Source organism: Daphnia magna, linkage group LG2, assembly GCF_020631705.1.
Source record: "Daphnia magna isolate NIES linkage group LG2, ASM2063170v1.1, whole genome shotgun sequence".
NCBI lineage: Eukaryota > Metazoa > Arthropoda > Branchiopoda > Diplostraca > Daphniidae > Daphnia > Daphnia magna.
This window is the reverse complement of record NC_059183.1, coordinates 9,665,024-9,726,093: the sequence shown is the minus strand read 5'-3', so window position 1 is coordinate 9,726,093 and position 61,070 is coordinate 9,665,024. Positions and strand designations below refer to the sequence as shown.

The following is a 61,070-nucleotide window of genomic DNA, read 5'->3' as shown; positions in this document are numbered from 1 at the left end:
GAAACATAAAAGTCTCAGCATCTTGGGTTCCTTCAAGACGGGATAGCCTACTTGTTGGCAGTGCTGTACTCAATTTGTAATGCAAGAAAAAGTAAGAACAGGTTTTATGACATAAAAAAAAATAACATCCAGTAGGCTACACACACTGCGTCCATTACAGCAATATTTTCAATTGTACTGCATCGAATTACTTTTGGTTTCCGCAGGAAAAATAGCCTACTGTAATCATCTATAAATTCTTTTGAGCTCATATATATACCTAATGTGTGTGTGTGTGGGGGGGAATTATGCAATGATGGTTTTCTCTGTCTGGTTGTTCTATTTGTAGATTGACTACTAAAGAAAGTCAACTTCTTTTTAATATCTTTCCCCATACGAAGGGAATAAGCCCACCATCAAACTTGAGTTCCCTTTTAATTAAAGTTGTATCTTAAAAAGAAATAGTGAAAAGAATTCTAATGAATAAAAATCTAAAATTTTTGAACATTTATGCCGGTAGTTATGTGAAATCTACGCCCCATGGAATCAAGTTCTCGAGCAACCAACGAGGGATAGTGTTTGTGATTGACGAAGCAGGAGTTTGCACCTGCTGGGAATCGTTCAGATCTTTAGAGGAAATGATTTCTGAAAGAGACCTGTGGAGAAGTAAGTTTGATTGGCTGCAGAGAGACTTCAAGAAATCCTGTAACTGCGGAGCATCCTTATGCTTTCATCAGGGACAATCTAGACCAGTGTCATGGAACCCAAGCTCCAAGGATGAAACAATCATACGTCATGAACAATAAAATACGTATTTTAAGTATTTTATTTTAAAATAATTTTATTTTAATACCCAATACGATACACTGCTGACTAGCCAGAACGTGATTCCAGATTTAAAAAATTCCGCAAAATAAAAGAAAATTCAAGATAAAAAACAATATTTCAGAAAAAGAGAGCTATATTTCTCCGAAAAAAATAAGTTTCTACCGTGTTCCATATCCGCGCTGCTTAACGCAGAAGTTTTTGCGATGCTATAGGAACTTGTTGCAATATGGACAACGAGATGTATTTCAGCAACAGTTTGTTTAATAGGCGATTTTTTTGGTGCTCAAATGCAGCACGACATTGTACACATAAAATTTGTTTTTCAAATTAAAAAATGTAACCAGTATATTTACACTTTGTTGACTGGAATAACCACTGACCGGTATAGCCCCGGTCTCCCCTACACAGCTCTGTACATGACGAGTAATATCGATTAACATCTTTGGCCAGAAGAAAAAATAACAAATCTTGTGTAGCGTACGGTTAATGCTAATGTGACCAGAAACGACGTCGTCATATTATGCGTGTTGAATTCTTTCACTGCAGTTGACAGGTACACGCAACTTTCTGTAGTTTTTTCCGTTTTTAAACATTTCCTTGCATAACTTTGTATTGGAAATATCAACATTTTTCACTATTGTTTTTCCGTTTTGGAGTTTTACATTTATTATCTTATTCCAATTATGACAGGCTTTCTGTTTCCTCTATTCAAAAGAGTTTCTGTGACATAAAATATCCCTTTTCATGGTGCTCACACAGTAAACAAGATTCTCTGTCAATTTCTCTTGCTATTTGAAATTTACATTAGCTTCAAGCAGTTTAACTAATTGACTTACACTATAAATGGAAACATTCTAATAGCAAATAAAACATCTGCATAAAAACTTTATCTAGTTTTAATACTTTCTCTTAACTGTCTTTCCTCTTTTTTGATTGTTTTCGGTAACAATTTAATTTAATCTATCTACTAAATCTAATTTAAACTTGACTAATTTGACCTACTTAACCTAACTTAATTAAATCTTAACTATCCTAATTCAGTTTATTTAACCCTTACTCAAGCTAACCTCTATCTTGACTTAACCTAAATTTACCAAACTTAACCAGTAAACCCCATGCTAGATAAAATAGTTTTTAAAAAAATAATGTGACAACCCCGTCGTCCGGTGCCATAGCTAGTTCTTAGACTTGAAGTACAGTATCCTGCAGAAAAAGAAGAACACCGATTTATTTTTAAAAAGCTATCTGTTGGTAATAAAACTCGCACTACCAAGTGAGCGAGTTTGGTGAAAAATTATTATAAGGGGGTTGGGTAATATAAGTCCAGAAACAAACACTAAATTCTTTTCATCGGTATGCTAGCTATTTGCTGAAAAATTGTTAGTGGTTTATAGGATAGGTTTCTGTCGGCGACGCGGGAGATCCGCGTTCTAAGCTTGGATGAGACAACTGTCTGCAATATTATTTCGTTCCTGAAAATAGTGTAATTTTTTAATAATAAAATAATCATTAAACATATATATAAATATTTTATTTTAAATTTCAAATAAAATAAATGACATTAAATATTTATTTCATTGCATTCGTTCGCTAAATTTACTATGAAACTAATAACGCAAAGAAGCTTTAAACGCGGATCTCTCGCTTCGCCGACGGAAACCCATCCTATAAGCCACCAATAATTTAATAGCAGCATACCGATGAAAAGAATTTGGTGTTTCTATATTCTACCCGATTACCCGACCCGATAATGACAATAACGAGTAATTGTTCCCTCTGAATGTGGAACCAGTAAATGACTTGTTAGATAGCTCGTTCTTTCTCTCTTGCCACAGGGTTTTTTTTAGACTGATGAATGAAGAGTGAAGAACGGTGAGAGAGTATGAATGTAATGAGTGACAGAATATGAAGATGTGTGTGAGACGTGTGTGGTACCTAAAGTATCAACATGGTTAGGAACGATAGGGGGGGGGGGGGAAGACAGTAAAGTATTAGTTTACCTGAAAAGCTAGGAAAGCCTATCAGTGTTGTATACTTGACCGCTAGAGGTCATGTAGCTCACTCATTGGAGGCCAGCGGGCCGAGAGCAAGCGGCAGTCTGACCTACGTCGAGCTGGTGTCGAGATCAATCTTGTCTAACTAAGTGAATACAGTTCAGTGCTCTCTACCCACCGAGTTAACTACGGTTATTGAACATGGCGCAGTTGGTTTTCCCTACCTACATGCTTCACTCAGTCATCAACTTGTGATTCTCCATTTTCGTGTCGGTGCGACATACTCATTGCTTTTGTGTGGTTGTTCGTCTCGTGTCTGGTGAGAGCCGCCATCTTTTCTTCGTTGGTCCCGTCGCCTCCTCCCTCCCTTTCTTTGTTCTATAGCGTGGCACCGCCATATTGGTTATCACGGGTCGGTGCCTTGGTGCCGTTGTAGCGTGGCATTCCACCACGTTTATCTTTCTCCTGTTGCCATCACGTTGTGGTTCTCTGTCTATATTATAGTTGGTCCCGGCGGCCTACATGCTCGCGTCTTTCAGACTAGCCGGCCGGTACACTGCGGGCCACTTCGCAACCACATTCTTGTTGGCTGTGTTATTTCTCGGTGTGCATTTTGGACAAAATTTCCCTGTTGGGTCGATCCATTTCGACCATGTCGACCATTTCTCTGTTATTTTCATCATTCCGACTATATTCCCTCTTGTGTATGACCCACACCTAGGGATCCCAACCGTCCGGTTTGGATCGGGTATTTTATTCATCCGGATTTATCCGTATCCGATCCGTTGTAAATCCGATCCGAACCGAACCGGAAACCGAGCAACCGCGGTTTGGCAGTTCGAATTTTTTAATGCTGAAAAATTTGATTTTTTTATAAGAGTGTATTTCATAGGGCTATAAAACCCCCCTTCATGCAACATATAAGGCAAATAGACATCTCAATTGACTCAGGGCTTAGTTTGTTTCGCGCATCGGATATAAGATCCTTCCCGCCACTAAATGAGCGTTCACTGGCTGCACTAGTTGCAGAAATAGTGAGAAAATCAAACGCCATGTTTGATAACTCCGGCCATCTTTTAGCGTGGATTTGCCAAAACTTCAAAATATCACATTCTCCACTCTCGGTTTCCATAGCTAAGTAATCCTCTAATTAGCATGTTACGCGACGTTTTTTATAAATAGCTGACGTTAGAGAGTCGTCTGGCCTTCTATTTGCGGAAAGGGTCATGGTTATTCTCGGCCGATAATCTGCCCAAGATTCTTTTATCCTATATACATTCAAAACATTATAACATTCCTAGTTAGGAAATTTTATTAAAGTTTCTTACATTGGCAGTAAACGGTCTTGGATTTCAGAATCCCACTGGTTGTCCTTGAAATACTCAAGTTTTAACCTAGGATCAAGAATTGTGGCTATTAAATAGATACTAGTTGTCTTAGATACTTGTTGTAGTAGACTTTCAGCTTTAAATTGGCAGATCTCGCTGCTTCAATGATACGAAAATCATGAACAAAATCGTCTTTTTCTTCATCGTAACTGTCCAAGACAATCATAAGACTGTTAAAAAGAGGCACAGCAAACCCCAGAGTAGGGTAAGTTGATCCTTCAGCTACTCTCGTAATTTCAGCAAACGGCTTAAGGAAAGACTGAATTTCAATTAGCAGTGTCCATTCCTCATCTTCCAATTCTAGTCTTCTTAAATCACGCTCTGAGTTCGTCAACTATCTAAAGCGGTTTTGATCTTCAGCGCCCGTTCAATCATTTCAAAAGAGGAACTCCAACCAGTATCGACATCTAATATGGGTACAAGTTTATCAACATTGTTGTCAGTTCCACAGAATTCCTTAAGTTTTTTCAGCCGTTGGGGAAAGGCGCGTACCGCTTTCACAAGTTTAAGGAGCTGTAACAATTTTAATGCAAAATTTAAGATCTTTTGCTTTCCAATAAGTAAATAATCTTAATACCTTAGCTAACAGTGGCTTGAAATTTTTAAGAGCTTCTTTTACAGAAAGGTTTATTACTTGAGCCAAGCATCTGATCCAGTTATCCAATTTGAAATCTAGACCACAGCTGTCACAATAATCAGTAAGACATTGGACAAATGTGGAATTGCTGCTTGCGTTGTCAGTGGTAATACAAAATATCTAAAAATTTCATTTCATAAAATGTGCAAGAATCATTATTATATAAAAAAACCCACCTTTTTTTCCAAGTCGAATTCTTTAAATATATCTATTGCAACTTGAAATATATTTGCCCCAGAATGTTCCCCTTCAACTTCTCTGAAACCAAGTATGGCTTCACGTATAACGCCAGTATTACGATCAATCCAAGCTCCAGTTATGGTCATAATACTTAAATTATTGGGAGAAGTCCATAAGTCAGTGGTAAAGGAAATTTTACCGCGAACATTGTTTTTCAAATAGGAACGAAACTTATTTTTGCTGGTTACATATGCTTCGGCAATCCAGTTTGTTACAGTGGCTGCACAGACTAGAGGGAACTTCGGACAAACATATTGCATGAACATGCAGAAATAAGTTTCTTCTATCAGTGTAAATGGATGGCTGTTCCTCACAATGAAAGCTAAAAACAGCTTGCGAGCCTTTTCATCATCAAATTCTGACTAAAGTTAACAATTTCAATGAACGGCGTACTATTTCAAAATAAAACGCTGTTTAACATATAACTAAATATACCTCTACATTTACATCTCTAGGGGCTAGGGCGTTATCAACTCTCTCGTTTCCATGAGATACATCTGTTTTAAGTTTTTCTGGATGCTTAATGAACAAATGATTTTTCATGTTCCCTTCTCATAGTTTCTTTCGCAGTAATTACACTTGGCTCTTTTCAAACCGCCTTCCAAATATTCCGTGAAATGATCCCAGTATTTGGAACGATGACTGCGAGAGCTAGATGTGTCATTAGCAGACATTGTCTTATTGTATAGCCTAACAAGTATTTCAGAGATTAATGGGCCAACCAAACTGTCTATACTAAAATAACAGCAACATAAATTTTCTCAAAATTAGGAGTTATGATACGTACTGAAAAACAGTAGAGTGACAGAAGTAGGTTCAAAAGTCGAAATTTGTTCGCTTGCCTCAAAAGAAAAACTGTTACACTAGAACACTTCACTTTCCACGTCGGTGGAAAAAACCGTGTTAAGCTGTAAACAAGCGTCTGCAAAAAGGACGGCATTGTCTAGCATTCCTAATTAATGTATTTTTAAACGCACGAAAGATCCACCTACGCAATGCGCAATCATACCTTACGGTATTGCCCGAAGGTATTTATGCGATGTTTCCAGAACCCGTTTGAACCGGTTAGCTATCCGGATCAACCCGTAATTTTTCGATTCGGTTAAACCCAGGTCTGCATCCGAACCGATCCGATCTGAACCGTTAACCTGGTAGGTGTCACCCGAACGGTTGGGACCCGTACCCACACCTATAACGTGCGGGAGCAAAATTCACACCGACCACATCGCAATAGGAATCAGGACGCTTTGGATGCAGTGACAGCCGTGGATCATCGTATCAACGCTATAGATGCCGGCCAGACCAATATGACGGCGCAACTTGACACTATCACACTCCAGTTTGCAGCCTTCGTCGGTGGCCCGCCGCTGGGACCACCCGCCCCATCGGGCCCACCCACCCCTGGCCCATCACCACAGGTCCCGAAGCCTGCTCAACGAAGGTGCTTGGATCCCTCGGCTATGGAAAAACTTAGCGGCGAAGTGTCAACATCACACCTACGCTCATGGCGCAATAGGTGGAACGATTATGCGGCCCTCAATTAGCTTCACTCCTATCCTGTCGGTGAACAAATGGTGGTCCTACGCATGTGCCTTGATCCTTTCATGCAACAAGTTGTGGAGTAGGTTCTCAACATCTCGCCTACGGTCACTACTACGTCAGACGACGTCCTCAACTTGATTTCTGACTACATGCGGAGCAAACTTAACGTCGCTCTCGACCGGGTCGCCTTCGAAGAACGTCACCAAGGTCCGACCGCAACGTTTGATGACTTACATCGGGCTTCGACGGCTCACGAAATCGGCGGATCTATGCGGTACATATCTTGACAGCCGCTTGGCAACCCGAATTATAGCGGAGTTCAGCGATTCTGAGACGAAAAAGAAATTCCTTGCCCTCAGTCCATTTTCATCCGCCCAGGAGGCGGTTAACCTGTGTAGGAGTGAGGAATCGGCCCGGACAAACGAGAAGGCTCTCAGTGGCTCATCTGCCGTTTCATCGGTTCACAACCAACAACACGGGAAGCATTTCACATCCGAATGCAATGCATGTGTCACTCGCAACATTCTTTCGGCCAGACCTGCCCCGATACCGGGAAGAACTGCCGCATCTGTAGCAAAGCCAACAATTTTGCGCCTAAATGTCCAAATAAAGCCGGTGGTACACGCGACAGCGCTAACGGCGCGCGTCAGGAAGGAAGTGGAGCCGGTAACGGACGCACGGGCGGCAGCGGCGGCACCCCGGGGGCAAAGACAGATAGCAGTACCGGGCAGAAGAATTGAATGGCGAGTTTAATCATCGGGAATGTGCAGGCGACCCATCGTGAAAGCCGCACCTCGCTTATATCGTTGGATTTACTAGACGACAATTAGGTCTTTCTGCAGTCATGTAATCACTGGCGTCCTACTCAGTTGGCTCGACTGTATCGCTTTGCATATTCTACACAAGGGTTACACGCTCCCGATCCAACAAATTCGATCCCGACATCAATTAAGACTCTTCAAACCCACCTGCCAGCATTCGACACGTCTTTTCTTGTCGACCTCGTCATTCCACCCTCTCCTTCTGCCGAACAGGTCACAACCGTCAAGACGGCCATAGTTGGCCATTTTCACGATGTATTCGATCAATCCTCGGGCCTACGATGCATGCACGGACCTGACATGACAATTCATCTCACAGACAACGCAGTGCCATACTATGTATCGGGTGCCCGCCCCATTGCGTACGCAGACCGTCCGGTGGTGACGCAGCAGCTTGACGACTTAAAGGCGGCTGGTGTCATCTCTCCTGTTTCAGAACCCACGGATTGGGCGGCAACTCTTGTTGTCGTCCGGAAACCGAACGGCAAATTGCGCATCTACGTGGACCACAACTGCTTGAACCGGTTCGTCTTGCGTCCTACTCACCCAACACGCACACCACGAGATGCAGTTTCAAAAATTGACAGTGAAGCAATCTTTTACAGCTGTTTTGAGGCGGCTAATGCGTACTATCACCCAGATAGCCAGCACTTAACGACTGATGACTCCGTGGGGCCGCTACCGCTTTCTCCGAGCGTCCATGGGCCTTAGCTGCTCCTGCGAGGAATACAATCGTCGAGCGGATGCGGCTTTCTCTTCTCTGGCCAACATGGTAAGAGTAGTAGACGAATTTCTCCATTTCGACCGTGATTTTTCGCAGCACGTGCTTGGAGTATGCGCCGTCCTCCACGCAGCTCGGACGGCTGGCGTCACTTCTAGTCCGGACAAATTCCACTATGCGGAATCCAAGTTACTATGGGTACGAGGTCCAGAAAGGTGGGTTTCGGGTTGATCCCGACAAATTGAAGGCTATCTCCCACTTTCCTCGCCCAAATAACATCAACGAATTGCTATCTTTTATGGGTCTGGTCGCACAGCTGGCCTTCTTTTCAACGGAGCACTTCGTGGCCAAAGGTCCCTTGCGCCCGCTACTCAGTTCCAAAAACCCTTGCATATGGACGACGGATCAAGAACAGGCGTTCACCGATGTCAAACGGGCACTGGTAGCGCCACCCATCCTCTCTACTTTGATCCGGCACTCGATACGGTTATCCAAGTGGACGCATCCGAAAAAATGGCATGGGTTATGCTCTCCCCCAACGGCATGGACACCTGGAAGCTCGTTGACCGTAACTTACGATGGTGCAGCGATACAAAGTTGCGTTATGCCATCGTCGAACTGGAATTGGCAGCCGTCGAGTGGGCAATCCGCAATTGCAAGTTGTACTTCCTTGGACTGCCAACATTCACGTTGGTTGTGGACCACCAGACCCTCGTGACCATCTTGGATTCATATACCCTTGATGTTGTGGAGAATCCCAAATTACAGCGCCTTAAGGAGCGGCTCTCACCCTACATCTTCACAACCGTCTGGTGGAAAGGCAGTGAGCACGTGATCCCGGATGCTCTGCCACGCGCCCCAGTTCATGACCACTCCTCAGAAGATAGAGGCAAGAAAGCCGACGTTCAATCATTCGCTAACCATGCAGCCATCCGGCGGATCTGGGCTATTTCGGCGGGCGGGATTATCGACCTGGGCAACGGCTCTGACATCGTTGATACCTCCTTGAGTGATCCGGTCCTTCTCCAACTCAAAGCTGCCGTGGCCGAAGACCCCGACTATGTCGCTCTCAAAGCTTTAATCGAATCTGGCTGCGCGCAGGCTAAATCATCACGACTGCCCTCCGTCGTCCAATTTTGGAAAATCCGCCAGGACCTCAGCATCGACGATGGCCTCATCCTGTTTAACGGCCACATTGTTAACCCGCAACCCGCACGGCGCAGGATCCTAACAGCTCCACGCTGCGCACCAATGAATCGTCCACACAAAGCGCAGGGTGCGCCAATTGGTGTTCTGTGTGTGCATTAGCAACGATATTCAGACGATGATTGAAACATGCACAACCTGACAAAAACGCCTTGCCAGTCAACAGAAGGAATCATTGATGGCGGACCCTCTCCCGTCCCACGTCTTTGAAGACACTTCGGCCTATCTCTTCCAATCTGGTTACCTGCATGAACTTGTCTACGCGGATCGCCTATCGGGATGACCCGTGATTCACCGCTGGATGCGTGACATTACCGCTCGTGAAGCCACGCAGGCGATTGTTAGTAATGTTGGGGATCTTGGCGTTCCACTCCGCACCCGGACAGACAACGGGCCGCAGTTTAGCGCCAGCATTTTTCAGGCGGCCTTGCAGAAGTGGGGTGTCTCATAGGGGAATTCGACCCCCCATTATCCACAGAGCAACGGCCATGCGGAATCAGCGGTCTAGGCTGTCAAAGAGCTAGTGACAAAAGTGTCCCCTTGCGGTGACCTGACGTCCGACGACTTCCTGCAGGACCTTATCGAATTCCGAAATACCCCTCGAGACTGCGGACTCTCCCCCGCCATAATGGTTTTTGGCCGTCCCCAGCGTGACATCCTCCCGGCTCACCGATCTTCTTCCGCGGTCAAGTGGCAGGAGCAGATGGCGGCGCGGGACCGACAAATGACTGTCAACGACGCCGTCAAGGCACGCTATGGTGAATCGGCAAGAAATATGTCCCCTCTCTCCATCGGATCCACCGTGCGGGTGCAATACCCCGTCAATAAATTATGGAGTGGCGTTGGAGTCATCTTGGGTGTCGGATGCTATCAATCGTTCAGGATTAAAATTCGCCAGCGGGGGCTTGCTATGGTGAAACCGTCGGTTTCTTCTCCGACGCCTTCCGACTACTACCGATGAGACAACGGTCCCTACCCCAGCAGACACCACAATCAAGCCTGTGATACAACCTAAAAATACCGACCCGAGTCCTACAGGCGGGCGCGAACCGGAGGCAGCCGCCGTTAATCCGGTTATCCACGATGTTACCGATCTCCGGCGTAGCAACCGCCAGCGCACACCGCGCATCATTCCGATTGTCTAAAATAGCCGGGGCAACACTAATACTATTCTTGGCTCTATCATACGTTTATGCTATGTATTCTTTCCATAACGCCTTTGTTTTCTTTCACTTCTATGTCGACCGAGAAATTCTTTCGGCTTTCCCGCATTGCGCATCGTTTGTCTTATCTCTACTCTTTTCTTTCGCTGTCCTTTTTTTTTAAGCTTTTGCCCGTCAACAGCTTGGGAAGGGTTGTTGTATACTTGACCGCTAGAGCTCATGGGGCTCACTCATTGGAGACCAGCTGGCCGAAAGAGAGCGACAGTCTGCCCTACTTCGAGCTGGTGTAAAGATCACATCTTGTCTAACTAAGTGAATACAATTCAGTGCTCTCTACCCAACGAGTTAACTACGATTATTGAACAATCGGTTGATTTGTTTAACACACACATGTACAGAACATACAACACAGGTAGCTGGGACTTGTTAGAGAGAAAGGGAATATAAACTAAATTGCAACACATGAATCTACAAGAATAATTACCACGGGCACAGAGATATTCTCATCAATTGATCTGGGAAAGAGATAAAACACAGATCGAGACCTGTCCAGACTATAGAGACTGATACAAAGTTAGATTTGGGATCATGCCCCTATTGTACAATGAACATACCTTCATGAAAAGATGAAACACAGAATAAAGGAGTCGCACTAACGACAGTGAAATTCTCTAGAAAAAGTAGAGCTACATAAGCGGCAGCGAATAACTAACACGACGTGGTCGAATAGCAGGCGAAATTAATGAATATGAAAAGAGGGAAATAATGACAGGAGGGGTAGACGTAGGTGCCAGATTGTGAAAACAAATTATTGTGATTTCGCGGAAACAGTAATGGAAAGACTCTGTTTTGTATTGCAGAAATTTTTCTTGTTAGCCAAGGGGTAGTAGGGTCTACCGATAATATAGTCTACACTTTTTTCCAGACATTTAATACCTGGGGCAAAAAAAAAAGGTGTCTGGACTTACCCTCTTATGATAATTTTGTGCCAAACTTGCCCTACTTCTCTTTAAAAAAGTAAACAATTAATTTTTTCTACCCACAAATGGCTTTTTCAAAATAAATTGGTGTTCTTCTTTTTCTGCAGGACACTGTACCACAAGCTTGAAGATAGGGCCAACTGGGAATTTTTTATTAATTTTAGAAAAAACCAGATTTTTTGGAAAATTGCGCCTTTTCCAACATATCCAATTTATCATTTCAAGTGTCGTGAGTGTAAGGAGTGTGGAGTGTCGAAGTTTTAGTTGTTTTTAGTTTTTGGCTGAGGCCAAAAGACAGAACAAGCATAAAAAGAAAAATATTTCGGTTTTAACTGGTATTGAAAATGATCGCATGAGAAAATAAATAAATTGACAATGTTAGGAAAGGCGCAATTTTTAATTGCCAATTTATCATAAATTCCATCATTATCATAAATGCCAATTTGTAATTGCAAATTTATCATTTCAAGTGTCAAATGTGTAAGGATTGTGAAGTGTCGAAGTTTTAGTTGTGTTTTTTTCTGGGAATTTTTAATTAATTTTAGAAAAAACCTGACTTTTTGGAAAATTACGCCTTTTCCAACATATCAAATTATTTCAACTGTCGTGAGTGTAAGGAGTGTGGAGTGTCGAAGTTTTAGTTGTTTTTAGTTTTTGGCTGAGGCCGAAAGACAGAACAAGCAGAAAAAACAAAAAAAAATTGTTTTTAACTGGTATCGAATATGATCGGATGAGAAAATAAATAAACTGGCAATGTTACGAGAGGCGCAATTTTCAAAAAGTCTGGTTTTTCCAAAATTAATAAAAAATTCTCAGTTGGCCCTATCTTCAACCTTTTAAACCCTAAAAATCGGGAATGAAATGACGCTTCAATTCATTCACTTTCCTAAAAAATTTACTAATAACTTAACATACTAAACATCAAAAACCGTTTTTTTTTTCTATCTTCTTAATAGGTGACCAGCCTAACTCACTGGCGAACCTGGAAGGAAATCTTTGAACCCCATACTAAACACCCGCCTCCCCCCAGCGACAGGGATAGGACGATCGCGTACCATTCCTATTATATCGTGGTGATGGTATCCGGCCTAAACCACCTGTAGAACCAATCGAGTCCATAATAGAAGTAAGATTCAATTAGTAACTTATAAAAACTAACTTTTTTTCTAATTATTTTCCTTCTTCCAGAAATCTTCATTTGAAGCACCAACGCAGCCAGACTTTAAGATTCACAAGGAAGGTTCAAAGAAGGGAAAGTTTAAACTGACAAATGGATTAGGTAATATAATTTTTAAATACTTAACCCTTTTTCATTCAAAGAATAATGCTTTACGAAGAAAAAGGTCAGCGGTAAACTTTGATTTGGCGCTGTAGTTCACGCTCTGCTAAAGACCCTTGCAAAGCAATAGTGACCCAAAAAATTTCCAGTGCCGTTGATTTCTTTGATCACTATAACCAGCAAGACTTCCAGGAAAAGCCACACAACCCCACCGGAGTAAACCACAATCATCCACCAGACTATGGAAACCATAGAACAGTAAGCATAAATTTTAAAATAAAAATTCATACTCAATTTTCTAATTAAAAACCAATTGTATTAGGTTTCCATCTTCAAAATTGCAAAAAAACCTGTGTAACGGAAAAATTCAAAGTGCCTGGGCGAATCATTATTGAAGCGATAAAAAAAGCGAAAATTTCTGGGAGTAATATGCCGGACATCGACAATGCTACTCGACGCTTAATGTGTTTAAATATTTTTTTAACGAAATAATTTGCCATAATACTTTTTTTCATTCGCCCAGATACCAACGTTCAAAATTTTTGCCGTCTAACCCTAGAAAGGATGAACCCGTTTTTTTTATGTAGAAGAGGCTTTCTTTCCTCCCGATTTCTATCGAGGAGCTGTTTATGCTAGTACTGGAAACCAGCAAACACGCCACCTCCTATTTTTTACCCCTGTCATGAAACGGTAGCTTAGGATTGCAAGACGTGGTTTACAGACGCTATACCTTCCACTTCATCCAGGATCCTATTAAACAAGTAAAATGTATATTAAGAGCTTTCTATTTCGCATTCGTACAAATATTTATTTTACCTAGCTTTTCTCCATAAACGGCTTCATAGACAACGATAAATGTGATCTAAAGCAAGTGCCACTGCAATTCTGCTGCATGACCAGACGACGGGTGGTTGATTACGTTGCTGTCTTTGAAAAGATTAAGGTATTACAAACAATTAGAAAATATGTTTAAGTTCTGTTTCTGACAATTTTCAAATTCTGCGAACCTTACTTTTAGGACATCACCCCTCTCCCCAGGATCCAAAGAATGGTCAGCGACTTCGAAAATGCAGTTTTTGTCGCGGTCTGGAAGCTTTATGGAAATTGCATTCATGAAAGATATGAAAGAGGCAATTTTCATTGGTGCCAAGTCAGATTCATATCGTTAAGAAGCTTCACGATATGGAGCTTTCGGCAGCGTATAACAAAAAGGAGCCATATCAGATGATAATGGGCGGATGATAATAGATCTCCGGTGGATGCCTCGTCATCCGCTGTGGGATCCGCCTTCGGTGACCGGGATAGCGCGTCAAGGATCGCGTGCTCCTTGCCCTTTCGCCATACGGTTTTGAAGACGTAGGGCGATAAACGTTCTTTTAACCTTTGAAATTTGGGGTTTTCGATGGCGCCCAACGTATAAACCTCGAGGATGGACACGAGCGCCTGATGATCGATCATAAGGGTGAACGACGACAGGCCTAATAAATACAATTTGCATTTTCGGATGGCCCACTCCGCCGCCGCCAGCTCCAGCTCTACTATGGCGTAGCGCAATTCTGTTGGGGTGCACCACCTGGAGTTGGCGTCTATCAACTTCCAATGGTCGTCGTGTTTCTGTAGTAAGGCATATCCCATACCTTTTGTTCGGGACGCATCGACTTGAATGACGGTCCCACGGCCGGGATCAAAATGGGCCAATATGGGAGGGCGACAAAAGCGCTGTTTTCACCGCCTCGAACGAACGTTCGTGATCTTCCGTCCATTCTTAAGCGTTTTGGGCGCTAAAAAGTGGGTGGAGGGGTCCTTTTGCAGCCGCAATTCCCGTTGAAAAACCCGCCAACTGCTCCACCAATCCTAAAAAGGCAAGGCCTAATTTGCTGGGGTCAACTGTCACGCCCCCATGTTGCATTTCATAGCCGGCCCATACCAGCTTCTTCTGAGCAAACTTGAACTTGTCCACGTTGAGGGTGATTTTTGCTGCGCGACCGGCCTGTAAAATCGCGCACACGTCCTCGACTTGCAACGGAATTAACGATCGAAACGCAGGATGTCGTCCACCACTCTGACCGTGTTTTTTATTGTACCAAAAGCGGCATCCGCCCACCGATTATATTCGTCACCCGACGAACATAGGCCCATTGAAGCACGCAGGAACTTATAACGCCCCCAAGGTGTCATGAACGTGGTTAGATGCTGGCTCGCTGCGTTGAGGGGAATTTGGAAATATAGATTTGTGGCGTCAAAACTGCTATTTAAAACGACTTCGCCGTCGATCTCCGCCACTGCGTCCCTTGGCGTGCGGGTTGGGTGGGTGGGATGAGCAACATGTCTATTAAGCCTGGTGTGATCGACGCAAATACGGAGCTTAACGTTTGGTTTTCGGAGCACCACCAACGGCGCCGACCAATCTGTGACCTCCGTTACGGGTGCTATAATGCCAGCGGCCTCCATGCCATCGAGTGTTTGCTTCACTTCAGCCCGGTCTGCAAATGCTATCGGGCGGGTACCATTCACATAATATGGAATGGCGTCGCCTTCAGCTGGATAATCATCTCCGGGGCCTCCATGCACCGTAACCCAGCCGATTGATCGAACACATCGATAAATGGTTAGTGATGGTCGATTTAATAGACGCGCATTGTTCCTCACTGGGGCCGTTCGGGATATAGACCCCACGTAGGAAGTCACACGCCGAGGACGTTACCGGTGGTTCGTGATCTGTAGTGAGCTGCGATACGTTCGGTCGGGAGTGGGAGTGAGGTTGCAGATATTGCTCGTGCAATATATCGAGGGCGATACAGTTGAGCCAGCTGACTAACATGCCCGTAATTTCAGGACATTTGACCACCGTTACGGTGGCGACGCGGGTGCCGTATCGCAAGGCGACATCAGTTGGCCAATGGATAAGAAGGGTGTGGACATGTTGACCATTACCAAGTCGAATGCCGAAGACGACAAATCCGACTCTGTCAGACCAAGGGCCAACAATACGTCAGAGCCGCCGACCATGACCTCCGCACCGGGATCGGGCGTAACATCGGCGTATGGTGGCGAGAACTTAGCGGTTGGCGTTCAAAATGTCCACTGAGATCGTAGGGGTTCGTCGGTCTCGGAAGAGCGACTGCACGCTGCCGATAGTGATGCGCACCATTTTCGTTTTGCCCCCGGATCCGGATGAGCCACTGCCACCAAAGCCACCGCCACTGGAGTTGCCGGGCTTAAATTTGTCCCGTTTCGGGCATCGCTGGGAAAAATGGTTTGGGCCCCCACACGCCCGGTTGAATGAGTGGTTCGGCCGCAAGCGCTACATGAAGGACCGCTGTCCGGGCGGAAAATTGATCGGTGTTTAATGAAAGAGATGCCGGATTGGCCGCTTAGAGAGCGTTCGTTTGATTTGGCCGATTCCTCACTGCGGCAGATATTTACGATGTCTTGGGCAGTAGGAAACGGACTGATAGCCAAAAGTTTCTTCTTGGTATCCGCGTCGAGAATTCCTGCCATGATCCGTGTCGCCATGCGGGCGTCGGCACATGTGCCGCAAAGGTCTGCATCATCCGCCAAACGCTTGAGGGAGATATAAAACTCGTCGAATGTTTCCGCCTTCGTTCTTCGAAGGCCACACGATCCAATGCAATGTTCCGCTTTGCTCGGACATAAGCGAGGATTTGGTCCAGTACCTGATCCGGGGTAGTGGGGTGTTTGGGAAGGACTCCCAGTGCTACCTCGACCACCTGCTGCATGGACGGGTCTAGGGCCATGCGGAAAGCTGCCATTTGCTCGTTAACCGGGTAGGTCACCAATTCGTTGAGGTCAGCAAAATCGTTCCATCTGTTCCGCCAAGTACAAGGTAATGAGATGGAAACGTTACCATGTAGTTTCTCAACACCAGATGGATCCAAGCGGCGTCGTTTAGGATTTAATGGCGCTGCAAGGGGTACAAAGCCACCTACAACACCACCTGTGCCACCGCCACCACCACCACCTAAGCCGCCACCACCCGCACCACCGCCTAAGCCGCCACCACCCGCACCAATGCCGGCCGCCACTAATGCTACCAGTTGCTGGGTGTTGGTCGTTAATTGAGCCGTCTGATTGGTAAGGGATTGTTCCATAGCGTCGATTCTAGCAGCCTCCGCCGTAGTGGTAGCCGATGCGGCGTTGGCCGCGTCCAACGCATCAGCCAGCGATGTCATCGTATGGGATGTTCCGGGTCGATCCGCGGGAAAATACTGACCGGTGCGTAATTTGGTGTGACGCGTTGCCGATCGTAAAGAGTATTTAGGGTTCGGGGACATGAATCACACGACCAGAGAAAAACACAGATGGCACTGACGTGCAGAAAAGCCGAGACAATGGCCGCCACCATGCGATAGAAGAAACCAGAAGTGATAAGCACGTTGTCCACGCGACGAGAGAACAAAAGTAAAATGGCCGCCTGTGGCGTGTTCGTCACGATCATGTGCTCCAACGACCCTGGGTGTAAGCACAAATCACCTACACTGTCCCGATCAGATGTGGTCCGGAAAGTTAATGTTAGGGGATTGCAGATAATGACACGGTCTTAAAATCACAAGGAGAGCGTTAATGGCGTGGGCGAGAGAAAAAAAATGGCCGTCCTACCACGAGAAACGGCGGTCAAAACTTTCGGTGCCCGCAGGCCGAGATTAAGTTGCAATAATTGAAACGCGTCACACAGAAGCCAGCGATGTCATCGTATGGGATGTTCCGGGTCGATCCGCGGGAAAATACTGACCGGTGCGTAATTTGGTGTGACGCGTTGCCGATCGTAAAGAGTATTTAGGGTTCGGGGACATGAATCACACGACCAGAGAAAAACACAGATGGCACTGACGTGCAGAAAAGCCGAGACAATGGCCGCCACCATGCGATAGAAGAAACCAGAAGTGATAAGCACGTTGTCCACGCGACGAGAGAACAAAAGTAAAATGGCCGCCTGTGGCGTGTTCGTCACGATCATGTGCTCCAACGACCCTGGGTGTAAGCACAAATCACCTACACTGTCCCGATCAGATGTGGTCCGGAAAGTTAATGTTAGGGGATTGTAGATAATGACACGGTCATAAAAATCACAAGGAGAGCGTTAATGGCGTGGGCGAGAGAAAAAAAATGGCCGTCCTACCACGAGAAACGGCGGTCAAAACTTTCGGTGCCCGCAGGCCGAGATTAAGTTGCAATAATTGAAACGCGTCACACAGAATAAAATAGAAACAATTACATCACCGTAGGTTCAGTATGTAGAGACAACTGCGCCATGTTACGTATCTGTGTGTATTTCTCGGTTTAGCCACTCTCAGTTGTTGTACACGCCGTTACTCGACACTCACTGACTTCCTCAGCCCCCACTCTACTAGCGTGGGCGGGCTCTAGCGGTCAACATAGGAGACCAAGATCTAACAGAATACATTGAGAAGAACTGCATTCGTGGTCGAATTTTGGCCTCCGAAGAACTGTTCGTGCTTTAATCTGCTCCTGCGAACCAACAATGATTGTGAAGGGTTACACAACGCGTGGAATAAGGTACTAAAAATATTACAAAATACGAATTACTAAGACATACTTTCCCACCGTTCTTTTTTTCTCAGTTTGCCGGTGGCCCTAACCTCCCCTTCTACAAGCAGTGTTCTGTCGAATACGGAAAAACTTGATTCGTTTTGTAAACGAATACGAATAAGCAGTACAAACGAATACGAATAATGAAACAAATAAAAAGGACGTTTTATTCGCGAATACGAATAATATTAGAATAACGAATTAATTTTCGATTAAAATATCCAAAATCATAGACCCCTGGATGCTCCACTATGGCTTTCAGAAAAAGGGTACCCTCTTGCGAGGAACACTATACGAAAAAACGAGGATTTTAGGGCGGATCGTAAGAGTAATTTTCCGCCTGGTGCGAGCGCCATCTGACTACAAATGAGTCTCTGCGTGGAGTGAACACCAACACATCCACAAGAGGCGTTCTCGTCGGGTGGAAAACGTCTAGTGTTCCCCCAGAAGGGTACCGTCGATTGAGGCTACTTTACACGCAACGCAAGAAAAAGTGTTTTGGCGCGCAACGTTTGCCCGAGAATCGCAACTGGCAGGAAAAGGGGTCATTTTGCTCAACAGAAGATCTAGTTTGTGACAGTGTGTGGGAAAATTACATAGACGCAGGTTGAAGTGTAAATTTCTCGTCAACAGTTTGAGCAGAAAAACTCGATCAAAATTTGTTAAAAGTAAGTTTGCGGTTTTTAGCTCTTAAGTTCACATTATCACATATTTCCATTTTTTTTTTACATTCGTGTGAAAACATCTACTAAATAACAGTGTTTAAGAAAATATGGGGTGTAGTGTTTTTCTGTGGCTGGCAAACTACGTGTGTAAAGTAGCTCCCGGGTTTTCAACGTTTTCGGGGCTACTTTATACAAAATGAACAGGCGTGTAAAGTTACCCCACGCTTTTTTTGTTAGTCGATGTACACTTTGTTTCAAGGTCTTTGGTTTCCTTACACATTTTAGGAATGGTAAGGCTTTACCGGAGAAAAGAAGGAAGCAGAAAATATCAAGACTTTACAAAAGAACAGCTAGAAGCCGCTTTAATTGAAATCAGAAAAGGAAATAGCTTACAAAAAGTTGCTGAAATTTATGGAATTCCGTTCAGCACCTTAGGAAAAAAATTTGATGGCTGCATCCCGGGAGTGTGGGCCATCCAACACTGATGACAACAGATGAGGAAAAGGGGATTGTTGAAGGGATCGTTACAATGGCTGAATGGGGGTTTCTTGTAGATGCAACAACACTGAGAGTCATCGTACGAAAATTCTTTATGGAAATTAAGACAGATGTCTTAAAAGGCAAGCTTCCAGGTCGAGATTTTATATATTCATTTTTGAATCACCATCGCGACATTCTCAGCCTGCATTTGTTCCTAACTACTCGAGAAAGAGAGCTTCTGTGTTCGCTGAGGTGTTAAATCAGTATTTCGACCATCGTGAAGATACTTTGATTGATGTCCCTGATGAAAATATGATTAATTTCGATGAAACTAATCTCAGCGATGACCCTGGGAAAAAGAAATGCGTTTTCAGAAGAGGGGCTAAGTATCGATATCAAATAAAGGACTTCAGCAAGTCCAACATTTCCTTGATGATTGCGGGCACAGCAACCGGGGAGCTGTTGCCTCCTTTCATTTGTTATAAAGCAAAAGGAATATTTAATACATGACGGATTGGAGGACCAAAAGGGGCACGCTATACTTCGTCAAAGTCTGGTTGGTTCGATGCCACGACTTTCGAAGAATGGTTTTTTTCAATTGCCTTGCCTTATTTAAAGAACAAAATTGGAAAAAAAGCTCTTATCGGCGACAATCTATCAAGTCACTTTTTTTTTGAAAGTTTTAAATGCATGCAAGGAAAACCACATTAAATTCGTGTGCCTTCCTCCCAATGCAACGGATTACTTACAACCTTTGGATGTTGCCTTTTTTGGGCCAATGAAACGGAAATGGATAGAGATCCTCGACAATTACAAGGCTGATTATCCTAACGTTTCCGCCGTGAAAAAAGATTTTTTCCCGCAACTACTGAAAAAACTTTGGCAAGAGATCGAGCAAACTGCTAGTACCAATTTAAAGAGTGGTTTCGCACGATGTCTATCTCGCCAGGCAATTCTATCTCAAAGGCGATTTGAAACACTGCCAACTTCGGAAGTGCAAACCACAATCACTTCAGTGCTAGTCGATGTTTGGAAAAGTAAGAGATACAGTGAGAAACCAAAAATGATTCGGAGGCAACGAGTGGCCGTGGAAGCTGGTAAAAGTCTTACGAATGAAAGTTCTGAAGATGACATCGACGAAGAGGGTGACTCATTGCTCGATGAAGAAATGGAATATTCGTCTGCTGATGAAGATACTGGGTCGGCGGAAGAAGAAGAAGACAGTGGCCTTGCTAACGTCTCAGATGGTGCACAAAGCTGTGAATCCGAAAGTGAAACGATTTCTCCTGATTTTGAAAACACCGTTTCGGGAAAATGGATCATAGCTTTCTTTTCCGTTGGGAGGGCTCGAAAACCTTACGTTGCAAAAGTAATTAGATATCGTAACAGCAATTCCCTCGAAGTTATGTGTCTACGGAAGAGGGCAAAGGCCAGTGGTTGTGTTCGACTAACACAACAAAAAACACATTGAGAGGTTCCACGAAAGAAGAACATATTTCTCTCATAAGTGAGCCAGGATCTGTGTACCAAGGTCACGTCCCTCCGAAAAGTGGAAAAGCTTCTGATATTGCCTTTGAACTCTACCGTTTCTTAAAACAAAGGAAGTCTGAACAGAACGAACATTCAGAACGACATTGTCGTTATCTGAGCCGATGGGACAAATGTCAACACTGGTAAAAATAACAGTGCTATCAGATTGCTAGAATTGAAACTCGGTAGACCACTGCAAGGGGCAATTTGTCAGCTTCATCTCAATGAACTTCCCTTTCGGCATCTGATTATGCACTTGGATGGAGGAACTAGTGGTCCAAACAGCTATAAAGGGCCCATTGGATTGGCAATTATTAATGATTTGAGACAACTGCCCATTGTCAAATTCAAAAGAATTAAAGGACGTATTCATAAACTCCCGAAAGAAATCGTTCAGAATTTTACTGGTGTCCAAAGATATTTTTAAGACACGTGTCTTGCCATAAGAAAAGGATTTCCTCTTTCTGAATCTATCTCAAATCGAAGCCCTGGTAAACTTTGTGAGTCAAGATGGTTGACGAAAGTCAATAGAATTATGAGGCTATATGTCAGTACCCTGAATCCAACTGATAGTCTTCGAAGGTATTCCCGTTAATATTTTTTCTTACTCTTATGCATTTTAAAAATTATCTTTTTTCGTTCAGACTAGCGTTTATTGTAATGTATATATACTGTTGCGCACGTTCACGTGCAATGGGAACGTGACAAATGAGATGAGGGATGGAGGGTGAATAAATGACAATGAAAAAAAAGACTAAATAATTGGCTTGTAGCTCTTGATGTTGATTCTTCAGTTCCGTTAGAGCCTGGCGAAGTTCCTGTTCTCCAGCGACGAGATTGGTACCATTATCACTGTAAACTACTTTCGGCTTTCCACGTAGACTTGAAAATCGGGTAAAACAAGGAAGAAATTCCTCGAGACTGAGACCTTCGGATACTTCCAAGTGGACGGCTCTTGTTGTTAGGCACGTGAACAGACAGACCCAACGTTTTTCATATCTAAGTCCTCTTCCACCAACTCGCACCATAAGGGGGCCGTAGTAATCGACTCCCGTGTAGCTGAAAGGTGGAAGATAGGGGTAAGCCGGTGAACTGGTAACGATGCCATGAGTGGCGGAATGGGTTTCGATGATCTCCGCTTGCAAGGCCAGCAGGTGTTGACAACCGATTTGATGACGTTACGTCCAGAGATTGTCCAGTAACGTGTACGTTAATCCGCCAGCAATCTTTCAGATTTGATGTGGAGAATCCGCGTATGATAATCCCATACAATCCGCTGCGTCATGAGTTGATCGACTGGAAGCAGGATGGGATGCTTTTGGAATAATCAGCTGGAGCCTGCAGTATACGTCCGCCTACACGTAGCTGTCCTGTTTCATCCAGGAAAGGGCTGAACGTTCGTAGTTTCGACTTCAGAGGCAACTCTAAGCTCTTTCTCAAAGCGTAGATTTCTTCCGCCAGTTCTTGAGTACGTTTAATGCAGAGTGTGAGGGCCGTTCAGTGTAGTTGTTGGCTTGCAAATTCTCATCTTTGCTCTGACGTTGGTTGCGAACCTCCTGCACCAAGCGGTAACTCTTTGGATCTTCAGTAAGCTGGAATATCTTTTTACACAGTCATCAATCGGGTGATTTTCGTCCTCCGTTTTGACGATGAAGACTCGAATTACGTTTACGTCACTTTCCTCCGGCTCTGCGATCTCTTCCCAAATATCCCACTCCAACTCGTCGATGTTCTTCGGGTCGATGCCATGACTACACAGGTCCGCGGACTTTTTAATTCCGGAAACGTGACGCCATTGTCTTCGATTTGTGTTCCAGAAGATCTTGCCAATCCGATTGTTCATGAAGGTTTCAAATCGGCAAGTGCGGGAATGGATCTAACGTAAAACGGTTTGAGAGTCGGTGTGGAAAGTAACTTCACGTAAATCATATTCGAGCTCCCGACAGATTATTAGGGCGATATTTAAGCCTTCTACAGCAGCCTGCAACTCCAATCTTGGGATCGTGAGTCCTTTCACTGGTGTTACGTTAGTTTTAGCCATGACGAAGGACACTTTGATCGACTGGTCCTCGAAGATGAAACGAAGATACGAAGATACGCCACAGCTTCAAATCCTTTTGTGCTTGCATCCGTGAATACATGCAGGTGCTGTTGCGTCCAACGTTCACGTTGATGTCGAAAACATCTTGGCACCGTCAGCAACTCCAGGTTCTCCAGAAAGTCGTACCAGTAATGGAAGCGTTGACCCCATTCTTCGGGGATAAGGTCATCCCAGCCGATTCTTTTCTCGTTCGTCCAGATGTCTTGCAGAATTGACTTCATTAGGAAAACAACAGGAGCGACGAGTCCCAACGGGTCATAGACACTGGAGATAATACTAAGGAAGTTCTTTTTAGTGAGAACGTCATGGCTGGGCTGCTTCCGTATCTTTGTATTGTATATATATACTCACCACGTTCGCCACGCCGGAGGGTCTCCATCAGTATACGCGCCTTCCAATGGGAATATGCCACGCCGGCGATGACTACTGCCGCCGATTTTCCGATATTTTTGGACACAACCCCAACACCACCCGCTGCATGGAAGACCTGGTGATCTTTTCGCGCAACTATGAAGAACACGTCACCCTGCTACGCATCCTTTTTAAAACGGCTAGCGACAACAATGTGTCGTTCAACAAGAAAAAGACGGCCTACGCCAAACCAACAGCTATTTTCGCCGGCTATGAAGTCTCAGCGGACGGATTCCGGCCCAACCCGGAACTTACACGAGCCATCCGGGAATTCCCCCGGCCGTCCAACATCACTGACCTGCGTTCGTTCTACGGCTTCTGCCAACAAGTGGGGAATTACAGCGACAAAATCGCCGCAGCTTTGGCCCCCTTATCCCCACTTTTAAAGAAAAATTTCGTCTTGGATTGGTCCGCAGATCATGAAGAGGCATTCCGCGCCGCTCGTAGTAAGCTATCCATCGTTCCAGACCTCGCCTTTTACGAACCGGGCCGTCCAACATCTTTAGCAGTCGACGCATTACTATTAAACGGCCTCGGATTTATCTTAAAGCAACAGAGCGAATCCGGCACGTGGCACGTCGTGCAAGCTGGCCCCAGATTCCTCCGACCAGCTGAAACAAGATATACCATGATAGAACTAGAAGTTTGGCCGCATCTTGGGTCAAGAAACAAAGCCGTCAATTCCTAGAAGGACTCCCCAATTTCGACTTGGTTTCAGATCACCGCCCATTGGTGCCTATCTTAAACGATTAAGCCTTAGACAAACTCGACAACCCGCGGCTCCTTCGTTTGCGTCTTCAGATGGCACGATACAATTTTTCCGCTCGGTGGGTACCGGGAAACCGCAATATCGAAGCCGACGCCCTCTCGCGTTCACCAATTTCTCCAGGCACACCCGCGGATGAGCTCGGGGAGGGACCTCCAACATTCACAGCCAGGATCGCTATGGTCGGGAAAATTGCCGAAGCTCCCGCCACAACCATGGACATTACGCTTGAAAAAGTGAAACTAGCAGCCGCAGCAGACCCAGTATTAGTGGCGCTGCGCACCACCATACGTTAAGGTTTCCCAGACGAAAAAAGCAATATGCCTGTCGCCCTTCGCCCGTACTGGGACGCCCGCCACCAACTCGCCATAGACGATACCGGCGACATGCTCGTTTTTGGCGCACGCATCGTCCTCCCAAGATCCATGGTTAAAGAAACGATCCAGACACTTCTTGGCATGCACCAGGGCGCCTCGAAAATGCGCCATCGAGCCCGACTATCGCTCTACTGGCCCCATATGGACGTAGATATTTCCAACGCCGCAGCTTCATGCGACGAGTGTGTCAGCCGACCCCACGAACCAGCAACCAGGCCGTTCAAATTTCTCCATGCGAATCTCGGCGAGGTAGACGGCCGCCACTTTTTGGTCATAGTTGACTAGTTCAGTGGTTGGCCGGCAATCACTATGTTCTCATACAAAAATACAACCGCCCGGCGCCTTATCAACTCTTACCGTACATTCTTCGTGGACACCGGGGGTGCCCCAGTAAAGATTTACTCCATTAACACCCCATTTGGAGCAGCCGAACTCCAATTTTTCCTACGAGACTGGGGCGTGGCGTTCGGATCTTCCTCCCCCCACTATCATCAATCCAACGGCAGGGCGAAAGCGGCTATCAAATCCATGAAAAAGTTTGTCATCGGCTCCAGGACCGGTGGCCAACCGGACCCGGACAAACTAGCAAAGGCCATTCTACTTTTTCGAAACGCCCCACGTTATGGAGGGGCCTCCCCTGCCCAGCCAATGTTCAACAGGCCTATCCGAGACAGCTTGCCCGCCTACCAAAGATCTTTCGCCCCCGAGTGGCACAGAGCGGTCGAAGTTTTGGAACAACGGATGCATCGCGCCAACAACCCGATATAACGCGTCCGCTCATCATTTAGCCGCATTCCCGCTGGGCGCTCACGTGCTCATGCAGCATCACACGACAGAGCGAAGGGACACCCCCACCGTCGTCGTAGAAACGGGCGACAACAGAGACTACATCGTTAAAACGTTATCAGGACGCTTGTACCGCCGAAACCGCCGCCTACTCCGCCAACGGGTGGTGGTCATGCCGGGAACCGCTGTACCGGCGGATGTCGCAGCCCAAATCGCCCCACCCCCAGCCCTGGACATCGAGCCGCGTCAGAGACGGCAGTGCCGGACAAGGAACTACGGTCCGGCGACTCGAGTTTCAGCCAGAATGCACAACGCCCCGTCTCGCTACCCGGCCTAGCGCCGGAACATGCAAGTCGAGGCACGGATTTCAATCTCCCCCGCTGTATCCCACCTCGTCTTAACAAACCAGAATTCTCATTTTTCTCTTTTTCGTCATTCATGCTCCACCGCCTCAAAACTTTTAAGGCTACCAAGTATCGTATGTACCCAAATGCTATTTGTCCCACAAAAGCCATGCTCACCCTCTTCCCTTGTCAATTTAGCCCCGGAAACAAGACAAACACGGAAAGAAAGGGCATGTATTGACTCCGCAGACGGGGGGTCAAGAAGACGACGCACAGGAGGGCAGGGGAGTTAGTCTTGGCTAGCTAGCTTCTTCGCAACGTTGTGCTCTCGTCCCTCCCAGAACAATCTAAGGCAATACACTGTTTAACCCAAAAACCTCGGTCTAAACAATCTTGAACGTCAGCATATCCGTTTTCCCGTTCGACATTACTCCAAGTGTTTGCTCGATGGGTAACTTTTCCAAATCAAGGTCCAGTGTTGGTGAGGCCAGACAGAACTCACGTAGAGCCGATATCACCTTCCTTGATGAGGACGTCCACTTTGTTAGGTTGAAACCGCCAAGTTGTAAGAATTTCTTCATTTGGCGGGCCCATTTTACTGCCCCGTCTTCGGAATCGAAGGAGTCGAGGTAGTTGTCAACGTAGAAGTTTCATCGGACGCTATCTGCTGCCTCTGGATACTGGTCACGATGATCGTCTTCGTAGAGAACAGGCTGTTCCATGTCAACGTCTTTCGCCTCCAGCTACCAGAATTTTTGACAAACTCGTTGAGGTCTTCGGAAGATTCCTCTGATACTATGTGGGCGATGAACGTACGTCCATCTTGTGGCGGGCCCGTTTGACCACCCAGGCACCATCCAAACGGTGTTTTGAAAGCGATAGGCCCAATTGTTCCAGCTGGTGGCTTGACGGAATCCATGTGGTCGTGGGCCTCTGCTACGTCGAGTCCAATCAATACACCAACGTCTTCGGGTTGTACATTCGGAACATCAAGACCACGTAGGTGTGTCCAGGACTCCATTTGACGAGGGTTGATTGGGGGGTTCGGCGTCACCTTCAAATTGTCGACGGCTTAGGCGTGTTTAACTTCAAACCGGCTTGTTCCGTCGACGGACGAGAGGGAGAAATCCACAACGGCAGCTTGGACGTTCGATGTGGCTCCATCATAGGAGACAACGTTGGTGCGTTTAGGCTGGCCAACGACTCCCAACTTCTTTACTATATCGCTCCTGATCAGTGAAGTGTCGACCCATCTTGCACCAACGCTAATACGAACGGACACGGTCTTGAAACGTACACGTCGCTTTACCGTTTCCCTTTGGGTTAGTGTCCCAAGGAATGCTGTGCATGTAGACGCTGATGGAGGTGGTGGATCCGTTTGTTTCCTCAGTAAGATGAATTCGGATCTGTGTTGCAGGGGATGGTGTCTTGATCTAGCACATCTACCAATGGTACACTTGATGTCTCTGGAACACTCCCTGCGTTCGTGCTTGCCGGTGAGGCATAGTAGACACCTTCCGGACTTAAATACGTCTTCAGCCCGTTTCGTGGGCGTGAAAGGCTTGAACACGTTACAGCTGGCCAAGTTGTGAGCCCTGCCGTTACAAGTGAGGCACCTCTACTGGTCAGTCTTTTCGGCTGCTTTCTCCTCCGTCTTCGGTCGCCTCCCCGTGGGAGCAGCTAGCGGAGGTGATGATGCCGTTACTTTAGAGCCTTCCTCTGTCGAAACGTGTCCAATGGTTGACGTGTGAGAAGCGTTCGGTCTCTTGATTGGCTTCTTCTCATCAAACCGTACTGATTTGGATGTCGACGTCTTCAGAGACTCAAATACTTTTTTACCATGTTGTTTACTCATGGATTTTACTGTTACCCAGTCGTCCTGGTCTAGAACGTTCAATTCTGCACCTGCCTTTTTCTCTTCTCGTTCCACTTCTCCTGCAGGTATGTCGTCAGCTTTGCTTCTATGGCCATCAGGGTAGTACGGCTGTGAAGTTCATGCACGTATCTCGATTGTGAAAGAGTCGCCACTGCTCCGTGCAACCGGTTGGCGAAGGTCTTGAGGCTCGCAGCATCTTGGCTCATCAAAGGTGGAATCTGCAGCAGGTCGTTGAGATAGGTCTGGTCCATGACCTCGGTGCGGCTGTAGACTGCGTCAAGACGATCCCACACCACGGAGTACATGGTTCCATCAGCAAGGCACTCGCCGATCTCGTTCCGTATTTCTTTCGACAGCAGCTCTTCCAACATGAACAATAGGGCAGGAGAACCGTTGAATTCGTTTTCGTATAAGGCTCGAAATTTGGCCTTAAGCCGAGTGTAATTCTTCGGATTTCCATCGAATGGCTGGATCGTGAAGTTCGGGGTACGTGGACAACTACAGCAGCCACCATGAGGATGGTTGGAGCTGCCATTAGCAGGCTGGTGCTCAGAAGACGTGTCCGAATACGTGTCGTCCCCAATGGAAGGGCCGCAGGCTGCATGCATGATAGGCAGTGGTGTTGAAGGCTGCTCTTGTGAAGAGGTGTCGGCGTCAAGCAGAGTTCTGCGATGCAGTACCGTGGCTTCGAGTGACTTCAAGGTAGACCGGGCGGAAACGTCTTTTCTAGCTGATAGAGTCTGTGGTCGGCTAGGTATGCGTGCTCCTTGGTCGATGACTTGCTCCTGAATCCTTCGATTTTTGCGTTTAAGTCTAACTTAACCGTTTCAATCTTCTGATCCATGTCGTGCAACGTCTTACGTGAGTCTTTAACCAACTGAGTGTTGGCGGCAATTTCAGTGGACGTGACATGGGAGCTGTCTATGAGTTTGCCTAGCTGCTCACCCATACCCTTTAAAGCCTTACTCAACGTTTCCGTGACTGACGTTGCGTTGGCTTCCATCTGGATCTTTGATTGTCCCAACTTTAATTCCAGCTCCAGCATTTGCTTCTGGATATTGTCACGTGGTCAATGACCACGTTATGTGATCCGGTATGGAATGCTACCGGACGTGTGACGTCAGTGTTTCCCCCCCATATATAGTCCCCCGTGGTCGTGTATCAGTGAGCAGTCTTAGTCTTGTGAACCGTAAATACAACATACTGTTACATGGTGGAGATGCAGAACCTCCGGTAAGTCTGTTTTGTGGTTGTGTTTCTGTTCGATTCTGTGCTACGGAGGCGGTGGCTGTCAGGGACCCCTGAGAGTCGACGACCCAACTGGTTTTAGCACCTTAAATTGTTGGGGTACGGGGTCACGGCTCCGACCGTAGGGCCATTGGGGGAAGCATAACGAAGGAGAGACGCCGGGGGAAAACGGTGAAAAGGTTTAAGGCGGGGCAGACGGGTACATTGAGGGAAAGTGGATAGCGGAAACCGTGAGCCGAAGTGGTCGGCAAGAATCGGGGCAGTGAACCGTGAGCCGAAGAGTTCGGCAAGAAGCGGAGAAGTGACCGTGAGCCGAAGTGTTCGGCAAGAATCGGGGCAGTGAACCGTGAGCCGAAGAGTACGGCAAGAAGCGGAGAAGTGACCGTGAGCCGAAGTGTTCGGCAAGAATCGGGGCAGTGAACCGTGAGCCGAAGAGTTCGGCAAGAAGCGGAGAAGTGACCGTGAGCCGAAGTGTTCGGCAAGAATCGGGGCAGTGAACCGTGAGCCGAAGTTTTCGGCAAGAAGCGGAGAAGTGAACCGTGAGCCAAAGTTGTTGGCAAGAAGCGGAGAAGTGAACCGGGAGCCGAAGTGTTCGGCAAGAAACAGGCGGTGCGAGGATTGCGGGAAGTAGATGATAGGAGAGGAGGACGTAAGGAGCGGGGAGAGAATCCGAGACGCTCGGGGACGGTTCGTGGCACGGGGTAGTTGGGGTATACCCGAGATCGGGAGTGCATCCCAGGGGCGGGCGAGGACGCGCAGTCGACCGTTGAGGGAAAGCGGAACGGAAGAGCGAGGAGAAATAGAGGACGGGGCTAACGAACCCCAACAGGAGCAGCGACCGGCATCCGTTCGGCAGGAGTATCATCTCACATTCAGTGAGGAGGAAACTGAGCGGTGGGAGGACGCCGAAGAGGAAGAAGGATCGGGAGAACACGGAGAAGAGCAGCCAGAGTGGGATTTCACGGATTTGAGAAGAAGATCATCGAATATCAGTAGCTACATCCGGGGATTCAGAGCAGCTCAACAGCAAGTGGGCGCAAGGCACGCGATGGCCGCACAGATAAAATTCCAATCCCCACCCACCTTCGGGGGAAGGACGGGGAAGACGTCGTGCAGTGGATGCATCGATACGAAAGAATCGGGAGATATAATCGATGGGGAGATGAAGAACTTCGCGACCACGTGGAGCTGTCGCTGTCCGGGGCAGCGCAGAAGTGGTACTCATACAAAGAGGCCGCGGGACAACTAGCAGCCGAATGGGAGGATGTTGCAGGACCGCCAATTGTACCAGGAGTTAAAACACAGCTGTTGGAGCAATTCAAGCCAGTCAATCAGAATCGATTCAATGAAGCGAAACTGAGAGAACGCAAACAAGGAATCGAAGAATCCACGATCGAGTATTTTTACGACATCCTGGATTTATGCCGCAGAGTAGACCCGAATATGTCCGAAGCTACGAAATTGGCGCACCTATGGAGAGGACTCAAGCCAAGTTTACTAGAGAAACTCTGGAGTTTGAAACCCAACTCATGTGACGAATTCCTTCAAGAAATTAAGCGGTATCAGGAAATGACTTCCCGAGCAAGACACGAGGAATGGGCGATGGGCGTGGTCGGAAAACAAACACCAACGGCGGGAAGTGAGAGAATGGATCGATTAGAAAAAATGCTAGAGGGACTGATGGGAGCCGTTGCATTGAGGAACGCATCAGGGGCAGCCGCACAGCAAGGAGAAAGAGCGGAGAGTCAACAGTATCGGTCGGATAACCGATCGATACTGAAATGGACTTCGGATGGGGAACCTATCTGCAGCAGATGTAAGACGGAGGGACACATCGGGAGAGAGTGTCCAACAAGAACAAACGGTCAGGGAGGCCTGAGGGGTCGGACGCCGAACGGACAGGTCGTATGCTACGGGTGTGAAGGGATAGGACACATACGTCGCGACTGCCCGAGGTCCCAGCGAGAAGGAGGGGCACCACAACAGCATCAGCAGGTGCGATTCGCTGGAGAGGGTAGGCAAGTAATTTGTCTAGTAGGGACACAGCATGTAGACCCGGAGGTAGTAGCATGGCCAATTCTGAAAATCGACATCCAGAGGATGGTAGTACTGGATGTGTGGTGCTGGGGAAAACGGGTGGCTGCCGTGATAGATACAGGGGCGGGAGTGTCCGTGTGTTCGCCCAAATTAGTAAGAGAACTAGGGATAACAGTGACACCATGGCGCGCAAATCGTCTAGTATCAGTTGACGGCAAGGAGATTCAACCGGGAGGAGCCGCAATGCTGTCAGTATCAGATGGGAGGATGACCGTTGAGGGGGAGGCTTTGGTTCTGGACGGCGACATCGACTTACTTCTGGGGAAGGACATGTTGGAAAAACTTGGAACGTGGATGAAGATTGGGGCGCTACCGGAGATCTTCATTGGAGACACTGCCATGGGAGCACCGGTGGAAGAGATGACGGAGGAAGCACCGAAACTAGTAGTCCAGAATGGATGCTGGGTCCCACCCCGATCGAGGAAAGTGGTCGCAACTCAACCACTAGATTTGAATGGGTTTGGCGAAGGTGCACTGGTGGAACCATCCCAAGCATTGCAGAGGACGAAAAGGGTGTCGACGGGTAAGGTCCTAGTTAGCGGAGTGGGAACAATCGGACAGATGGCGATAACCCACTTATCGGACCACAAACAATGGATCGAAGAGGGGACGGTGTTAGGAATAATCGAGCCAGTAACCGAAATCAAGGAGGGAGACACGCCAGTAGCCGTCGCGACAGCAGAGGCAGAGAAGAAAGCGCGCCGAGAGCACAAATTTGACAGCAGGATTGGAGAAGGATTAATGCCGACAGACAGAGAAAAGATCCGAGAAGTGTTAGTGGAATATGGCGACTATTTTTCGTGGCCCGGAGACCAACTAGGACTGTGTACGGCAGCAGGGCAGACAATAGAGGCCAGGGGAAAGGACATCCGTGACCGAGAGGCTGAAACTAGAGAGACTATACCCCTGGACGAGGAGGTGCAAGAAGCTCGAAATGAAAGGGTGGACGATCAGGTGCGTCGATCGACACGAGTCCGGATGCCACCGGTACGATACGGACAAATGCCGCAGGTGGCAGTGGGGGCTTTTCTCCTTCTGCTAGGACTACTAGGACCGCGGATGGGGGAACTTTTCCCACCTACTCAACTGCGGTCGGTAGACGACTCAGTAGACGACTCGGAGAGGGAAAAACGAGCGGCGGAACATCATACATACCCATTCGAGCTATGGGGTGTAGGAGCAGCGTTGTTCATGGCCAGTGTGGCTGTGTTCAGCATCCAGTGGTGCCGCGGGAGAAAAGGAGACGTTAATAGGGCCGACCTTCGGGAACGCCTACGGATAGTGGAGGAGTTCGAAGAAGAAGAAGCTAAGAAGCGACGTGCGCGGCGGTGGAGTACCGCCGAAAAAAAAGGATGATGTTTTTTTTTGGGGGGGTGTCATGTGGCCTATATCATGTACCAATGTTCCCGGTTTTCTTTCGGTATATCTTTTTTTGTAATGTTTGTTTTTTTTAGTAATGCATTCGGGGACGAATGCAGCTAGAGGGGGGGATGTCACGTGGTCAATGACCACGTTATGTGATCCGGTATGGAATGCTACCGGACGTGTGACGTCAGTGTTTCCCCCCCATATATAGTCCCCCGTGGTCGTGTATCAGTGAGCAGTCTTAGTCTTGTGAACCGTCAATACAACATACTGTTACAATATACAGGTCTAGCTGACTAGTTTTTCTGGGAAGATCGGTTGGCACTGAGCGAGTAGACCTCTTCTGTGATTGCATGGTACTAATTGTGACGTCTGAAGTTGACGTACCAATAGAAATAGCTGACTGACGTGACGGCGTGGTGTACCTAATGGTGAAGTTGAAGATTTCCACGTGGTCGGTGTCGAATTGAACCTCCCATTTTTCACATGCTTGACGTTGTGGATCCGTAATATCGGGCAGACTGTCCATATACTTGTGATGAAGATCTTTGACGTCTCCGTAGATACGAATTAATTCGTCTCGCCATGCTGCAATATGCAACTTCTTCAGTCTGATGGCTCCCATCTTGTGATCTGCCACTGCTTTTCTGAGCTGATTTGACGATACAGTCAGATACGCAACGCGTGGTAGACCGGGCTCTGCCTTCAGGATGGCGTGGACGTATGCCAAAGTCTTACAACAGGAAATACCCGACAATTTTACTGAATCTTAACACGTTTTTACTAGGGATGACAAGAGAAATGCACGTGTTTGTTAAATTCCGGGTTTCGGCACCATTTGCTGCGTACGTTCACGTGCAATTGGAACGTGACAACAGAGATTAGGGATGGAGGGTGAATAAATGAAGATGAAAAAATTACTAAGGGAAAAACGATCGGCTTTATTCTTGATTGAAAAAAAGAGGGGGAAACAATGAGAGAGACCTGGGTACTGTCTACTTCGTTGCTTGATTACTACTTGATTACGGGGGAGGTAGACGAGATGTCCTCGTCTACGACTGTTACAATTTACACTCAACAAAAGGGGGCAAGGGCCACTTCACACGTAAACACAAATAAGAAGGCCCTTGCCACCTACAATCCTGCCCGTGAGGGCAGCACTGTAACTGACATATACTCTCCTTCGTGGTTCCATATTAAATGTCATCCGAAGCTTCAAGATGCGGCTAGAAACTTTCACAACCTCATCAAACTTTCTTCTATACTGAGATTGAAGGAGAAATGTATTGTCCATCGCATTTTATCAATTAATTCATTTTCTTGTCACCCAGAAAGTATTTTGCTATCGATGGTATCCGACTCCAATCGGTCAATTAGAAGCAGTGCATTAAAGCGTATTTTAGCAATAAGAAAACAGTCAAAAAATTCCAGTTCCCCTTTAAGGAAATTCGTCCGTCCAACATCGATTAATTTTAATGCCTCTGAGTATTATCAAATGGTCGATTTAAAGTCCATGGATGTTCCTAAACCTCCATTAACTTTTGCTTTCACAAATAATCAAATAAGAAGTGCAATTAAAACCGGTTAAAGCCTAAACTTGGGCAATTTTCCAAACAACACTCTGGCAGTGGAACGAACGGTTAAACTCGTAACTGAAGCTTCGTCAAAGGTTATTGGGTACGAAAGACGTTACTATTACATTCTAAATGCGTTAAAGTCATGTGCTGAAGCAAATGCTAGCCTGTAACTAAAAATGTCCATGCTCAGAATCATTTCAATCAACCAAGTCAAAAATACACTAATTTAACATTCAAAACTCGTGCGCAGTCGATGCGGCTAAATGGCGTCTTCTTTGGGATAGTTTTGTTGTCTTTCCCTTGCATTAAATTAAAACTTACACACATGAAAATGTAGTCTGTACAATAACAATTCTGAATATGCGAAGGTTAGCTCATTTTTTGAAAAATTTTTTGTTTAAAACGAAATTTTCCCATGAGTCCGGCATCGCCACCGTGTAAATTTCCATAAGATAGACAGAAAGTAGGAAATTTTCATAAATTTTTTGTGTACAGACCACAGTTTTCATTATTTTTTCGTTATTCGAAAACAGCATGATAGACAAATATGATTTCTATAATTCCTCCATTTTTCAGAAATTTCAATGGAAATTTGAAAAAGTTACACTGCCTTAAACGGTTACTAGTAAGAAAAAAGATGGTTTTTGTGCTATAAAAATCACTCCCGGGGGAAAATATTTCGACGGATTTTATTTAAAAATTAGCAATACATTATTTATAGCCTAATGCATTTTTGACCCGAAAGACTTTATCAGAGTTCAAAAAAAAAAAACGGTCCGGTCTACTAAGATAACAAGCTTAGAAGGCTATGGACGAATTGACGCATTTTTTATTTTTTATTTAGGGGGAACACAAAGGGAAAATATATTCCAATGTTTCAATGTTCCAAATACTCTCCCCTATTTGTTCTCTGCTGCGCCCGGGTCGTCTGCTGTTAGGGATACGCCCGTATCCCCAACAGGAAAAAAAACGCCCGTAACAGCAGACGACCCGGTCTGGGCGTCGAACGCGTATACCACAACGTTTTTCTTTGTATGATTGGGGTGGCCCTCGGTCAGGGTTCCCGATTGGTAAAAATCATGCAATTCAAATATTATTAAAAGAATTCAATGACCAGTTTTGACGATTTTCACAGACAAAAACGGCAGTCTATGTTATTTGAGATCTTAGTAACACATACGATATCGGAATATCTAGAAAGAAAACGAGACGAATGGCTAAATAACTTTGGACGACACTGAAACCCAGGGACTTAACATTTCAATCAATGTTAGAAAACATGGTTGGAGCATTATCTGACTATGATTTTGCAAGTTGGGTGTCTATTTCGCGAAGTCGCTCTGCAGAAACTAAGGCTACTGAATTATTGTCAGCTGTGAAACGTGCTTAATTTCGCTTGACAGCCTGAGCCTCCGCTTCTAACTTCCTTTTAAACGACCGTCGCTTTTCCTGTTCTTCTTGGTGACTTCTTTTCTTTGCTAAGGACAGTTTGTACCTATTACAAGCTAGACGTGCCTCTCTAAGCATCTGCCGATTAATAGTGACTTTATTTGAACTTCCTGCCTTCATGGCATAGTCATAGACTAACTTAAAATTAGAATTCAAGAAAATATTTTTAGTACAGAGGAAGTGGACAAAGTTTACTCCCTTAAACAAATCAATGGATTAGAAATTAAACATAAAGAAAAGATAAATGTTAAAATAATATACCTTCGATTCACAATACTCTCTTTTACCATATTTTCTTCTAGCATGTTTTCATTTATTGAAAAACCCATTTCTACGGGAGCATTCGCTGGGCAAAAAATGAAAGAATAAAGGGCATTTAGCCTGAACTTCTTTTCCTCAGTATTGCGACCTGGATCTGGATAAAAAGCTTCAAAATCCAGTTTCAACTTGGAAGCAACTAATATAAGAAGTCTGTGAGTGAGTGAGACGATTTGCTGCAACAAAGAGTTTGCGCAAAAGCTCATTGCTCTTCAGTGTAATCTCGGCCTGTACCAGAAGAACCTCAGGGTCAAAACAAGATATTGCCCTAACGATTGAATAACGAAGCGGGGAACGTTCAATGAGCTTTGAGCACATTTTATTGAGAAATTTTCCTGCCAGAAAGTAAAAAAAAAAAATAAAAGATAGAAACAGATAAACAAAGTCATCACCAAAAGCTTCTAAAGAGCTTTTGAATTTGAATTTGGTAGGAATCTTACTACATTCTTTTCTGAAGACTTTAATGTCTAAGTTAGACACACTAACTTTCTTTTTATTTTGCAACTCGACAAGTTTCGAAAGTTCAGTTGTAGCTCCACTTCCTATTTTAATTTTTTTTTCTAGGGAGAAAAAATTCTTCGTCTTCGAAATCGGCAGTGACAAGTTCATGGGGCCGTCCAGCAAATTGATAAAAAAATTTTGATTTAAAAAAAAGTCACAAATGTTGAGTTAAAAATTGCAATAGATCTTCAAATAATAATGGAGCCATTGGGTTTAGCGATTGAAATTTGCGAAGGAATGGTTCCATTTCCTGCCCAACTGAAGTAAAAAACTGTAGCTTGGCTTTGTAGAAAGGGTCGTTAAAGAAAGCCACTAGTATTTTCCAGCTGTGCAAGCTTTCCTTCTTACTTTGCTTGGCTTCTTTAAAATACTTTTCCAAATGTGGAGCAATTGCAAGTATAGTTTTAGCTGGTGCAACGTTCTCCACCCAGCGAGTAGAACAAAATTTCCTCGGCAAACAAGTTGACTTAGTGATTTCTTTAAACTCTGCTTTCCTCAGAGTACTTTCTTTAAACAGCCAGAAGCTGCACGTGAGAGCCTGTTGAACTTTCCAATCAACTACAGTACCCACCAAACGATTCGGTATACCCTCGTTTTTTTTATGCATTCTTATGGTGATCTCAGGAAAACTTAAATATCTTTTTACTGGTAACAACTACATTTTTTTTTCTTTTTTCCTCTATCAGAAGATAAAGTGCTCTAAAAGTTATCTTGACATGAAAAAATTGTAGGAGCTACATCCAGGGCACTAAAGTATCGTTCACATGATTAGGTGCACCACTTTTCCCCCCATAAACGCCATGTTAATACCGGCGTTTCCAAAAATATAAATAAAATACTTCAAAACATTCTTAAATTAATTTTTTTATGCCCAACGACGCGTTTTTCTTTACTCTATTAGAATATAGTGCATGTTTTTGAATTATTTGAACTTAAAAAATGCTTCCCTATACCCCAAAGTTGTTACACTCAAATGTTTTACAGAGAAAATTGTGATTTTTGCTTGCGCCACCAGGGGCGCTAGAATCAATTTCAAGTGCTCAGATTTTTTTCTTTAAACACAGCTAGATTTTTCGTATTTAAAAAAATTAATTAATAATTGTTTTTTTTATCATAAGAAGAATAAATTTAATCTGTTTTGATGGTTGCTGTAATGTATAACAACAATTAAAAGAACAGAATAACAGTGGTTTACCTAGTCATGTGAACGATACTTTAGCGCCCTGGGTGTAACTCCTACAATGTTTTCATGTAAAGATAACTTCTAGAGCACTTTGTCTTCTGATAGAGGAAAAAAGAAAAAAATATTTCTTATCAGTAAAAAGATATTCAAGTTTTCCTAAGAACCGTAGCGCCATAAGAATGCACTAAAAAACGGGGGTGTACCTAATCGTTTGGTGGGTACTGATGTACATCTTGAGCACTCCTGAATGCACCGTGAACTACGTGCAGGCCACATGATCCCAGTTCAAAACGACCTGGAGGCTCGGTATTGTCTTCACTAAGTGGAATGACGAGTTCCTCCTCAAGCTTTTTTAAAAAACTCCAATTCACATTCGTGCCATCCATTGAAACTTGAATCATATTGTTAAATGACATTCCAGAAAAACCATGTTTAAAATGTTCTAATAAATCTTGTGCTTTGCTTTGCTCGAAGAAGACTGAATTGAAGTAAGACGAACGTTTTGGAGTCGAAAAAACGGACATGGAGATTAAGGCGTTCCATTCCCGGCAATTTTTTATTTTGATGACGGCGTTTATGGATCGGGTTTCTCCTACATGCGAAAACCCTAGATATTTTCTTATTTGAGGGGGGATATATAGGGGTTGCGTCGCGGGAAAAAGCGTGAAAAACACAACTTTTGCTTACTTTTTTACCCTTTGCAAGCCTATCTTACTCACGAAAATTACGGCGTTTTGGGAAATGAAAACTAGTATAATAAACAACCTTTCCTGAAAAAATCGCCTGCCTAAAATGAAGTTTAGGGATCGCGCGTCACACAAATGTATGAATATTTAAGAAAAATTGTGATTTTTTCATTTAGCTCCTAATTTCTACCAAACTATAACTGCTATCACAGAATTATTTTTACTCGTGGTAGATATCAATAATAATAACATCTACCCAAAATTTCAAAGAAATCGGAATAAATTTAGGGGTTCCGCGGTCCTTATTTCACGCAAAATGCAACTTCTAATTAAATTTGTTATGGTCAAGTTTTATTAATCTTAGTTATTGAAATAAAAAACACAGTAAAAAAACAAAGAAAACAAACAAATTAAGTAAAAATCATAAATTTAAAAGAGACTTTTGGGTTAAAGATGAAAATTGTTGCCTATGATCTTCGACATATTGTAGTAAAAATTGAAATTTGTCTTCGTCTTGGGTTATGTGGGAGAAATCTTCGACTACTTTTATTCTCTCTTAAACTAAAGTCTCTATTAAATTTATGATTTTTACTTAATTTTGTTTGTACCCTATGGATCAGTCCTTCAAAGTAGTTCTCGTCGAGCAGTTGTTCTGAAAAATTGTTAAGCCGATTCTCGTACCGTTAGACCTGAGTATGTCATACTTTCTTTTATCGAATCTTCAATTGGCCGAGAGATCTCGTCAACTGCAAAATTCATTTTGGTAAACACCTTAACTGTTGTGCCTCAACATCATACACAACTATCCAACACATTCACTAATAGTAAATAAAGGTATTAATAAACTTTTCTGTAAAAAAAAAAAAAAGAAGGATGAAGTGAAGTAAGCTGTATCTAATGACCGTCTTGACCTTCACTTAGATGCAATGCGAACGTTGCGAACTGGGAAAAGATACTGTATCCTGCCAAACTTGAAAAAAGCGGGGAAGTTCGACATTCGAGTGAGTATCTTTCGAGAGAACAAGTGAATACACTTGGTGTACGGTTTGTTTCGCAATAACTCCGTAGATGTGATACGAATTTATCAATCTAAGTTGTGCGTTTCATAGTGACTTGCCTTGTGTGAAAGTGAATTAATTGCGATTAACTTCTTATAAGTGATCACCGAATACTTCCCTTCGGGGCCCGTGAATGGGTATAGTGAGCCGGCTGGTGAGCGTTCATCCATGGTGTCTTGAACTTAGTGGTCGACTTGTATTCAAATTCAATCAACTTACCGTCCTATACCGTAGGTGTTCAGTCGTCGGAAGAAGGAGCTCAATTCCTCAGCTTTTGGTTACAGTAATTATAACCCGTTATAACCTTCCCTTTCTATCTGGCTCTTTGGCCGTCTTGTACTAGAGAAAGTAAGTTACACATTTTTACAGCTTCCTTATAATGAACATTTGCTTCTTTACACCAGGATGCATGATACGTAGATGGTCCTTGGAACATGCAAGAGGTACGAAAATTTCTGACCTAATGGTCATTCATTGTCGCCGTTTAATGTGTCTGTTCAACGGAATGAATGGCTTAATTTGTTGAATGGTCGCTTTTTTTACGCCTATCAGTCGTAAGCTGCCATTTCCTACGCGTTAGTTCCACAATTTATCGTTTCCATAATGTCATATTGAGCATTTTGTAGTAGGCCTACTATGTCCTCCGTTTGTCTTGACTCTCTACTTGCATCTTGGCGCTTCAGCTGGAGACACAAGCGGACAATTGGAAAAAGATGGAAACCAAAAAGGAACACCTGACGTAACCATAACGTAATGAAACACAAACAAATTCCAAAAAATTGCAAGGCAGATTCGATGTTCAAATAGTGGTTTCAAAGGCTCGTTGGCTCATTCGTTTACATATTACTCTGAATTCCATATTTTACCAACAAGAAGTGTTTCGGAAATACGTTTATCATTTAAATAATCAGCCGGCTTAATCTTTAGTCAATCAAGCTTGCATGTGTTTGGTACGAAAGAGGAGACATTAATTCTTAAAATCAAAAACTATGGTATTTCGTGTTTTTCGAAACCTTTTCAAAGGGTTTCCAGCAACATCGTAGTGGTGGTTTATGTTGAATGTTACAATCACGTCATTGAAACTGAATGCGTAGGTAACCAATGTAATATGGTTTATTGTACATTTAGACTCAATAGTTTACAACAAAGCTAAATCGTCTTGTCATTATCATGTTTGTTTTGTTTGTTTTTTTTTGAAATTATCAGAGTTGTACACAAAAAAATCACTTTCTGTCACATAGTGGAGTGCCATCACACTTTTTTTTTCCATACCAAGGGAAACATAGGCCTACTTACAGCCTGCACAATTGTGTGTGGGACGACGCGCATTCATCTGATGTTGTGTCTTTGTCTATATATGTGGATAAATTTACACCTTCACAGACAGGCGTATCAACACCCCAGATTATCGCAGAAAAACCACTCAGAAACTCGTCGCCATCTTCTCGATACATACTTAGGGTACAGGATAGCACAATCAGAACACCATGCACTCTTCCTCACAAACCGGTATCGTTTTCACATTTTGAACAGTGCAGAAGATGGGACAGAGATTTGAAAGAAAACGATAAATTCGCAGCTTCCGCGCGGACACTGCATCCCGTAGTTAACATTGCCAGCCTCTTCTTGGTCACTTAGATGGCTGAAATTCGACAGTTAACTTGAATTACACTTCACGGTTCTACACGACCAGAGACAAGGCGAAGTGGGCAAATATAACATCACCGTAAAATGACATAACGTGGATCACCTCGAGCAAAGCAGGTTCTTAAGCAGAACAACCCGATGATCAACAGAAACGGCAGATATATGTATGTAAGACCGAATTGCACGCATGTGGTAACAACAACAATTTACAACAAGAAAAAGAAACGCGATTAACATAAATCATGGCAAATGATATCCTTAAAGCACGTGGAAGGGGGCAAGGGAGGTGATAACGACTGGACAAATCTAATAAAAATATATATGCATGGAGTATCGAAGCGCAAAAACAAGAATCATGATACAGTCTATGAAAATACAAGCGAAATTATAAACGAATAACGGTTAGAAATTATGTTTTATCCAGGATCCCAAAGCGGGTGGTTTTCCAGGCAAAATAAAATTTCTTTTTTGTTTGTGTAGTCCCTCATTTCCACCTTTTTTTTTTTTTTTTTTTTTTTATTTTTTTATTTTTCGTTTTTTTTTTTCTTCTTTTTTTCTTTTTTCACGGTGCTGCCGTGAAAAGAGAACAATTTGAGCAATTCACAAAAAACGCAATGGCTTCCGCAGCTGTGCCGTCGAAGCAATGCTAAGTCGAAATACTCGATACATGTGCAGTTTATTCCTTTAGCTAATAACGTGTGTGTATAAGTGTGAAAATTAAATTTTTTGTAACAATACATCGATTTAAAAATGAAAGTTAGAACAACTAGACGAGTAGGTCAAAACGGTTCAATCAAGGGGTAACAAGATCATATGCAATGCGAAAATTTGTATGTATATAGACATGCAGGGAAGTTTATAGAACGAACCTTTACATTGTACGTTCTTATTTGTTTACGCTCTTGTGTTTTTACATCGTTATTTTTCTTTTTCTTTTTGACAATTTTTTAAACTGTTGATTTTATTAGTTTTCATGAGGAAGGGAGGGGGTGGATGAAAGTAGTCCAGTTTGGCAGAATCAGGCAGAAAACTCAATCGATCACGTATTCATTAGAGTACAAGAAGCTTTTCTGGAACCAAATTTTTCTCTTTTTGACCGATGAGTCAAACACGAAAGCACGGTAAGAGTCGTAAATTATAATGCGCAAGAGGGCAACTCAACCTGGTGGTACGTGGATGAAACCGCGATTGTGTACCTGGTGGATCATGTTTAAAACTATATACTTTCATGAGTACATAAAAAAACCGGAAATAATCAACAGCATGGATATGAATGTATGATGCGTGAAGAGAGAAATCCTCGAATAGGAAGTCGCTTCTATGTCAACCGGCTTTTTTTCTAGCTTTTTTTTTCTTTTTATGAATTGAAAGGGTTTTTACTGCAAAATAACGACTAGGTCGGCATATTTGTTTTCTTGTTTTTTTTTTTCCTTTCGTGTTTTCTAAGTTTCTCTTTTATGTTTGTTTGTACATTATTGATAAAATGTGATTGGTGGCTCAATGAAGCCGAAAGTTGGTACTGCTGCTTTTACAGTTCCGAATGGCCGACGCCGATCCAGCTGCCGAGGTGCCGCCACCACCGAGCATCATCGTTTTGAGAGACTCCAATTCGGAGGCCAATCGAGCAATATGGGAACGAAGTTCGTCGTTATTCTCATCCGAAGACTCGTTGCCACCGACCAATACCAATCTTTCATGAACGATGCCAGAAGCCGGGTCATTCTCCTCCTCGTCTACCTCTTGATTGTTCATCACTTGTTGCTGTTGTTGTTGGCTAGCTCGGGCAGCGGTGAAGCGCCTCTGCACCGCCTGCTGATGTTGCATGTGCGGGTGCTCATTTTGATGTTGGTGGTCCACAACAGGAGAATTGGGGCTCATCCTCATTCTCTTCGACGCTGGCTGATGTTGATGATGTGCGTGGTACAAATGGCCAACAATGTTGCCGTTGTTGCTGCCGATTGCGCTGACACTGGCATTGCTGCCACTGCTGCTGCTACTAAACCGTGACGAACTGCGCGACAACGACCAATCTCCACCTGATGAGATTCCCGAATCGCGATCATCGCTCGACTCGGTCGAACGCCGTCCGCTACTGTTTAGGTGATGCTGGTGATGTGGATGCTGCAGTTGTTGATGTTGTTGGGCGTTCTGGTGCGATTGCTGTTGTGGCTGTTGTTGATGATGGTGGTGGCTGTGGTGGTTGGCATGGTGATGCAGGCCATGGTGATGAACTTGGCTGTGATGGTCACTCATACTGTTGTTGTTCATTTCAGCAGAAACGCTGTCAACTGCCGAGTCGACTGCCGAAGGACTGTCTTCGATCCCTTCCGGCTCGTGTTTGATCTCGTTGAGTGTCAGCAGAACAGCGGCAGCCGAAGCGGTGGCGGCCGCTACGTCCCTTTCACCCAGGTGGGTTTTGTGGCGTAGTTTGAGCGGCAGTACACGGCCGGCTGCCACGGCCGGATCAATCGGAGAATGGCTTCCGTCGTCACCGCTACTTGAGCCCGGGTGGCTGCTAGAACTGCTCGAACTGCTGCTGCTTGACGATGAACACAGGTCGAAGAAAGCCGCAACTGGTGCTACGTTGCCATTCGAACCAACCCTATCCGCTCCTGGAAGAGGGTGATGGTGAGCTCCTTCCACTGATGACCCTCCCATCTCCAGCTGGTGATTGGGAGAAATGACGGGCACAGGAGTCAGTGCTGGAAGAGGCGGCAGAGACCTCTCTAGTACTCTTTGTTGAGTTTTAATTGGCTGAGAATGCTGTGCATGTTGATGCTGCTGCTGATGCTGATACGCGTGATTGCCGCCCGTTCCAGCCAACTCTCCGGCAGGTTGATAGCGAAAGCCGTGCTGGTGATGCTGCTGATGGTGATGGCCGCTGGCGTACGAATGCTGCTGCTGCATAGATGCCGAACCCGAACCCTGTCCTGGTCCTACCGCTACCGGACTAGGAGACCTGTGTGCCCGGTTCATCGACATCAGAACGGACTGCCTCTGTTGCTGATGTTGATTCGGCTGGTGATGTGGCTGGTGCGAATGCATTTGTGACTGCTGTGACATGGGCGGTGAGAGGCTGCGATTGCTGGGCGACGGCGAGACCGATCCGCCACCGCGACCGGAACCCAAAGACGGACTCATGCCGGACAGGAGGCGAGAACGAGGGCGTGGTAGACTAAGGACCTGATCAGGAGACGGCAAAGTGGCCAGAACTTGGTCAATCGAAACGAGAGCATCTGGGTTGATTCCGTATTTGTCGCGAACGGCCGATAGCTGGGCGCGAAGGATGTGATTATCCTTGGTCAATTCCAGGACGCGACTCTCCAGTACCATGTCGTTGAGACGACGCTTCTCGCGTGAACGTTTAGCCGCCTCGTTGTTGCGCCTCCGCCGATCCCAGTAGCTGTCGTCTTTTTTATTATCCGGAATGAATTCGCGCTGTTTCCTCTGCTGGTTGCTGTTGCTGTTGTTGTTGTTGTTGTTGTTTGGCGAGTTATGTTGCTGCTGCTCATTGTTGTGCTGCAAGTGATTCATGAGACCTACTGGGACGAGACCGGACAAGTCCATACCGACCGACAAATTGGCGGAATTAAATCCGGTGACGGCGGCGGCAACGGCGGCCGCGGCTTGAAGAGCCACCGCTCTTTCCTCCATGGCGGCGTTGAGATGCGAAACGCTATTGGCGTGCTGCTGGGAGTTTGCAGACGAACCGTTGCGTGGCGGCTCGCCAGACATCGGAATGGAAGCCGGGTGCTGTTGAATCACCATAGCGCGTTCCTCGTGAGCGTCTTGATGGTGTGATGGCGTCTGCTGCAAATAGCGCCCGTTGCGCTGTGCGTGCTGGTGCTGGATCTGCTGAGAATGCTGATGTGAATGACTCTCAGTCACCATATTGCGGCTCTGTTGATAAAAAAAAAAAATAAATAAATAATGATAATAAATTTAAACTGTCAGTAAATAAAAGGGGGAACAATCGTAGTCGGACGTAAAATCCCATCAAAACTAAAAGTGTAAGCATCAATTTCTGTTGCCTTTCGTGTGGTTTCATTTCATGACTGTAAGGGTGTTCGCGCGGCGGAATCATTTGTCACTGAAACACGAAGCAAAAAGTAGGCCAGTCGCACACGTTAGAAATACTGTGCTGTTAAACGGTTCTGTCGCATCCCGAAGTAAGACGGAAAATAGACCACGAACTAATTTTAACCCAGATCGACCTAACCGAAAAACTTTCCTTCGCTAAGGAAGAATTTGTTGTACGTGTGTAATTGCGCAACAACAGGACGCGTTTACATAATATGAGAAACCGGATTTGGTGTACTATGACCTATTCGCTTTGGTATTTCCGAATGGCAGTAGTATGGAACGTATGTGTGACGTCTGCAACTCGTAGCCGGAAGCGCCCCCCCCACCTTCTTTTGCTTGGAATGAAAATTCTTCAAACTCCCTTGCCTCAACCCTCTTCTTCCTAAAAGAAGAAAAAAAAGTGGATATTGGTTGCAATTCTGTTGCACATTTATACCTTGGGTGAAAATGAATGATGAGAGCGATTGACGTCATCGACTCTTATAGTTTTGAAACTCGTTATTAAACCCGTTGTTACGACAGGGCATTTTATCACCAACGACGTTACGCAAGGCAGCGGTCGATGCAAATGAAACAAAAATCCGGACACGACAAAGAAGCGAACTGTTTACGTGGACAGCCTAACATATCCAGAGTCCAACAAATGCCTAATGTCGAATGTTTGGATCCCTTAGTTGTTGCTTAAGAGAGTCGCGATGCTTGACATAGTGGCCAGTGGTTACATGCGTGAACTGCAACTAGACTGTTGCCGGTCATGCCACCAACTCTTAAGGACAATGCAAAAAAAAAGAGGCCAAAATAGGAAAGTGGCAATGTGTGTAACTAAATGAACTTAAAATTATGGAACTCAGTGGGAACAAGCAAATGGCTGAAATACCTACCTAATGCAGGTGTTGCAAAAAGGTGGAAATAAAAACTGGTAATGGGTACGGGGAGGGTGGGGGGAGGGAAAATGAAGGAAAGAAGGGAATGATCGTGCATGAGCTGAAAATAGCTAAGCGCCAAACGACTAGCATAAAGGAGATTGCGTCATCGGATAGTGACGGGAGCGTGACCGTGAGGCAGGCGAAATGCTGCACAGGGTTTACATTGCCTTCATATTGCTAGCACTGATAGGAGGCCAAAATGAGAAAGAGCAAAGAGTAAGAGAAAGAGAAGAGAGGAATAACTACTAACAAGGAACAGATAAGGGTACAGAGACACACAGAAGATTGGGGGGGAAGCGTTCACTCTTACGAAATCATCCAAAGGCTAATTGAATTATAAGAACACGTTTAAATCTTTCTTTAGGCAGGAGGGGAACGCCATCTATGATTTAATGGCGTACAAAAACAGGATTGAATCGTCGACTTCGGTACGAGAGGGAGACGGCGAGGCCACGAAGTTAGGCAACGGTGACGTCATCTTCTGCTACTGCAACTCGGTCTCGGTCGTCGGTCCTGCCTTCCGTTCTTTGATATCGCCGAGAGGAAAGCCATCTATTGGGCAAATTTGTTTCCTTATTTTTGGTCCTTGTCCTTCTATTTTTCTTCCCGCATGCACGTCACGGCCGTGTAGAAGAATAGACAAACAGCGGACACAGACAGCATTTAGCTTCCGAAGACGATTACCCTCTATCTTATCGATCTGCTTATGCCTAATTGTAAATCTATAGATGTCACCAACTGCATCACGTCATAACAACGGACTTAACCTAATCAGCTTGAGTAATGGCACTCTCCTTTATCCTTTTACTTCTCACGAGCAATATCTCCATCCCAATTGATCCGAAATTAGTACTCTCAAATGCTTTTACGTAATCGACCAATCCTTGTAATCACTACTTTTCTCGTGCATACTATCTGTCTCGATCCAACAGACATATCTGTCTTTTCCTTCGGCAACAAATGCTTCCCATTCCATAATTTCGTTCCCCCCGTTGTATCGTATTCCGTAACCTGCGTAGACCGTCCGTAGAGACCTATTGCCTATCAATCCGGAAACAAGTTCTGTGCGACCAGTTAACATGGTGCACGTGTATTACAGTAGGTGCGCATGAATTGGTAGGGTCCACCAGCGTTCGGAAGCCACCGGCAGAGATTTCTTTCCCCGTACCGTAGTCCGATTTTCTGTCTAATCCGTGCAGTCGTTCAACTTCTCAAACCAGTTCACCTATCGCTAGGTACTACTCTACTATGCTCATCTCCCGCAGTCACTTCCTTTTGATCGACTGATCGAGAAATAGGTTGAATTGAAATAGACGGGAAGATAAAAATAAAAATGGCGTGCGTGATGCGCGGACGTGAGTACCAAATGGTCGGTCTACTAAAAGTATACGTGTATATTTGTAGCCTGCTTGCATAAATGCATAGCTTATAAAGAGAGTGACAAGAGCGACGGGAAGACAAGAATGAGAATCAATAATGCACCGAACGGAAGATGGGATGCACACACGTGCCGCCGCGTGTGCGTATTTTCTTTGTCTGTTTGGACGTGTGCCACTGTGTCATCCCCCATAAAATAGATGAACTAGAAGATGCCAACAGGCTAGAAAAGCATCGGCCACAACACTAGGGCGGACGATCGGGAAAGAGAAGTAACGAAAGGAGAGCAAGAGTCAGAGAAGAGAGAGAGAGAGAGAGAGAGAGAGAGAGAGAGAGAGAGAGAGAGAGAGGGGGGAGGGGGAGGGAGGGAGTTAGGGAGGAAGAGCAATGGAAAGCAAGAGGCCATTAATAACCGAAACCCGGCCAGACGAGTCCTCCACGTGTAGATATCCGAACGGGCGATCGTGCAAGCCTGCAAGGTCTTGCTTGGTACTTGGTAGTAGCCTTGAGTTTTATTTTCTATCCTTTCTCCTTCTCCGCCCCCTTCTTCTTCCCTTCGCCTTCTTCACCTCTTCCTCCTTTGCCTCCGCCTTCTCACGAGGGCATTGGTACAGCATACTAGTTTAACATTTGTGCAATCCGCTCTTCACTACAGCTCTTTCTTCCCTGTACCGTGCATTCCGCGCACAAGGTACACACTCCCCATTTAGCTATACCCCATAGTTACTATACGTCGGACAGATTGGCAGGTTCGTTTCGTTTTGCTACCCCCTCAGCTACCCTATTCGCTTGCTATAGACCAAAGTCACAAAGCCACTTGCATAATTCCATACACGTAATACATTCCGTACGAGTACACGGCGACAATGTAGACAATACACAACATTGCTTTGGCTGTATCTTACTTTTTCTTTTCTCGGGTACGCATGTCGCACAACCACAAAAAAATCGAAACACCTAAAAACTTTACGTCTGAAACGGAGTTTCCGCTAATCCAGAAGTCATAATTATCGATGCTTGCATTCATAAATATACAGGCGAAGGCTTACAAATTGGCCGAATGAAAAAAGAGATCGACAAGTTTCAATAAGCCGAGAATGCAAAATTCGCCATAAATTTGCTAGATCCATTTGTGGTGAAGCATGTGTTGCAGGAATTGGTAGCACACAGAGCGAAACATCAGAAAAAGGCATAGGATACGACCATCGCCTACAGTCATGAGAATCATGCGCGTCGGATACAATAGAAGCCAACGGTAATTTTCAATATCTTTTCCCATTAGAACATTGAACAAAAACTCTCAATACAGCGACCGTACGCGTAACGGTGACGAATTATTGCCGAATGGTTGACTTGATTCGGTTTTCTTTTTCTCTTTTCTCTCTTTCAAAAATCAAGGAAAAAAACGTTGAAAAAAAAAGAAGAAAAAAAATAGCGTGTACTGTCAGCTTAAAAATCTTTTAAACAAATAGCTTCAAGTACACAAGTGAATGGGAAAAAAAAACATTTGTAGAGCCGTCGCAGCTATATATACATACTTAGTCCTTCATATAGAAAACACAGACGTAACACCGATAATTACAGCGTACGGCCCGTAATGATAACGCGTAATCTATGCGCGCAGGCCTATATTTGACTGGGAATACGTAACACATCGGAAGGAAGGCTCATTTCGGCGGATAAGGGAAACGCCTAGTCAGACAGATAACGCCAGCATCAGGTGACGTGTTTCTAGATGTTCTGATTACGTAATTCTCGGTCAGTATAGCTTATCGGGGAAAACCTCCTTCCATTCTTCTTAGGTTCACCTGCAGCGGGAGGCCACATAGCCTTTCTTTCCTCATCTTCTTTTTGTCAACTATGTTATCCCTACATGGTTCGCCCGCCCAACCATCTGTCACTCCCTGAACTATCATCGACTTACCTGTCTCTCCCCCCTTCCTCAACGCGTATTGCCTTTTTGCGTTCTATAAAAGGAATGGCACAATTGACTAGAAAAAGAGAGCAATGATGAAACAATGAAAAAAAAAAAAAAGAAAGAAAGAAAATAGGAATACCACATGATGCCGCATTATTTGTGGTTAGTATGTAAAGCCAAAGCTGAGAAACGGGTTCATCCAGTTCGTCGTTAAATCAAGCATCGCCACCGCACTCACCGAATGGTCGTTGAACGCACCTAGTAGCCTCTTACTCTATTCGTGGAAATGTGTACAACGACGCTATAGTCAATTCGCTCATTTGGCTCTTTTAAGTAAATGACACTGGACAAAATAGGATCGCCGGCATTGCTGCTAAAGAACAAACGGAACGGTAGGCCAGTGTCTTGCATGCAGATTCACATGATAGTAGGCTACTATCAAAAGGGAAAGAATACAAAAAAGGAAACCTTCACTTCCGTAGCAGTGCCAACAACAATAAGAAACCGTCATAAAACAGCCAGTATACATATACGTCCAAACGGTTAGACGAATGTTTAGACTACTGGCATCAGTCAAATATATACGCTTCAACGGCCAATTACTGCTGACCGTGTCGACGCATGTCCTTGCCCGGGACTATAGGCTGTACGTTGGTATACTAAACGACGCACATGCCCTTTCGCGTACATCATCAAGCACCGAAATAAATAACAAAACAAAGTTGAAATAGTAGTTGTAACTTTTGTTTGTCATTGTATGTGAGGTAATTGATTCGCTCTGATTTATCCGACCGAGCAGTTCGTCGAAATACAAATTTCAGAAGAAAAAAAAAAGGAAAAATTCAAGAAACCAACAAGAAAACCGGATAGGCAACAAAACAAGAAAGATTATAACGGACTTGGGGAAATTCGCTGTTCCACTTCGTTTTTAACTTAATTCTGCATTTTGCGGCGTTTACAGTTTGCTTACAATTATTTTGTCTGTCCCTGTTCTCTTGATTTTGTTCTTCTCTTGTTGTGTAACACGAAATAAATCAAAGGCTAGCCCATTGGCTTGTCGCTGACGTCATGGGCGCAGTTTTGTTTTACTGTTTTTTTTTGTTACATGCTTTCATTTGTATTACGCAAAACATTCTGACACTGATACATTTCGAACTCCATGTTGGTTTTTCCAAAAAGATTTGGAAAACCTCATAAGGAATGAAACATGGATATTTTGCTTTCATGAACGAACGCACTCTGATCTTTTCTTTTTTTTTTTTTTTCAAATCACTGTGTAAAATGCTCTGTGGGAGTCTCTCCGTAGATAAATTTAGTTTCAATACCCAATCAACTATGCAGTTTTCATCAAACGTAGTACAAAATGCTGAAGTGTGCTCAGTTCCCAGTAATATTTATTGGCTCTAGGCCGATGAAAGTATCTTTACATACAGTGTTTTTTTTTCTACGGCCTGCTGTTCATCATTTAATCGCGTGAGGGGGAGGGGGGATTTAAAGTTATGACGTGTACGGACCTAAATCGTACAGTTCATCTGAAACAAGGTTTTGTTAGAAAATTGCGATTTATATATATTAACAGGGAGCTTCCTGCTGAATATATGTAATAAACAGGTTGCTCGATGCGCCCGTGCGTCGCCGTGGCCGTATTAGACGCCACCACCGTCAGCAGCTACTCTCTCTCTCTCTCTCTCTCTCTCTCTCTCTCTTTTCTCCCTCTCTTTGGCAGAGTTTTGTGCTCGCCTCCCTCCCTCTCCCTATCTCTTATTCCCAGCCTCCCTTTTATTTACATGGTAGACGTGATCCAGTGCAAACGGACGAGACCGGGAAAATGGAATGAGAGAGAGGAGAGAGAGGGAGGATAGAGACAGTATAGAGAAAGGGAGACGAAAACGAACGAAAGAAAAAGAAAGAATGAAAGAAGGGCCGTCCGTTCCCGGAGCTGGTCTCCCACCACCCTCAAAGCGAGCGGTCCCACCCCGCGCCCACTCCACGTGTAACCTACTATCACGCAATATACGACGCAACACACACACACACAAACTCCGTTCCCGAGAAGGAAGGGAAAGGAGGGCTACGACCTGCTCCAACCGTATAGACAAACACACACGATTCCACACGCGCGCTCCGTTCTCGGCTCCCGGCTTTCGGCTCACGGGCTCTAGCTTTGGCTCTCATCGTCAGTGAAGGCCACGCCAACTCAACAACCACTATAACCGATAGCAGCGCCAAGGTCCAAACTCGTGCCGTCATTGCCGCCCGATGACTCTTGCCGTCCCGCACTCGATTCTTGCATCATTCTCTCTGTCTCCCATCTCGTCTTCCTTCGGTCGTTCATTCCGTTTTTGTTTTTTGTTTGTTTGTTTTTGTTTGCTTCTTTTTTTTTCTGACATTTTTTTTTCCGGTTTCGTATCATTACGTATTTTTAAGCTTTGAATCTTCGCGATTATTTCCTATACGCTATTCGCTGCGTAAGCGGATTCGCCTTTTTTTTTGCTATTTTTTCCCAATCCGTTTGTTGTTTTGGACCATTACCCGGCTATTATCGTTTCGCCTTCAGCGAATCGGAGGGAACAAAAACAAAAAAAAAAAAAAATGAAGACGACCTCAGTTCTAAAATGAAATCAGGATTACTAGAGGACTAGAGTTCCGCCTCAACAGCGTATTCGTTAAGAGTTGGTTTTGCTTTAATTCTTGAATAATTCTCTTTTACCCTCTATAATAATTTTGTTATTTGGCGTGGCGTTCCATAAACGCGAGGGAAATAGAAAAAGAAAGAGGGCGAGAGAGAGACAGACGGGCGTTTTTTTTTTGTTTAAGTTTTGAAGGACGATGTAAGAATAAGTTGCCTGGTGTTGCAGTTCTCGTATTCAGCACACGAGGCAAAGTCACATTGCAAGCCAAAACCCCCTCCCATTGGGTATACGTTGTGATTACCTCATTGGCGGACGACAGTATAAAGAGGAGACAATCATTCCGAATCGCACTTTGTCATCGTTGTTTTGTTTTGTTTTGTTTTGAAAAATTAATGTATACATTTATATTTTCTGATAGTATTCACTTGTTACTTATCCTGATGGTTTCGATGTTTTATTCCAATCCCCATTTCTTGTCAGTAAAATTCTAAGCGTTGTTGTCACACGTTGCTTAACACGTACAGCTCACAGATCGTGTATAAAGTACTCCTTTTGTTTCTACGTCTAACTCCACTGTTCCTGATTTGCCATGGAAGCCAGTTTCCTTCAGTAGTTAGGAAAATGCATGTAACATATTTGGACTGTATTACACGCAAAGGATATGATGGCTACATACATATTACGTAAGCGCACGACGTGTACAGTGGCCTTTACTTGGGTTATGCTGTTTCCCTGCCTAACCCTGGCTGTATTGAATTTGAGCAGTATTTCGTGGTCGGTATACTATCGCTCTCTCTCTCTTTCTTTATCTCCCTTTTTTTCTTGTACCATTCTGGCATTCTCCTTCTGTCCCTCTCTGAGAAAAGCCAGAACAGAGCACAACAACCCTTTTAGGGAAAGGACTAAACGAGGGTGTATTGTATTAGTTGGCTTGGAATTTTGGAAACTTGTTACCAGTACCTTGTGAACTATAACTTGACGAGGCTAGTTTTTTTGTTTTTTTTGTTTTTTTTGGTTTGGTTTATTTATTTATTTTTTTTATATATATTTTTTTTGTTGTTGCTCTCTTTTAATATTGTTTAGTTTGTTAGTTTCTCTCTTTCCTAATTCCAATTTCTCGGTCGTATCACGTAGTAATCCACCCTTCAAACTAAGACTCCATAATGAAAGCCAAACCAGTGAAACTAGATAATCGAAATTGCAAGCAAGTTTTAACTACAAGAAATTGATATCATAACCTGCTGGCTGCATAGCGTACACTTGTGCTATTTTCGAAGCAACCATGCAATTCTACAGTTGTACCCTTTGATTGTCTTTACTTTTATTCCCGCTTGCAACCTTTTATTTCTAGTCTATCTTTGATTTTTAATTTGTTTAAAACTTTTAATTGTCATCATCAAATCAATTTTGACGCCAAAATGTATGTCTCTATCGGAATTGGATAAGATTTAGTCTACAATGTTTGGAAACAAGATCAATAACGAAATTTGATGTCTTTCTATAGTGGACATCACAATTGTATGTGTTTATGGTGAAGTCAAGAAGCCGAAGATTAAAAGCTTAAATACCATCGAAAATCAAATCAAAGATGATGAAGATGCTGAAAGGAAAAAAAAGAAAACCAAAAAAAGAAGAAGAAAAAACAAAAAAAAAATACATAGAAGTTGGAAGAAAAAAGGCAGGCAGGCAAGCAAGCAGTCACCCTTCATTCGACCTCTGCACGTGTCGCCCGCTCTCTCGTCTTTTTTACTCATCGACCGGCGGGGGCACTCGGCACCGTGGAATTCTTTTTTTTTTTTTTTTCTACTTGTTTTTTTTTTTTTTTTTTTGTTTTTTTTTTGTTTTTTTCCTGTTTTCTTTTTTCTTCTTCTTCTTCTCGTCCTTTTCGCCTCTTTTCTCTCCCTCTCGCATTATTCGCTCTCCGCCTACCCTCTTATTCCTTGTCAGTCGGTTCCCGCTCATTCCCGCTCGCATACACACAAGCACGCACAACACATACACACGTACACACACACACACACAGCAAAGGCAAGCGTGACGCAATATCTGTGATAATAACTGGCGACGTGACGCCACGAGTTGCTCAATTTCAAAATCCAGCACAAGAGCTACGGGTACTCTGGCGGGGCATTGTGGGGCGGATAGAAAGCAAAAAAAAAAAATGGGCTCGATCTGACCGTTGTCTTCCTCTCATTTCGCCTCTTTGATTGCTGATTTCTTCATTCGCCTTCACGGTTCACCTTCGCACATACTCTCTGAAACGCTCACTCTTGCCAAGATTGACATTGCCTATTATGCTGCAACATGATGACGAAACATATTCTAATCAAACGAGTGGCTATAGATAACTATGAGTTACTATTCGCGTCTTACCGCCAGCATTCACGTAACACTGAACCCACAAGCGTAAATTGCACTTCGCTTCTGCTAATATAGCAGTGAAGGCGGATTTCTACGGGGAAAAGGATAACACGGGAAAATATAGGCTGACAAATGAGGACAATCATCATATAGAGATCGGTAAAAAAAAAAGACAGGCTGGATGGAGCTGAACCAAATGCCATATGTAGCAACTTAGTTAGGCCGACAGCCATGTCCTATATTTAGTTGCAAGCAAAGTTGTCCGCTTTAAACAGGCCTATCGCTGGCAGCTGATAGAACAAACTCTATGTTGTCCTTATTGCCTCAGTTTTTACCCGCCTAGACCGCAACATCCCTCTGTGCATACTGTCATCAGCACAGGCGTTAAAACAAAACCAAACAAAAAAAAACTAAAGAAAACAAATCGAGGTGAAGTGCCGCCTTTTATATTTAAGTACAGCTATCCTATAGCATCGTACGGCAGTCACATTTTTCATTCATTAGCCTAGAAGGGTATCAAAGCGTACGACAGTGATGTCGAGTGATATGTCCCCACATATTGTAGCAGATGCTATATTCCATCCAAAATAGACTGAGTTCAATCTTACATCTACATTGTTTGTCAAGGTGCGTTATATTTTGAACCTACCTTATTCCCTTCGTAAGTGTTACGTTGTGGCCAAACTGCGAAAACACCAGCTTGAAGCCACAACGGTGGGGGCGAATTTAAAAAAAGAAAAGCCCTTGTCTTCTTTAGGCTGGCTCGAAGCACATTGAATGTAAAACAGTCAGCCTTGTGTGACGAGATAAATGTTTACAAGTTAAGTCCGAGGTAGAATGACATGCCGATTAAGACGGTCAGGGCGTGATGCGATGCACGAGCGTCGATGTAAAGACGCAAAAAGGACAAAATAATGATAAATGCAGACTTGAAAACCCAAGGCCTGGGACACCTTCGTTCTGTCAAAGTTTCGGTAGTACTGTGATGGTCTGCAAAAGAGTTGCATATACGGCAAGCTCTGCAGCAGCTCTGTAGCTACAGTATATGTATAATGTTCCGGTACGCGCGGGTGGCCGACTCGCTAGACCTCTGACGTAACACTGAGGGAACTGAATAACCGATGCGTCAACCGTTCCGTCCGAGAGAGGCGGTCCTTCCTTGCGCACCCTTGCTCCGTTCTTCCCCACAGTATACACCCTCTTATTCTCGTTCTATAAGAAAAATGATTCGCCTTGCCTACCGTCACCATTCGAATCCAACTCACTAATTAACGAAAATGTACCTAGCACAACAACCATCCCCTATCGTAGTGGTCATTCATTTTCTGACTGTAGTAAATGATGATTTATATGTGTATTTATTATTTTTGTTTTGTTTTGTCAATGTCTATTTTCTGCTGTTCTTTATTTCATCTCACAAAACCATTGTACACAGCACGTCGGTAGATCTTACGTAACGTTTTCTTTGTTTCTAAAGGCCATGGTGGGTGGGGTGGGTGAGGGGTGGTTGTATTGGAGAGTTAGAAGATCTAGCTTTACTGTGTACAAAATAAAAAGGAGAACAAGCAAAATATACATGGCTTGAGAAAGGAGAGACGAGATGAAAAAGGAGGAGGAAAGGGGGATGAAAAGCGGGTGGATATTGGAGGAGGAGGGACAGAGGCGGGTGTTGGAAGGAGGAGGAGTCACTCGGGTTCGTGGACTCCTAGACATTGTACAAATGCACACAATTTTGCCTAAGATGTATATGCCATGCAGTCAAGAAATCAGCAAACTCTTTGTGAAAATGAAAAACACACAGTCACACACACCAAATAGGGAAAAGGCAAAAAAGTAACAATAACAATTTTACGTAAAAATGCCTTCGAGTTATAATTGTACTCTAAAGTTTTCCCATAACACATTCCCTTCGATGAGGTTTGCGAGGCCTGACATTTTTGCTCGAATGCTTTTCACTCTTCTGATGGCGATTCACCTACACTGAAATTTGCATTTATATAATGTTTTGCAGCATTCCGCATCTTTTTTTTTTGGTCAAAAGCTTTATGTGCATTTATACTAAAAATAGTTTTGAACTTGTCCTATCAGGGATTTACCTCCTTCGTTTCACTTACAATAATATACAGCGCTTTCGCAACCCCTCTTCCCTCGTTAATCTTTCTCCCTCCCTGCAATTCTATAGTTTTCCATACACGGGGCAAATAATCGAACATGTAAGACTTACCGTGATGAGCGGATGAAATGCGTCCAGCGTGGAGCCGTGCTTTTCTGCGATGAGCAGACGTCAAGTGCAGCTTTCCCCGCAAAAATTTGACACGAAATGGCCCGTTCACAAATCAGTTTGATGGACGGCAGTTCCGGCAATAGTAGGTAACAATTAACGTGAAATAAGACACCATCGTCAGTCAAATAAATCAACACTATTTGTTCGCTTTCGTTTCTCTATACTTTTTGTTTTGTTTTGTTTTGTTTTTCCGTTCTTCTTCTTAAGTCGAGTGAGCCGCTGAAGGTGCGTTAAAAGGCTAGCAAATGGCCAACTGGGACGATAAAGAAAAAGTACCCTATAAAACAAAGATGGTTCAAGCTTCGACTTGAAATAACTTGAACTGGCACATGCAAGCAACATAAGTTTTTGATTGGCGAAAGGAACAACTGGCGGCGTCGAAGAAAACAAGGTACGCTCGTCTCAGAGGTCGACGGCGCAATAAGACCATTCGAACAGCGACAGTCCCGTGCCTATATCAGACACACACGCACGCGTACACATACAGTATACACACGCTTACTCTGCTTAGACCCAAACACTCACGCTGCACACACACACACACACACACACACACACACACACATGATATTTGTATAAGCGTGAGTTCCCCGCTCTCTTTGCCTCTCTCCCAACACTCCCCGTATGATTCCACGTCCCTTTACACACCACCCCGCGCCGAACACCCTTTCAGTTTGTCCTCCAACTTGTACTGTAGTATTCTTATTTCGCTTACGCCTATTTTGTCCGCTTCTCTATATTCTGTACTCCAGCATACGGGACGTATAGGAAAACTTTTCCTCCCGCCTATCCACGTTTCACGCTTCTACTTCCCGTTGTCGCCAGCAGCAAACCGCGTCGATGGCGATTGATATTGTACATTAGCTATTAGGTGGAATTAATGTCAGAACGAAACGTTTACTCCATGCGATATGTTAAAGCTCATTCCCTCTCAAGCATCTATCCAACTGGTATCTGCATTGATGTGCGCAGCTTCCATTTACGTTCATATGCCTCTTTTGTAATACAATGCATTTAGTTTAATGTTATAACGCAATAGCAGATTTGCATGTATCGTGATTATTATTATTTTTTTCACAAAAAGGGAAAAAGAATATGGTGACCATGAATTCGTACTTCCATCATCTGTATTAGGTTCGATCATCCTTTCAGGTTACGTAAGCCAGGTTTGCATTGGTCTTCTCCCTGGCGCATTACATTTAAAACTCGGATAGTTTGCTGTAGAGACAGGTGACAGCTCCCCACATACTTTTATTGAAAATGTAGCCTTGCAAATAGAAAGAGCAAATAACCATGGAGCCTACACGTGTCATTTGAGAAAACCATATAACCTTGTACCTAGGCCTACCATGTTTTTTTTTTTTGTTTATTTTTTGTTTATTTTTTGTTTTTGTATTTGCTTAAATTGTAGTTAACGATAATTTGCAGCTAGGCCTAAGGAGGAATAGAATCTTTCTCTGAGAAAATAGAGCAGATAAAGTTTAATGCCTATACATTGTGAATTAGTGGAATATAAGCCAACCAGTTGATAACCGAATGTTTGCGAGATTCATTTTCCTTTTGGCTACAAACGAAAATATGGATTTTAAACGGATCGTGAGAAGGAAAGTGTTGTTTTAAAGAGGAAAGATGTCAAGCAACTCGGCCAGTTATTTTTGCTGCTGAGCCGAATCATAAAGAAACGTTCTCGCAAAATGAAACACAATACAGAAAATGTCGATATTTATAAACACTCTGCAATATTTCTGCAGAAGCGGAAATAAAACTCCTTATTAGAATGATGTGCACGCTTTATACAAAGATCGTAGCTACACATGCATTGCTTCAACAAACAATACATTCAGGGTTAATAAACTTGTTATAGGGAAGGCCACTCACAGTTGTAGGCCTATGTATTAAAATGGCTTTTAAATAATAATATTGCCATAAACAAATGTTCGATGCAGATTCGATAGGAATTATCTGGATATTAACACCAGGATTGACCTGTTCTGCAACTGTAACTGGCGGTTGTCTATTGTATAAAGACTAAATTTGTTTCATGCTTCCAGTCACCTGAAAAAAAAAAAATTGCCTGTTACACCACTAGAGTTGGCGTTTAAGCATTCCAAGCGTTCTTGTACAGCAATAAACACATTAAAGTGATGTTGGAAGAGACTACCATCACTACCACCGAGGGGTGTAAAAATCAAAAGAATCTCGTACACTTGCCCAAGAATCACATTTTTAAAGAATCACAAAATCACAGTTTGCAGTAACAATTACATGGTTTGGCCAGAAAATCATGATTCTTTAGTTCAAGAATCACAAAAGAATCACTTTTTGATTCGAGAATCTCTTACACCTCGCCAAAGAGTTTGTACACCTCCCCGACTACCACTGTCAGGGCTATTGCTATTGCCGGCAATTGCTACAGCGTTCAAAACGTATGGAAGGTTCCACCCGATGGTGCCCTGAATCCTTCGTAGGTTGGCAAATTTTCCAAGATGTTGTAAAAACCAACGAAACATTTTCGAATTTCGTATACGCTTAACTTTAAATCACCGTAGACGACACAGCAAAGTTTTAGATTCTCATGCATTGCCATCTTGGAGTTGCCACCCTCACGAATGAAGCTGTGCATTAGCACCATCATAGAATCTTTGCGAATGATTTAATTAGCGTAGTATGTTCTAAGCAAGTAAGTATTGACTTTCTTGAAAAACTATATATATTTATTGTTTAATCTTTAACAAAAGAGTGGCTTACTTCATCGTTCAAGTTAAATTTCACAAAAACATCCACTACCCACATTTGTTCTTATTATAAATAACACTTTAAAAACCAAATCCTATTTATAACGCTTTTTAGAGCATTATTTTAAGTGTTAAAAGAATATTTTTTTGTTTTGTTACGTTTCTTGGGTTTTCTTTCTTTTGCAATTTTTTTGTCACTTTTATCCCCCGCTTTTACCGATCGCAATTTAATACTTCTTGCAATCTGCGTTGACTAAATCATGAAAGCGCTCTGGATTTAACTATACCTTGCCATTTGAAGGGCATTACAGGGTAGAAGAGATCAAGTAGCAAAAGGGTTTCGTAATTAAACCAGTTTCGACTTCCTCCGAACGCCCTGCGGACACGCCACTGCCCATAACAGAACCGTACACGTCGTGCTTTCCAACTGAAGCTTTCGCTATAAAAATAAATTACATTCAGAGGATAGTACTCGAAGCTACTTGACTATCCACCACGTCCCATCCCTTGCACGTGGATCTATGGCATCGCGTTCCGCAACCCGGAAACTTGGATCACATTGGGCCAAGCGATAACACGTTGCATGCTAGAATCTTTAGACTTCATCCAATAGCAAGAAGAAAATTAAGCCATATAGCATATCCACAGCCATACATTAAATTAAAATATTCAGGTGGATGTTTGGTTTATTGCCTTTGTACCGTGCCTTCAAATGAAACAAGTAGCCTAATTTCTTTCTTCCTTTAGGCTTTAGCTTGCCACTATCAATAATGACTTGTTGTTTGAATGACTGTTGTTAACTACCCAGGTATCGTCACAGTCAACCCTTTCCATCTGTACTTTCTGTAGACAAAAATTTGACAGTTTGTAGCGTTTGCTTCAAATTGTTTCTTAACGCACACGGATAAAAAAAAACTTTGGTATAGATTTGTTATAACACTTAATCGAGGGTGCAAAAAAAAAATAATAATAATTTGTTGCACCGTTCGCCCCCAGAATAACATTGCGGAAAGAAGCCAAGAGCTCATTGTTTGACGCAATTCCACGTGGCACGTGCAACGCGCGCGTGATCAGCTAGTAAGCCAGAAACTGCTTCAGTTTCCGGACAAAAAAAAGTGTTAGAAGGGCAGGAAGCTTTACAAAAGGTAAATGGATAGCGAAGGAGGATGAGCGCAAAGTTGTCTTATAACGGCAACAGGTGCTTACAGCACAGTGTATAATTTCAGTTTACTGATCACTGGATTGGCGCCGAGTTTAAACTGATCAAGAGCAAACCATAAGGAAAAGAACGTCATGGTGAAATCAGGAAATGCGAAATGAATTTGACATTGTTACACTGCAATAATTGACCAATGAGCGATGATTACAGACAATGTAGCGCGGTCTGCTATATTATCTACGTGAAGCAGTTACGTAACGCCGATGAAAACCAGTAAGATGTAACAAAGGGTGGTGCTTATCAAAAGGCACTGACGTGTTACAGTGGTACACTTGCCTTACCAAGGCAGTATAAGCCGCAACGGCAACACTATTACAAAGCTCCCAATTTCGATGCAACGCGGTTCATACCTTTTATCACGGGACTAACGAGAGTGTCATTCTGTGTTATTAATTTGAACCACCAAGATAGACTGAGCGTTAAAGAAACCAAAAGATTAACGATTTCTGTAACCAGCAAGATTTCCATCTCTCAAATAAATGCGTCTTAATAATCGTTATGAGCCATATGACCTCACAGCGAGAGACATTTACATTCCCGTGCACTGCAATCGAGAGTGGCCAGTCCAATGTAAAGCTTGTGTTGTAACGTCTCGGAAAAACCACGTGCAGGTGAGCTTATCGCCACTGGTATATAGTATATATATGGCTTCCATAACCCCGTGTAGTATATGTAACATATCGCCGGTGTAGGTCTCTTATTGTTATGTAGCACTAACAA

General features: G+C 44.1%; 1 protein-coding gene and 1 pseudogene across 3 annotated transcripts; both read right to left on the bottom strand.

Annotated features, from left to right (window-relative positions):
* Positions 1-36,007: 36,007 nt before the first annotated feature.
* Positions 36,008-37,947, bottom strand: LOC116917889 (annotated as a pseudogene).
* Positions 37,948-40,262: 2,315 nt separating this feature from the next.
* LOC116917603 (box A-binding factor) lies at positions 40,263-56,836 on the bottom strand. Of its 3 annotated transcripts, XM_045170226.1 has the most exons (3): positions 56,337-56,836; positions 54,762-56,092; positions 40,263-44,714 (listed from the first exon to the last, which is right to left on the bottom strand). In XM_045170226.1, the coding sequence occupies exon 3, from the start codon at positions 44,703-44,705 to the stop codon at positions 42,312-42,314; it is 2,394 nt and encodes a 797-aa protein (XP_045026161.1). In that variant the 5' UTR covers positions 44,706-44,714; positions 54,762-56,092; positions 56,337-56,836; the 3' UTR covers positions 40,263-42,311. The 3 variants fall into 3 exon arrangements, with proteins under 3 accessions (XP_045026161.1, XP_032779024.1, XP_032779022.1); XM_032923133.2 differs by lacking the exon at positions 54,762-56,092; XM_032923131.2 differs by lacking the exons at positions 54,762-56,092; positions 56,337-56,836 and adding an exon at positions 49,258-49,955.
* Positions 56,837-61,070: the final 4,234 nt, after the last annotated feature.